The sequence below is a fragment of the Thamnophis sirtalis genome, unplaced genomic scaffold (assembly GCF_051295495.1).
Source record: "Thamnophis sirtalis isolate CommonGarterSnake01/CBP01778 unplaced genomic scaffold, rThaSir2_p1.2 scaffold_9, whole genome shotgun sequence".
NCBI classification, from domain to species: Eukaryota; Metazoa; Chordata; class Lepidosauria; order Squamata; family Natricidae; genus Thamnophis; species Thamnophis sirtalis.
Window position 1 is genome coordinate 48,022,911 of NW_028261389.1, and position 72,089 is coordinate 48,094,999.

Consider the following 72,089-nt stretch of genomic DNA (forward strand, 5'->3'; position numbering starts at 1 on the left):
AGATGAAGTCATATTGTCATACCAATGTGCTTTCAATCATTGTCAATTTGTAGACTTCTTTCACTTCAAAAAGAATTACTTGCCAACAAATGTAACAATAGTGGATAATTTACAAAAAAAAACAGGAAAAAGTGGGATATGGAATTTGCAGCTGTGGGAATTTAAACTGGATTAAAAGACTTGGGGGGGGGGTGGGGGCTTAAACTAAAACGTCTTTTTTTATTTCTGATCTTTCCCTTCATATTGTCCTTGGTTTTTTAGAAGTTACTACTTTTGACATTATTTTAAATTAGTAATTTTATAAATTACTATTTAGTAAATTATTAGTAATTTTACTATCTTTGCTACATCTAGATTATTAAGGAAATGTTATAAATTTTTGACCAAGCAAGCCCAGTACTTGCTGTGGTGCTCATAAGTTGCTTTGAGAGGACAGCAGGTGTCACAGACTTCCCTGAATTGGTTTTAGCGGAATCCTTGATCAACTTAAATAATATGAACTTCATTTCAGCTGACTCGTGGCCTTCTGGAATCACCCAGCTGAAATTATAAGCAATAATGTGTTGGTCCATGTACAGGACAAAATAGATTTTACACTTTGTACACACCCACTACAGAAAGTAGGTAAATATCAGCTTCTTTGACAACCTTCATAACTGCCAATGGGAAGGATTTAACCAATCAAATCACGACTCTACAATATACGCATGTCCTCAAGGATGTGACAATTCAACTTGTTTCTTTTTATTAATCATTTCTTTGCATTTTGTTACAGTGTTCACAGTGGGAAATTGTCATTAAAAAAAAAAACCTACCTGTCTTGCCTCCAGCATAAATTTTGTGTATTTTATTGCTATTGTTGTTCTTTAATGTATGGAGCTCCACCTAGTGGTCAAACACTCTTTCTTGAGACCAGCCCTTTTAGAGTCATATTCCCAGTAACCCTCACTCCAAAAACAAGTGCACCCTTTAACATTTGGAGGAAATGGAAGCACCTGGAAGAATCCAGCCTAATCCATGGCACATATTTATCCAAGGACCAAAATCCACATCCCATACACACAGCATTGCTGGTGAGATTTAGATTTATCTGTATTTGTTAATTGTTATGCTCACCAGCAACTCAACACTGCTTATTTTGAATTTGAGTTTCTATTGTATGTATTTCAATTTTTCCCAGTTTCACCCATGTTGTCCCTTTAATAAAATATCTAGATATACAGACATGATTTTATTAGAGAATAGGGGCAGAGGTGGGATTCAGCCAGTTCGGACCAGTTTGAGCGAACCTGTTGTTAAGTTTCTGTGCAGTTCAGCAAACTGGCGAATCCCACCACTGGCTGGCCCCGCCCCGCCCCATCCGCCACCCTGCCCTACCCATACCACCTCATAAAGCCACTTCTTTTCTTGCCTCATCTGCTTTGGCCACTTGCTTGCCTTGCTCACCAGCTTTCACAGCTCTCTAAGCCGTAGTTTACATGGCACCTGCAGCCCAGCTGCTCTCTGGCTTCCTCTCTTCCAAGCCTTCACTGCTCCCTACTTTTAGGTAAGTAAGTTGCTATTTTACATGGTGTGAGTCACCCTCGTGGTCATTGTGCGCATCCCCCCTGGGGAACTCTACACTCACTGCCCATGCTTGCCTAGAATCACTGGCCTCAAACTACAGCCCACAGGGCAGAAGCAATTTATTCGGCCTGCTGAGCTCAGCCGAAGAGCCGTAGGGGTGTGTGAACACAATGGGGCTCAGCTGCCTTTCGTGCCCAGCCCAGCTCTTGGGTTCTGCGCGACCTCCATCTAGGAAGCCCAAAACAAAGCACCTGGTCCGGCGCTCCAAGAACCTCTTTTGGGGAGCAGCCTGGCAGCTCATGGTGGGGCTGGAAATCTCTACCGTAGAGAGTGGTGCAAGGAGTAGCACAGCCCATGTCTGCCAGAGCAAGGTAATGGTGCTGTTGCGACAAGGTGGGGTGGCACTGGGGTAGGTGGGCCAAAGAGGTTTGGGTTCTGACCTGTAAGTCCCATCCGGAAATTTTTAGATAACTGCAATTTTGTAAAAACATATTTATCTACTTTTGGAATTTTTACAATTTTTATAATTATATGGCATATATATATATATATATATATATATATATATATATATATATATATATATATATATATATATATATATATATATATATATTATATATATATATATATTTGTTATATTTATGCTGATAAATAAATAGGCAATAAAAAAGAGGCAATAGAGCACAGGTTCGATTCCCAGTAAGGGTGTGGCTAGCTGATGCTAAATAGCTTGAAATAGATCTATACTAGTCTCCCTTTATTTATTTATCAGCATAAATATAACAAATATAACAAAAAGGCAACAGTAAAAAATATTGGGTTTCTGTCTGGATGGTCTCTTGTGACGAACCGAAGACAGAGAGTGGAAGTGTGACCTTCCTCCCATATTTGGGCATACCAGGGGTTGTGACTTTATATATATATATATATATATATATATATATATATATATATATATATATATGTGTGTGTGTGTGTGTGTGTGTGTGTGTGTGTGTGTGTGTGTGTGTGTGTGTGTGTATATATATATATATATATATCAGCACAAATATAACGTGTGTGTGTGTGTGTGTGTGTGTTTATTTGTGCTGATAAATAAATAAAGGGAGGCTAGTATAGATCTATTTCAAGCTATTTAGCTCTCATCAGCTAGCCATACCCTTACTGGGATTCAAACCTATTTTAAGGTATATCCTTAAAGTCACAACCCCTGGTATGCCCAAGTGTGGGAGGAAGGTCACACTTCCACTCTCTGTCATTAGGCTCGTCACAAGAGTCCATCCAGACAGAAACCCAATATTTTTACTGTTGCCTTTGTTATATTTGTGTTTTTATTTGTGCTGATAACCAGGGGTTGTGACTTTAAGGATATACCTCCCACCCTGGCTGGCTGATAAAAGGAGTCGTTCTCTGTAGCTCAAATGGTTAACTCCCTGCCTGGGAGGCAATAGAGCACAGGTTCGAATCCCAGTAAGGATATGGCTAGCTGATGAGAGCTAAATAGCTTGAAATAGATCTATACTAGTCTTCCTTTATTTATTTATCAGCACAAATAAAAACACAAATATAACAAAGGCAACAGTAAAAATATTGGGTTTCTGTCTGGATGGACTCTTGTGACGAGCCTAATGACAGAGAGTGGAAGTGTGACCTTCCTCCCACACTTGGGCATACCAGGGGTTGTGACTTTAAGGATATATATATATGATAGATAGATAGATAGATAGATAGATAGATAGATAGATAGATAGATAGATAGATAGATAGATAGATAGATCTAGATCTAGATCTAGATCTAGATCTAGATCTAGATCTAGATCTAGATCTAGATAGATAGATAGATATGAGGAAAATTATCTCTGAAGTTGGGTGCTTCATTTTTACTTCACACTGTCATCCAATAAATTAATGTGAAGCAGTAATCATTAGTTCCCCCCTCCTTCCTCAATTCAGATAATGTGGGGATCACTAGGACTAGCTGTGTAAGCTCTATCATTAGAGAATGAGGTTTAATTTAGCTAATCCTGCCCTATATAGATATTATTAACTTTTGCTATTGCTCCAATGCCTACCTGAACAGCAAATGTGAAACAAAAGAGCCATTTAATAATGCATAAGAGTTTGCATTAATTCTACATTATTTTCAATGGATTATAACAGTGCTAGTGCTCTTTATTGAGCACAAACTATGGGTTGATTATTTAATTATTAAAGTTAATTAATTCCAGCCTGATTCCTAAATTTATTTGAAGCATATTATTTTAAAATAATTTGTTTTTCAAATGGAAAGTTATCCTAGATTCAGAAAAATACAATAATCAGTGAAATCAGAGCAATGTTCCATATTAATAAATATAGTAATAAAAAAGATAATTGATAGGTATTCCAAAACAGATACTGTATTTTCCCGACTATAAGAATAACCGGAGTATAAGATGCACCATGGTTTTGAAGGGATACATTTTTGAAAAAAGTTTTTGCACTATGGAGGCCTCCCAAACTCTTTGCACACCTCGGTTTTTGTACAAAAAAAGGGGGGGGATGCTGAGCTTTGGGAAGCTTGTAGAGTGCTCCTCAGGTCGGGGGGGGGGGCAAAAACAAGCAAAAATCGGCCTGTTTTTCACAAAATGGGTCTTTTTTGCAAAAAAAAAAAAAAGGGGGGCATGCAGAGGCTTTGGGAGGCTTGTAGAGTGGTATGGGGGGGGGGCAAAATGAGCAAAACCATACATTTTTTTGCTAACTTTGGCCCTCCCCAGGAGCACTTTGCATGCCTCCCAAACCCTCTGCACATCCATTTTTGCAAAGGGGGGCGGGGTTTTGATAGGCCAAAAATGCTTTATTCAGTGTATAAGACACACCCAGATTTTTACACTCTTTTTTGAGGGGAAAAGGTGTGTCTTATGCTCTGAAACATATGGCATTTATCTTTTTCAACAGTTACAACAATGAATACTTTGTAATTTGTTCTATAGTGCTACCTGGAAAATAAAATTTATATTAAGGTTTGTCCCTGGGTAATTTTGGATCCTCCCTAAATATAAATGTACAATAACAAAATGGTTAAATGAAATAAAAACTTCCCTTTAAAAGACACTGAAAAATGTGAAAATTCTGGCTATTGTTAGGTAAAATTTTAGCTTTTATAAACAGATTTTAAATAATTGTTCAAATTTGCCTCCCATCTCAAAAACTGTAAATGAAAACTCCACCTGTTTTAACCAAAATGAATATCCAAATGACCCCTGTTTCAAGTCTAAAAAAAATCATGTTTGAAAAAAAAGGAAACTGAGAAACAATGTGACATTTTCAAATTCTTTATCAAGTCTCCCTTAAGAGTCCCTTGGCTTTGCAAGTTGTGTATTTACATCCTTAACACATCTTCAGCCCCAGATGAATTCATCTTTATGTAATATAAATTTTAAATTATAAAGCAAGGTATGGAAGTCCAAATCCAAATCATAAATACTGTTGAAGATGGTGGAATAATTCTATATCAAATTGTATCCTAAATTAAAGACACTTATAGGAAGAGAGTTTTCCAGCCCTACTTATTTCTAACAGGGAACTTCTGGGCAAGAATTTCGATTTTTCAATTATTTGGCATTTTTCTGCACATACACACACCCCATAGCTATAAGTGGTTACAAACAGAAATAAGAGATGAGAGACTTTTTTGTGTTCGTAAATTAACTAGAGATCCCAGTCATTAGGTAAGTTTTATGTAAACACTGCTTCAATGATTTCTTTTTGGGAAAATGTTCTAGGGATGAACATTTTCATCACCAAAAGAGGAAACAAATGATGAAGAGATGAGTGACCTTTTGTGACCTTGAATATTTCTTCTTTTCACATGTCAGCCAACAAAGCAACAAAACAAAGAAGCTGTTTATTTTGTTCCTCTAATCAATCAAACTTTGCTAATGAGGTGTGACAGGCTTTATCTGAGTATTACCACTCAGATAAAAGGTACAACTGCTAGATACCAACCCTATGACATTTGAAAGATGGAAACACTTCTATCTACCTCCTGGAGGCCAAAGCCTGGAGTCTGCCTAATACAATTGACCGATTGAGTTTTATTTATTTAGCTATATTTATAAACTATCTGTTGCCCATTTCCTTAATGGATCAGCAACTTGTAAAGATAGAATTAAAATATTCCTTAAACAGTATTAAATATATTTAATTGATTTCACTTTTGTGTTGTATATTTTTTCCAAATTTTGCTGATCATTGACTAAATAAACCATATTTCAAAGGTCCTCTGGAGTTAAACTCAACACCAGATGATTTTATTTTTTATGAATACATCCATGACATTTTCTTGATAACAATTTAGGTGTAGTTTATCATTACCTTTTTCCAGGATTTTTATTTACTTCCTAATCTAGTTTACAATCTAGTGACTTCCCATGTAGCTATTAATCAGTTCTGCATCTGTTTAATTTTTTATGATCAGCCCAGGAGAGCTAGGAGAAGCTACGATCAGCCAATTTCTGGTATAAATTAGTTTCTTGTCTGGGTTTTGTAAATCTTCTATACTTTTCCCACACAAATTAATTTATATCAAATTTTATATTTAGAAACGTCTTTGAAAATATACACTATATTGCCAAAAGTATTCACTCACCTGCCTTTACTCGCATATGAATTTACTGTAAGTGACATCCCATTCCTAATCCATAGGGTTCCATATGACACCGGTCCACCTTTTGCAGCTATAACAGCTTCAACTCTTCTGAGAAGCTGTCCACAAGGTTTAGGAGTGTGTTTATGGGAATTTTTGACCATTCTTCCAGAAGCACATTTGTGAGGTCACACACTGATGTTGGACGAGAAGGCCTGGTTCTCAGTCTCTAATTCATCCTAAAGGTGGTCTATCGGGTTGAGGTCAGGACTCTGTGTAGGCCAGTCAAGTTCATCCAGACCAGACTCTGTCATCCATGTCTTTATGGACCTTGCTTTGTGCACTGATGCACAGTCATGTTGGAAGAGGAAGGGGCCAGCTCCAAGCTGTTCCCACAAAGTTGGGAGCATGGAATGTCTTGGTATGCTGAAGCATTCAGAGTTCCTTTCACTGGAACTAAGGGGTCAAACCCAGCTCCTGAAAAAGAACCCCACACCATAATCCCCCCTCCACCAAACTTTACACTTGGCACAATGCAGTCAGACAAGTACCGTTCTCCTGGCACCCACCAAACCCAGACTTGTCCATCAGATTGCCAGATGGAGAAGCGCAATTCGTCACTCCAGAGAACGCGTCTCCACTGCTCTAGAGTTCAGTGGCAGTGTGCTTTACACCACTGCATCTGACACTTTGCATTGCACTTGGTGATGTATGTTTTGGATGCAGCTGTTTGGCCATGGAAACCCATTCCATGAAGCTCTCTGGGCACTGTTCTTGAGCTAATCTGAAGGCCACATGAGGTTTGGAGGTCTGTAGCAAGTGACTCTGCAGAAAGTTGGCAACCTCTTCGCACTATGTGCCTCAGCATCCACTGACCTACCACTTTGTGGCTGAGGTGCTGTCGTTCCCAAACACTTCCAAGTTCTTATAATACAGCTGACAATTGACTGTGGAATATTTAGGAGCGAGGAAATTTCACGACTGGATTTGTTGCACAGGTGGCATCCTATCACAGTTCCACGCTGGAATTCACTGAGCTCCTGAGAGCGACCCATTCTTTCACAAATGTGTGTAAAGATAGTCTGCATGCCTAGGTACTTGATTTTATACACCTGTGGCCATGGAAGTGATTGGAACACCTGATTCTGAATGTTTGGATGGGTGAGCGAATACTTTTGGCAATATAGTGTATATTTCTTTAATATGTAGTTTAAAAGCATTGCACTATCTGGCTCTATAAACACTGTGGTTTGTTTATTATTTGTGGCTTACCTGAAATGTAAATGGGAAATCAGCATACCCTGTTTCCCTGAAAATAAGACCTCCCAGGATAATAAACCCAATCAAGCTTTTGAGCACATGTGCAAAAATAAGCCCTCCCCCCAAAATATTGCAACACAGCTGCAGCTATGAGGTGACCATGCTCGCCTCCTCCTGCACCTCAAAAATAATAAGACCTCCCCAAAAATAAGTCCAAGTGCTTATTTTGGGGATCAAAAGAAAATAAACCCTGTCTTATTTTCGGGGAAACACGGTCTTTGTTTTTATTATTTGGAGAAGAATAAATCAAAGGTTGAAACTATAGTTTTTGTTGGCTTATTGATCATAACTGTAACTGAATATGAGGAACAAATAGAAATACATACCGGTAATTTGATTTTTAATCTGTAGAAGCTTCTAATTAATTCACAGAGAGGCATAGTATAATGATCTAGAACAGAGATTTGGAATTGACCAAATAAGGACATAAAAAGCAAAAAAAAACAGGCTTAGGTTATGATCACTTTGCTTCTTTACAAGACTGATTGTGGTTTGTAAAACTGGCTAAAATAAACCATGGGTTAACATATGTGAAAGCAATTTTCATGTATTATAATAAAGATCACAGCTGCATTGAAATATAGAAAGTTTGAAAACTTTTTCTATTGGCATATGAAGCTGGTAGGTTCAAATCAGTCCAGTTTAAATGAATTCACACACACACACAAAATCTATTCTTCAAAAATCTCTAATCTATGCCCTCAGAATTATTGGATTTCTTCTAATATACTCCCAAAAGCAGAAACTTAGTCAAAATTATTCAGTTTACTGCTCAGATTACAGGTCAAATTCAAATGTAATAATGTTAAAGTGGACTTGTTGAAATAGTTTGGATTGAAGTTAATTCATTCATTTGAATGCTTGTTAGAGTAAGCCTGGATCCAGGTCACTGAATCAAGGCAATGGTTAAAAGGTTTATCTTGATTGACATTATAGCCATTCAGATGAAATCCTCTATTTTTGTTAGATTTTTCAACATTTCACCAAAGAAGCTGAGAAGTCTAGGCTGGTCTGTACCTCAGAATTCATCCTGGAAAGTTTTGCAATTAACTTTCTACTTAGACATATAGCATGGAGATGACAGAAAATCCACAAAAACCTAAAGGTATGATAATTGCTACATATATTTATTTCCTTCCAGAAGGGATATCAGTCTATGATTCATGCATGGAAAAAATTATAGCCACAAAATAAGTTCAGTGATATCCTTCAATGGATCAATGCCAGTTACTTAAATAAAATCACAAGTGTTTGAATCACATATAATGCATTCTTTATGAGGCAAAGGTGGTCTGACTAAATTTAAAACTTTGATTTTAGAGCTGAATCTCATGTTACAACCCTTGCATAGGAAGCTAATGGAAAATTTTCAGGGTGGGGGCTATAATCCCTGTAATTTGCTTAACCCATGACTCAGACAACTGATGGAGCTGTGTGGAGATTACACATGTTGTCCTTGATTGGCACCTACATTTATGGATTTTGTTCTAACTGCTTAATATTTAGATTTAAAGGATGCCCTCAACACTGACTGTCTGTCTGTCTGTCTGTCTGTGTGTATCCTTTCATCACATTTATCTATTATAACCTGACCTAGAGAGAAAAAAACCCAGCCTCTAATCATCTTGTGACTCATGGCAAGTGAAGATTTTCTCTGTTTAATTGGCATTATTTATATATGTTGATCTATCAATATCAAACCACAATTAGAAATAATCATTGCTTTTAGAGGGAAAGGATAATTATGCAGATTGATAGTTCAAAATTTAAATATGCAAAAGGCCTATTATTGATTTAAATGGCATGGGATCTGCTGTTTGGCATCACTAAATGCATACATGATTCCTCTCTGCACAGTTTAGTGATAGCCATATGAAATTCAAGAGGGATAGCATTGCTTTTGAACCAATGGTGGGCTTCAAATTTTTTACTACCTATTCTGTGGGTGTGGCCTATTTTGGGGGAGTGGCTTGACAGTCATGTGGCCAGGTGGGAGTGGCCAAGTCAATATCATTGAATTCTTTGCCCCAATGAATGACCTACAAAAAGAAGATATAAAAAAGTAAATTTATTATTTTGTGCACTTACTACTTAAATAAGAACAAAATAAGTACACAAAACAATAAAAGAGCTACTTACAGAAGGAAGATGACTGTCCTTGCTGGTCTTCAACACCATCAAATGACCTCCTTGCTCCAATGAATGGCCTTCACAAAGAAGAGACACAGAAAGGAACTCTTCAATTGCATGCACTGCATTAGGATGAAACAAGCACACAAAACAATAAGACAGCTACTTACAAAGGAAAGATGATTATCTTGCCGGTCTTCAACACCACCATCTCACCACCTTGCTCCAATTTCATTTCATTTTCATTTCCCTTTATTTGTATGCCGCCCTTTTCCCTGGGGGGACTCAGGGCGGCTCACAGTTCAAAAAAGGGGGGGGGGAAGACAAACAATTTCCAACATAAAAGCAATACAACATATAAAAAAAAACACAACAGTCACACAATTCGAGTGGGGTTAGAATCTTAACCCCAGGCCAGCCGGGACAGCCAGATCTTTAAAGCGGCGCGGAAGGACTGGAGGGTGGTGAGGGTCCGAATCTCCACGGGGAGTTCGTTCCAGAGGGTCGGAGCAGCCACCGAGAAGGCTCTCCTCCGAGTAGTTGCCAGTTTACACTGGCTAGATGATGGAATTCGGAGGAGGCCTAATCTATGCGATCGTATCGGTCTGGTGGAGGTAATTGGCAGTAGGCGGTCTCTCAAGTACCCAGGTCCAGTACCATGAAGGGCTTTGTAGGTGATAAGTAGCACCTTGAATCGCACCCGGAGATCAACAGGCAGCCAGTGCAGCTCGCGGAGGATAGGTGTTACGTGGGTGAAACGGGGTGCACCCACAATCGCTCGCGCGGCCGCATTCTGGACCAGCTGAAGTCGCCGAATGCTCTTCAAGGGCAGCCCCATGTAGAGCACATTGCAGTATTCCAGCCTAGAGGTCACAAGGGCACGAGTGACTGTTGTGAGGGCCTCCCTGTTCAGGTAGGGGCGCAACTGGTGCACCAGGCGAACCTGGGCAAATGCTCCCCTGGTCACAGCTGACAAATGATGTTCGAAGGTCAGCTGTGGGTCCAGGAGGACTCCCAAGTTGCGAACCCTGTCTGAGGGGCGTATAGTTTGACCCCCCAGCCTGAGAGATGGAACACTTGGCCAATTCACGGGAGGGAAACACAGCAGCCACTCGGTCTTTTCTGGATTGAGCACAAGTTTGTTGACCCCCATCCAGTCTTTAACAGCCTCAAGACCCTGGCTCATCACATCCATCGCTTCGTTGAGTTGGCACGGGGCGGACAGATACAAATGTGTATCGTCCGCATACTGATGGTATTTTATCCCGTGCCGCCGAATGATCTCACCCAGCGGTTTCATGTAGATGTTGAAAAGAAGGGGGGACAGGACCGAACCCTGCGGCACCCCATACATTAGGGGCCTAGGGGTCGATCTCTGTCCCCCGACTAACACCGACTGCGACCTGTCCGAGAGGTAAGAGGAGAACCACTGTAAAACAGCGCCTCCCACCCCCACCTCCCGCAGTCGTCACAGAAGGATACCATGGTCAATGGTATCGAAAGCCGCCGAGAGGTCAAGGAGCACCAGGATGGAGGCCACGCCTCCATCCCTGGCTCTCCAGAGATCATCGGTCAACACGACCAAAGCGGTTTCTGTGCTGCAGCCAGGTCTGAAGCCTGACTGGAATGGATCGAGATAACTGGCTTCCTCCAAGGACCGCTGGAGCTGAAAGGCCACCACCTTCTCAACAACCTTCCCCACAAAGGGGAGGTTGGAGACCGGACGATAGTTATTTAAAACGGCTGGATCCAAGGATGGTTTCTTCAGGAGGGGTCTCACCACCGCCGCCTTTAAAGCGGGGGGAAAGACCCCCTCCCGTAGAGAGGCGGTAACAACCGCCTGGATCCAGCCTCTTGTCACCTCACTGCTGTTTACAACCAGCCAGGAGGGGCACGGGTCCAGCACACATGTGGAGGCACCTACAGCTCTCATCCCCTTGTCCACATCCTCAAGGGTAACAGCCTGAAACTCAATCCAGCGATGGCTTACCAGATCATCCCTTAGTGCCTCGGCTGGTTCTGCAGAATTGGAGTCCAGGTCCGCCCGGAACCGAGCAACCTTGTCTGCGAGGAATTGGACATAATCCTCAGCCCTGCCCTGCAGCGGATCGCCCGTATCCCTCCAATGACTGGTACAAAGAAGAGACACAGAAAGGAAGACTTTATTTGCACGCACTTGCAAATAATGAAAGAGATATATTCAAGTACTTACTTGTGTTATTGGTTTTGGGGTTGAAGATTTTTCCAAATTGTTCTTAGGCTTCCAGACTCCCCAGTTTCACTTTTCTTGCTTTTCATTCATGGATCATTAGCTGTGTGATGGTGTGCTCTGAGCCACTTTTTCACTGTAGGAATTGGGTCCCATCTCTTAACAGGCATGCCAATAATGCTTATTGTCATTATATTACTAATATTTGGAACAGTTAGGCAGCTTCTTTGTTCTGAACATATGAGGTTAATTTTTGAGAACCCCCTTTCCACCTCTGCTGAACTAACAGCAATTGTCCTGATAATATCTCTAGCTTTTTTGATACTGTCAGGAATTTTGTAGTTCTTTGGATCTTTGAATACATCTTCCAAAAAATCTCTGTAGTCTTTCAAATCAATTTCATAATTAAACATTTCGCCAAATTCAATCAATCCCTCCTCTGCTTCTGCCCATGGAACGACTACATCTTCAATGTTCCAGTAATCCAGCTCCAAATTTTTAGATGTTTGCAATCCAGAAGCCTTTTCTTCAAAGAATCATTGATTTTGAACTAATTTTATGTTTTTGAAGGCTTCTGAAGCTATCAACCTTTTTTTTCATATTGGCCTTTTCTAAGCATTTCAAATGCTTTAACTGACTGCAATACCAATTTTTCTACCTTGATTATATCTGTGTTTCTCTCCTGCAGGGCATTTGACAGAAGAGAAATCTCATTTAGAATATCAATCATGAGGGCAAAATCACTCAAAAAATTTAAATTTTCAAAAACGGCAGCCATGCCTCGGAATTTTTCATTGCCCAGAAAAAACTGATGTAGTGCTGGATAAGCACGCCACACAGCTATGGTTGACTTTAAACTACAGGCAGTCCATCTTGGTCCCAAAACTCTGCCAATCTTCACAATTTCAATGCCCAGTTGTTCAGAGATTTGGAAAAGTTCCATCTCGTTCTTGCAGGATTTATGGAAAGTGGTGTGTATCTTGTCAAGGAATATCTTGAAGTGGTTGTCTTGTTTGATTTGTTTTATGGCATCATTCAGCACAAGTTGGAGGCGATAGTTCAAGCAGTGCCAGATTACAATGTTTGGGAAGTTTTTAGTTATTCTGGTGCTGACTTCAGATTTTCTCCCAAGCATGACGCTGGCACCATCAGAGCAGAATGCTATTAAATTCTTCTGCAGATATTCGGTGGTAAACCCAACTTTATGTAAGCTTTCCATTGCTGCAGAACATGTAATCTCCGCATCTTGTTTCTCCAATTCCACCAGCTCAACGAAAATGGTTGCTGGGCATTCTGAATCCTCAACTTTAATAAAAACTATCAGAACTGCTTTCATTGATAGCATTGAGGCTTCGTCGATTATCAAACACACTTTCAGATTCTTTGCAATAATGCTGGCAAACACGGTGGTTTTAATTTCGTTTGCAATGAATTCAACTCTTTTCACTGCGGATCTCTATGAATGCAAGCCTACTCCCAGATCTACTCCAATTGCACTTAGCAAATCTACCTACCTTCAATGTCTGAGAATTGTATGCATCTTTGCACCAGATTATAAACAGTAAAAAATATTGTTCTAGACAAATGTTTGCCAGTTGACTTATCTATGGATTTGGTTAAAGCATCCTGCTCCTGTTGTTTACTATTCTCTCTACAAATAATGTATGATTTTGATTGAAAATGTTCCTTCATTTTTTTTCTGAGAGATAATTGCTGATTCTCCTTATTTGTCCCTGCTGCCTCAACCTGGAAATTTTTCCATTCTCTAGAAACATGAACATCTTTCTCTAATGAGAACCCGTTGTTTTACATAGTACTCACAACCTGACCTTTTGCCGGATACCGCCAGTCCATCATACTTGTCCTTGAAGTTTCTGTATTGCTGCAAACTCCAGCAGTCAGGAAGTTTTGGAAGACTTTCAGTGGAGGAGATGGACTTGCTGCTTTCTCTGACTTCAAGTGGTGGAAGTGGTCATGCTGGTAATGCTGGTGCTGATGGTGCTGGTGGTGCTGGTGCTGGTGCTGGCACTGCTGGTGGTGCTGGTGCTGGTGACTGTTGTGGATCAGCTGATTGCTCCTGTCTTGTTTTTTTGGAGAAGAAAGCAGTCAAACTCTGTTGCCTCTTCATCCTGTTAAATAATATTAACTGCAAAAAAAAAAAAACAATAGTGCTTTGGGCTCGATTGTGCTTGTAAGCTGAGGACTACAGGTAACAGAAGGGACCTCTGTTTTCACCCAACAATGTACAGTGTTTTTAGGAAGGATGTCCGCCAACAAACAGGAAAGATATAGTTTTTCATCTAAGAAGTTAGATCAAGAAGAATGAATGTCATAGGTAGATTCACAGAGCAATACAGATTTCTTTTTCTGAAATTTATTCCTCAGTTCAAAAAACAGGAATATATGAATTAGGTTCAGTACTTAGGTCAGTCCAAGTAGCTATTCAAGAGCTAGTGGTGTTGGGATTCGACCAGAAGTTCCTCAGCAAGACAGATTTCGGAGGTGTGGGCTCTGAAGAGCCTCACATGACCTCTGTCTGACAAACCAATGCCAAGATTCTTTTGTATCAGAACCTCCCTGTGGGGGGAAGGTGAAGAAGGGGCAGCATCTCATCAGACCCAGAGGGAGTGCAACAGATCCCTTGTAGGTCAGAAATTTTCCCTCTGAATTGGCGTTGGGGGAGGCAACATGGCAACATGGCTGCACAAGAAGCTGCTGGCTTCTGGCCAAAGCACCTGAGCAGGAGCATGTAGGAAACGGGATGAAAATCCTGGTAAGAAGATTTAATTAATCCACAGAATTTGGAAAAGGCAAAGAACCTTGAGAGTATAAATAATATTGATGGACAGATTGAGATTTTGGCAAAAAGAAAGAAAGTAGGGGGAAAATGGAGGGTTAAATCACTAGCCCAAAAAGAACTACTTGCTTTAAACAACTTGGAGACAGAAAGGAGAAAGCAGAGAAGTGACAAACCCATTCAAACACAAGCTTGGAATTTGGATTTGGATTTGAAAGACTGTCTCTTTAAAAGAGATTAGAAGGCTTCATTCGAGTTTCTTCTAACCAACATATCTTAAGCAACTCTAATTAATGAGAGGTGGAATGTAACAAGGGGGGGAATCAAGAAAAAAGCATTATTTTTTCACTTATAACCTAATCTTGTCTGTGTAATGAATGTAATGTGAAACCTTGAGCAGGAAGTTTTAATTAATCAATTGTCATAAATCAGAATTTGGAAAAAGCAGGAGGCGAAGAGAAACATAACAAAGAGACTTACTGTGTTTGAATTCATTCTAATCAATATATTTTAAGCAACTCTAATCAATGAGACATGGAAAGTAACAAGGGGAAAAATAAAATAAAATCAAGAGCTGGGAAAATATGAAGTTTTTTGCCAGAGGGAGAACAAAGGATCAATATGGGTCCCTCTCTTCTTCCTCTCCACATTAGCTGAACTAGCTAAATTTAAGGTGGACCAGAACTCTGAGATAACAACTGTATAACTAACTGTAATTTTGGAACTGGACATTATGGAAAGGTGGGAATTCAAAGAACTACGTGAAATTATAAAAAATATGCATAAATCATCAAGTCTAAATAGAATTTTGAAGCTAGATATTGAAGAAGTGAAGGAAGAAGAGAGGGGATAAGGAAGTGGTAAAAATGGTGGAAAATAAAAAAACTTCATTGGGTTTGACAATGGTATAGGGAAAATTGAAAAGGGGGGATGTGCCCCAACAAAAGGAAATAAAAAGCAGACAAAAGATCTCACTGAGTTTGACAGTGACATAGGGAAAACGGAAGAGGGGGGTTATGCCCCAATATAGGGAAATACAAGATTTCACTGGGTTTGACAGTGGCTTGGGGAAAATTGAAGAGGGTGGACATGTCAAAACAAAGAAAAGGAGAAGACAGGAATAGAGAAATGGGACAAAAGACTTACTAGGGAAAAAAATCAGATAATTAGAAATTGTTATATGGGAAATATAAATCTGAGATATGTGGTTTATTCCCATATATGATAATTAAACTGAGTTGCTAACTGATTGAATATGATAATGGAAAGATAATTAAATAAAGGTTAAAATATATGGAATATGGACAAATATGAAACTGTTAGGTGGAGAATACAAAGTAGAGGTATGTGATTCACTTTTATACATGATAATTAAACTGAGTTATTAATTGATTGAATATGATAATGGAAGGACAATTAAGTATAGATTAAAATATATTAAATATGGACACATACAGAACTCTTAAGATGATGAACAAAGTGAGGTGTGGACCGCTTGTTATTCTACATAGTAGATTAATGGAATTGTAATGAACATTGAACAGTAAGGATTGTTATTTAAAAACAATTAAGGGTAAGCTAAATCAGAATATAAAAAAATGGAGGGGAACATGAAATATACTTATAATGGAAAATTATTGAGATTATAGAGACAGAACTACAAATTTGGGGTATGTAATGAGGTATAACTATATAAATATAATGATGAGAATAGCTGGGAATCGTAACCAGGTCTACATCCCAGACAAAAATAGGCTGGTTTTTTTTTTAAATATATAATTACTATATATGTATACTTTTCTTTTTTTTAAAAAAAAGGAGGAGGAGGATATATATTAAAATTAAAGATGTATATTGAAATGAAAGTATAAATACCATCATATAAATACCATCAACATAAAATGGAGCTCACTTAGATGCTGAAATACACCAAGTAAATGAGATGAAGAGTGTGGAGTAGAGGAGAGAGGTAAGGGAAGAAGAGAGGGCAGGGAGAGGGAAGAGGAGGAGAGAAAGAAAGAGTGGAAAGGAGAGAGAGGAGAAGGAGAGAGGAAGGGGAAGTAGAGAAGAGAAGGATGACAGAGGGAAGAAAGGAGGTGGGGAGGAGGAGGAGAGAGAGATAAGAAAGAGATGGATAGGGTATAATTATGGCGCATGGAGACCAGAAGAGCCAATAATCATTTTGGGGGGTTGATGGTAAGACAAATCGATATAAACATTTAACAATATAATATAATGTTGGTTATGTAATAGTATACATGTGGTTATTTGTTATGAAAATGAAAAAATAAAAACTTTTTAAAAAGAGTTAGTGGTGTTCATGGTTAGAAGCAATGATAAAGCAAGATATGGATTTAAAACCAGAAATATTTTGTTGAGTATTTCAAAGGGAATACAATACATATTTAATTTTACACATGTTAACAGCTGCTGAAATTGTGTTTGCACAAAAGTGGAAAAACAAAGATAGGAAAATGAATAAAGAAAATATTAGAATGTGCAGGAATGAATAAATTGACAATTAAAATCAAGGAGAAGGCTTCAAATGCTTTTTCATGTAGGGTTTGTTTTATCAATGGCTAACTAACAGAAACAGAAGTTAGAAATCTAAAAGTATGAAAGAAAACAGTAATTATGTAAAAAAGGTCACTAAAATGTATAAGCAAATATTAATACTTGATCATTAATGTGTAGATAACTGCAAGACATTACACACACACACACACACACACACACACACACACACACTCAAACTATGACAGCACCAGGAAAACACAAACAGAATAACAGTTTTCCCCCAAAAGACTGCAGATGAAACCAGTTTTCTCCCTAACCCTAAGGACAGGAAAGACAAAGCCACTGGGATGAAAACCATCAAGGCATTGGGGGGAGTGTAAAAGACAGTGCCAGGAAGCTCACAGAACTAGAAACTACAGAAAACAATGGTTTCCTCCTTTAAGAAAACACCAGACAAAAACACCAGATGAAAGGTAAATTCTTAAGTATACCCATTAAGACAAAGGCTAAAAATAGCTTGTTTAGAACTCCATTTTCCTGTTTCCTGGCAGAACTAATCCCCAGGATAGGAAAGACAAAAGACCTGGGACCAAGATTAACCCAGGAATGCAGGAAAACAAAAGCAGGGCAATCAGAAACCATCGAAACCCATCAAACTGCAGGAGCTCACAAAGCAGCACACAGCTCAAAATATGAAAGCAGCGCTGGAGTCATATAAAAGGTGATTACTTCAAGAAGCAACCACCTCACAATTATCTCAAAAACCAGGTATCACACAGAAATACACAAAATCTCGCAAAGCTGCCTTGCACCAACTGGCCCATATAGGATCGAGTCAGCAAGGGACAACGCAAGAGCCAACCAGGAAAAGAAGTAAGCGAGAGAGCAAGTGAGCAGCGACTGGACAGGTGGGGCAAGAGAGTGAGTGAGCAGTGACCGGGTGGGCAGGGGTACCAGTACGGTGACTCTGCTTCCACCGGTATGGAAACAGATACCTGATTTCCACTACCAGTATGGGTGTACCGGTCCGGACCAGTAGGAACCCACCTCTGTTTTGTACCCAATGTGTATGATAGTATTGGGTCTGATTGCATTTATTCATTTTTGTGTTTCAATGACAGAACTTGCTAGACTTTGCCTTCAAATATCAAAGCACAGTAAAAATATCCTAATGTGTTATTTTGAACATTATTTTTAACAAAATTGTGTGTGTGTGTGTGTGTGTGTGTGTGTGTGAGAGAGAGAGAGAGAGAGAGAGAGAGAGAGAGAGAGAGAGAGAGAGAGAGAGAGAGAGCTCAGATATATTGAATAGAAATATTTAAATGTGATTTCTGCTTTTTCCAGGTAACTCTTCACAAAGTTAACTCTTTCAGTTGCTTTGCTGGGATCCTGGACTGTTGCAGATGCTGGTCTGTGCTGAACATCCTCTCCTCGTTTTCCTGGACTCTTCTCTAGCTGTTTCTGTTCCTCCTCCAACAACCGACCAGTTAAATATGCCATGGTTAAATCCTGTTCTTGCATGGACTGTAGACTGGTCACATGAACATTCCATGAACTGTCCAAGGAATTAAGCATTCCATATACCTTGTGTGCTTCAGTAAAAGTAATTCCCCTTTCTTCCAACTCAAGAAATGTCCTCATATTCTGCAAATATGTGGACATACTGTCAAGGCTGCTTCACTTAATAACTAAGAAAGAAATCACTCAACTCCATTTTGCAGAATTAAGAGTACTTTTACTGATTATAGGTAAATAGGAGCTAGGCAAAGCTGGATCTGAGCAAAAGTGTGCGCAAGCAGTAGTTATCAATACATGACCCATTCCCCTCCCTTTGGTAAACCTAGTCCATAGTCCAATCCAATATCTCCACAGCTGTCAGGTGGGAGACATCTTCAAAAATCATCATCAGGTTGGTATGCCGGACAGTTGGCCTTGGCGGGAAACTCCCTCCTTGCTACATGTGCAGTATATGGTGAGAACAACTCCCAATTAACAGTCCTCCTGTACAAATTAATTCACACACCCAAATACCATGCCCTCCCTCCCCGTTTCAATGGCAGCCGAAAAGCAAGCAGCAAAACAGAGGCTGACATCCAGCCCTCCTCCAGGAAAAAGGACATCATCCCTGCAGAAACGAAAGAACACAGACAAATAGACAAACAACATAACATAAAAGAAGAGGGGAGGGAAAAAGAAGAAATCAATCAGGGTCAAGGCTTGTCAGGGTAGGTAGAGTAGAATCTACGTAGGAGCCGAGGAGCCCACACATGGGACTTATCAACCCATTCAGCATGCGAGGGAGGAAAGTGTTTCCATGAAACAAGATACTGAACGTGGTTTCTACATTTCCTAGAGTCCAAAATTTCTTTAACCTCAAAATGCTGCTCTCCCTTGATCAGAAGAGGGGCCGGTGGAGATGTCAAAGGGGTACATAATGGAGAAATACATTCCAGTTTCAGAAGATTGACATGAAACACCCGGTACACACAGTTGAGATATTTAGGTAACTCCAGATGTACAGACACAGGGTTTATGATTTTGACAATCGGGTATGGGCCAACATACTTGGGACCCAATTTCTTAGACTTTTGTGAGGTCTGGAGAAACTTGGTGGATAAATACACATGATCACCAACTTTATAATCTCTCGGCTTTGTCCTCTTTTTATTGCCTTGTCTCTTATGTGCCCGATGAGCTGCATCCAGCGCTCGGTATGCCAAGGGCCAAATCTTTCGGAGTTGGTCCCACCACTCGGAAAGGGATAGAACTTGCGGTTTTTCTCGAGGCACCTCAGGAATAGGCACAAAATCATGTCCAAATATTATTTTGAAGGGGGTAAATCCTGTGCTGCTGTTTACTGAGTTGTTATACGCCACCTCGGCATGAGGCAACAATTCCACCCAATTATCCTGCTGGTAATTGATGAAACATCGGAGGTACTGCTCCAGAACAGAATTAGTCCTCTCACAAGCCCCATTAGTCTGAGGGTGGTGGGCGGAGCTTAGGCCCTGGGCGGAGCCTATCAGCTTCAAAAACTCCTTCCAAAATAAGGAGGTAAATTGGACCCCTCTATCAGAGATGATGCGGTCTGGCACTCCATGTAGATGATATACATGTGTAATGAACAACTTAGCTAACGATTTAGCGGATGGTATCTTGGAACAAGGAATAAAATGAACCTGTTTGGAAAACAAATCAGTAACAACCCAAATTACTGTATTTCCTTGACTCTCCGGTAATTCAACAATGAAGTCCATGGATATTTCCTTCCACGGTGCTTTGGGACGGGCCACTCCTTGTAGCAAACCCTTGGGTTTCCCCAGTGGCCGTTTCGCCGTAGCACATGTGGGGCAGCTGGCTACGTAAGATTCAATGTCCTTCTTTAATGAGGGCCACCAAAATTGTCTTTTAATGAGATGCAGGGTTTTAACAAAGCCAAAATGCCCAGCCATGCGTGAATCGTGGGCACGTTGAAGAACCAGGCCCCTAATACAATGTAGCCCCAATCCAAGCCAGGCCTTCTTTCATGATGCATTCATCGGTATGTTGGTGAAACCATTCATCAGTTTCAAGGGCCTCCTTGAGTTTCATAACGAGGTCCTTTGTGACTTCTAAATTGGAACTGCCCTGGCTTCTGGTGATGACCGGAGCAGCGAGGCTTTTCGTTGGGATGACTGGGTGGACGACACTAAGCTTTGAACTGTTATATTGAGGAAGTCTGGACAAGGCATCAGCCATAAAGTTCTTCCCTCCTAGGATATACTTCAAAGTGAAATTGAATCTATTGAAGTGTTGCGCCCATCTCATTTGTTTGGGGGATAATTTCCGGGGGGTCTTTAATGCCTCTAAATTTTTGTGATAAGTCCACACCTCAAAACGGTATTTAGCCCCCTTCCAAAAATGACGCCAGGTCATCAAGGCCCACCTGACTGCAAAAGCCTCCTTTTCCCTTATAGCCCATCACCTCTCAGTCTTGGTCAGCTTCCGAGAGCTGTAAGTGCAGGGTTGTAACTTTCCATCAGCATTTGTCTGAAACAACACCGTCCCCACTGCAACATCACTAGCATCTGCTTGGACCACAAATGGTGAATCCATGTCCGGGTGTTTCAAAACTGGTTCAGCTGCAAAAAGTTGCTTTAATTTTTTGAATGCAGCTTGACATTCCATGGTCCATTTTAAGGGTTTACCCGTTTAGGTTTGGCCTCCCCCTTTAATTTTAGGAGGTTCGTAATCGGCAGGGCAATTCTGGCAAATGAAGGAATAAATTGACGATAGAAATTAGCAAAACCTAAGAAACTTTGCAATTGTTTGCGGGTGCGGGGGGCCGCCCATTCGGTGACTCCTTGGACCTTTGCTGGGTCCCTCTCTATACCCTCATGGGAGATACGATATCCCAGGTAATCCACCTTCTCCTGATGAAATTTGCATTTAGACAATTTAGCATACAGTTCTGCTGCCCATAGTTTTCTCAGTACTGAACGGACAAGTTTCACGTGTTCCTCACGTGTTTCTGTGTAAAAAAGGATATCATCAAGATAGACCATCATGCCTTTATAGAGGTGGTCTTGTAAAATCTCATTAATTAACTGCATAAAAATGGCTGGCGCACCCTGTAGCCCAAATGGCATAACACAGAATTGAAAACAACCAAGAGGGCAGTTGAATGCAGTTTTCCACTCATCCCCCCTCTTTAATTCTGACCCGGTAATAGGCTTCTCATAGGTCTAGCTTTGTGAAAAAATTTCCTTTACACAGCTGGGCCAACATGTCCTTCATTAACAGTAATGGGTAGAGATTTTGGACACATACCGCGTTCAGGTTCTTAAAATTCACACATAAATGAAAGGAGCCATCTTTCTTTTCTCTGAATAAGACTGGAGCAGCAACTCGGGGCCTAGCGGGTTCAATGAATCCTCTTTCCAAATTTTTGTCAATGAATTTTCTCAATTTGTCCATTTCTCTAGGGGTCATTGAATAAATCTGAAGTTAAGGGAGTTTCACCCGCGGGAGAATATCAATGTTGCAGTCGGTGGCCCTGTGTGAGGGTAATTTATCAGAAGACTTTTCGCTGAAAACATCTTTCAAGTCCCAGTACTCTCTCGGGATTTTTTCCTCCCCCTCAATCTTTTCTTGCCCTCTGGCTGCTAGGTTGGGGTCTGTCTTATTTGGTTCTGGAACCCCTCCTCCTTTCTCAGGGGGCGTAGCAGATTGGATGCGCAACCAACCCCTCCTCCAATATATGCGAGGGTTTCATTTACCAGCCAGGGTAATCCCAATATAAGGGGCTGGTCCATTCCTGGGGCTACAATAAAACTTATTGTTTCTTGGTGGGTTCCCATCCACATATCAATAGGCTCAGTTACAAAATGAGCAGGGCTCCCTCCCACAATAGAACCATCCAGCTGGCAAAAACGATTGGAACTTTTAAAGTTTTAAGCTTCAATCCCAGTTTTTCTACTCTTTCTGGGCTCATAATGCATTGCACGCATCCGGAATCTAAAAGAGCCAGCATTTTCTCTTGTGCGCCAGAAGAGGGCACTCTTAGCTCAACCGAAATAGTCCTGGGTCCCAATCGGGAACTTACCAGCCGTTCATCATCAGATTTGGTTTCGGTCTCTTCTGAAGAGCTAGGGGAATCCTCCCCCGTCTCACCAGGGCAGAAACACTGAGAAGGTTCCTCCCCCTTCAGGGCAGGTTCTTTTCTCTTGCTGGGAGGTTTTCACAATCTTTTCTCTCTTCGGGGGGGGGGGAACTTTTGGGTCACCTTGACGTGGCAATTAACAGCTCGATGCCCCTCTTTCCCACAGTGGAAACACACGAAGGGTTTTGGTTTGCTTATAGATCCACTTTTCCCTCCTTTCGGGGCTGCCAGGGGGGCTTGGCAGGCGGGGATTTTTCATTCCTACTCTCCCCCTGGTAATTCCGCCTGGCCAGGTCAATTTCCATATCAGCAGCTGCTTCATACCAGGGCTGCAGTCTACGGGGGGGGGGGGCCTCTGGTTCACGCAGTGCTGGTAAATCTCTTTGTTTAACCCATCAGTGAAATGGTTTAACAACGCCTCTTCAGACCAACCCCTCATAAAAGCTGATAGCTCATGAAATTCTTGTATATAATCAGCTACTGGCCGTTTCCCCTGGGTAAGAGTTTTAAACTTAATTCTTGCTTTATGCTCTGTGAGGGGATCATCAAAGCGTTTTCTCAAAGCGGTCATAAATCCATTATAGTCTCTCAGTAGGGGGGAATCAGCATTATGCAAGCCCACCATCCATGCCGCCGCTTTATTTTCCAAAGCCATCATAATATCTCTTACCTTTGCTTCATCACTAACCAGTTCATCATACATTTGCATATAATTCCATACTTGAATGATGAAGAACCCTAAATCTTTCAGTTCACCCCCATATTTCACACTTAATGGAGGAACCTTAGCCATCCGGAATCTGCGGGGAGGGGCCCCTCCTCTTGGAATGTTTCTAGCCGCTGTGATTGGGGTCGGCGCAGGGTCATCTTGTTCAACTCCCCCCTTGGCCCCTCCAGTTTCTCTCGGATCAACCAAGGTTTCTGCATACCTCCCTTCTGGTTCCTGGATATTGACTTCTCTCTCCAGACCACTCTCACGGGCTCGGCGCCTCTCCCACGCTCCTTCAAAGAGTTTCATCGCTTGGGACATCATAAGGTTCTCCTCCTCAGGGTCCCGCCAGTCAGTCACTGGTTGTCTGCGTCTCCTCATAGTAATTCCAGTCAGAGGTTCTTCAGGGTCCTCTTTCTGTCCCACTCCCCAAGTCCATCTGGGTCGAACAGATCATTCTTCCAAGTGCAGGCCAGTCATTCGCTCCATCTCCAAAGGGCAGGCGAATGCAGCAGCTCCCATATCTTCTTCTTGATCACTGCCTTAGTGGGACATCCTTTAGGTTTTGGGTGCACCCCCCTTGGAAGGTGTCAGCGAGATGAGATCCAGCTTAATGTCAAGGCTGCTTCACTTAATAACCGAGAAAGAAACCACTCAACTCCATTTTGCAGAATTAAGAGTACTTTTACTGATTATAAGTAAATAGAAGCTAAGCAAAGCTGGATCTGAGCAAAAGTGCGTGCAAGCAGTAGATATCAATACATGACCCATTCCCCTCCCCTTGGTAACCCCAGTCCATAGTCCAATCCAATATCTCCACAGCTGTCAGGTGGGAAACATCTTCAAAAATCATCATCAGGTTGGTATGCCGGACAGTTGGCCTTGGTGGGAAACTCCCTCCTTGCTACATGTGCAGTAGATGGTGAGAATAGCTCCCAATTAACAGTCCTCCTGTACAGATTAATTCCCACACCCAAATACCATGCCCTCCCTCCCCATTTCAAGGGCAGCCGAAAAGCAAGCAGCAAAACAGAGGCTGACACATACACTCTCCCAACTTCAGCTATGCCTTATACAGTTTCCTAGTCAGCAACACCTTATTGCCAGCAATCTCTGTCACATATACACTGTGCAACGCCTCCTAGCAAGCTTTTGCAGACTGGAGACCTCTTATGTGTAGTAGCTGACTGTCTTCTAAAGCAAGAATTATGCTGGCTAATGCTTTTTTGTTTCGTCTCTGATTTCCATCATCTAGAACTGCTGTTGGAATTAGTAACAATTGTCCACAACTCCTCCCTTCACAGGTACATCTCCATCTTCACACTCCAGGAGAGTGTAGCTGAGACACCAGGAAACCTCCTCCCATTATGCATACAGTGGTCATGCTGCCTGCTAATCACTTACTCTGCTGCAAGCTCACCCTGGGTTACTCCTCTCTCTAAGCTCTCTAGTCACTCTGGCCCTCTCTCTGGACTGGGAGTTTTGGCAGCAATTATTATTATTATGAGATAATCCCAGGAGCTTCTAGACAATTAATAGTGGTTTATATACACAATATATACAGACATAAACATGGAGATAAAAATTCCTTACTACTCAGGTACAAAAACAAGGAGAGAAATGATATACAACAAGAGAGAGAAAATCCCTCTAATGGCCACACATATATATAGACACCTCTTTAAAAGGTCAATTATTTGTGTGGAGTCTTAAATAGGCAATGACTGTATTAATGAATCATTCTCATTGCATCAGTTTACAAATTGCAGTTTACAATCTTACATCAGCTGGCAGTTATTAAATCCTCAGTACCAGACAAAGTCTGTAAAAAAATCAAGCATTAATGATAATGTGTAATATGTATTACAGAAATTTTTTTGCATTAACTTTGCATGTTATGCAAGATTGGAAGTCAATATGCAAATGTTAGGAGAAATGTACATCAAAAGCATTCAATCTTTAAATTTTTAATTAATTAATTTTAAAAATTCTAAGATTTTATACATGTCCATCAAAATTAAATATGAAAAATCCTAATAGATTTGTATAAATGAAAAACTGAGAAAACCTGAAACATTATATTTACCCAGTGGTGGGATTCAACATTTTTTACTACCAGTTCTGTGGGCTGTAGCATGGCTTGGTGGGTGTGATAGGGGAAGGATACTGCAAAATCCCCATTCCGTCCCGATAAGCTGGGACTCGGGAGGCAGAGAATAGATGGGGGCGGGGCCAGTCAGAGGTGGTATTTACCAGTTCTCCGAATTACTCAAAATTTCCACTACCAATTCTCCAGAACTGGTCAGAACCTGAGGGAGAGAATGGCAGTTGGATTTACCTGAACTGCATGTGGCCTCGAAAGATTACCTCAGTCTCCTAGGCAAGAGGGCTGGGTTAATACCCATTGGTTACTCCTCCCACACCTTCACTTAGCAAACGAGTATAGGATAGCAGAGGCTTCTGTGGACCAAGCCTGAGGAAGAGAAGTGTTTGAGTGAAAGGAGGCAAGCAGAGAAAACAACGAAGGAGCAGAGGCTGTGGAAGGAGAGCCCACCAGGCAATTTAAGAGAGAGTGAAGATAGAGAAAGGGGAAGAAACTTCAACCAGCCACCTGAATACCACCCCATCCATGATCTGCCTGCTGAGAAGAGGCTGACCACTACCCCATCACGTGACCCTGGCAAGTAGAGGTGCATCAGAGAGGCATCAGGTTGGACTGGTAGCCATACGAAGAGGGCCAGGAGAACCCAGACTCCAGCGGCCCTTAAGCGTGTTAGCACTACACAAATATTTGAAGTTACAGTTGTTGCTGTTTCATTAAGGGTGCTGGTTAAAACTAATGTCAAATGTTATAGAACAATACAATTTTGTTTCAGAGTTTGTTCTAGGCTTCTTTTACTCTAGAATTACTACTGGAGGTATAGTGAATGTAGGGTTTGGGTTACATTATCTTTTGGCTTTCAGTCAAAACTAATGTGAAGAATGAGGCCTTAGATATGACTTTATGGTTCCTGGACATCTTTTGAGGGCTGCTAGTTGTTATCAGGAGCCGTGGTGGGAGCCGTAGTGGCACAATGGTTATAATGCATATTGCAGGTTAATGCAGCTCACTGCCAGGAGTCCGATCTTTACTGGCTCAAAGTTGATTCAGCCTTCCATTGTTCCGAGGTAGGTAAAATGAGGACCCAGATTGTTGGAGGCAATATGCTGACTGTAAACCACTTAGAGAGGGCTGTAAAATACTATGAAGAGGTATGTAAGATAAGTTCTAGTGCTATTGCTGTCCTGGAACTTGGTTTGGATTCAGGATTCCACATTTACTACAGTATTCTCTTATTTGCAACTGAGAAAGGTTGCTTGCAACTGAGAACCAAATATCCTAGGAGAATTTCTGAACTTAAAACCATTTTTTAAAGTTTGCCATACATAGGAGTGTATCTGGATTGATTTATTGGGGAATTACTACCCAATTTTTGAGGCACATTCCTTCATGATTAAATAAGGAGAATTTGAGCAAACAAATGAAGAGAATGAAGGCAGATGAGAGGGGGCAATTCCCATCATTTTAACTAAAATGCTATTTTGGCTCAGATGATACTTCAGGTGGCTTTGGTAATGGATATGATCATAGCAACTCATAACCTGTACACATTGTGGTTACTTCACCCAAGTCCAGTCTATTCTAAAAATATGCAACTATATCATATCAAAGAGATATTCTGCTTTGAAGGAAAATTCCTTAACTTCTGCCAAATTGTAAAAATGAATATGTCCCCTTAAGGAATTAATTTCTACATGTAATCTGAGCTACGATTAGTAGAAAGTAAGAGAAGAGAAGCTAAGAAAAGTCCATTATGATTCTAAACATTTTGTAAACATGATGTTGTTATGGTAATTTTTCTCAATGGAAGGACATCCAGACAACTGTTCAATCTTCTAACCTGCTGTACTGGCGAAAGAACAGACAGGAGAAAGGATTGTGTATTTGAAGTCTCTTCATTGCAATTACATGTCTCCTAAAAGTAGAAAAGATAGCTGCCTTTGAAAACTATGGTATTCTTGTGTACATTATTGATTAAAGTAAAGACAAATGGACAGCAGAAGCACAGCAATTTAAAACCCTACTTCATAGTAGATTCGTGAACTGCTTTGGAATCATTTACATAGTGCAGAAGTATTGAAATTATAATTTCCATAATTGGGAACCTCAGAAGCAGGATGCCAGCATGTCAAATAGACATTACATTGGGGAAGGCTGATGTAGCATTTGCTGTGTTTCTAACTGGGCAGCTTTTAGGACATCAATCAAAATATATTATACAATTAAGTGAGTGCTTCACCTTTTATGAGATGTCTGTTCACTATGTGGGGAAGAAAAGACAGACAGTGGGAGAGTTGCAGCAGGAGGAAATGGTTGTCTGAATGTCATGTAAAATCTTGTGAAAGAAGCAAGATAGAAAAGTCTCATCAGGAATCTCTAGAGATTTAAAAGAATCACATGAACACCACATGGGAATGAACCATCCACTCAACTTTTCCAGAACCAAGCTGAACAACAGGATCTAAGAAATATCTTGACTATTAGTAATGTAGCTATTTAGCAAATATCAGCCACATTATTCATCAATTACATCTCCTACTTATGACTACAACCTTTGTTGTTTGTATATTTACAATTTATATTGTTTTATTTAGTTTCCTAAATAATCAAACAATGATTTGATTGCTTATTTAGTATCCTATGACTATCACTAGTGTTGTATCTTATGATTCTTGATTATCTTAGAATTCTAATCAGCAGAAAGTTAAACACCTCAGAATGAAAAGCAATTCCAAAACAGACTCTTTTTAGTGAAAGTTTTTAAAAATCTTTGCCTTACATTATTCATGTCTGAGCCATTTTTGGGGTAGTTCTCCTAGACCATTTTTTTCATAATTGATTTGGGGCAATGTGACTTTTAAAAATTACTGTTAGTTTGGAAATTTAGGTACTACTGAAAATGGCTCACACCAATGGCTCATAAATGGATCAAATAATGCTTTTCCCAAGTGCCCCCAGACTGGGAAGTGACCCTTGTCAGCTTTATGATTTATAATTCACTACAGTAAAATTGCTATCTATAAAGGCAGCAAATGGGAAAATGACTTACTTCTCAATGAGAGAATGGGAGAGAAGAGAGACAACTCATGCATAGTTCACTAATCCATGGTTTAATCAATTAACAAAACTTTCTGGTTGGCACAACACAACACTGTACCATGATCTAATTACCATGACTAGGTTAGCACCACACACTCAAGTCAAATGGGCTTGGCTGCTGCAATTGTGGGGCCTGAAGAATAATTCATAAAAATTATTGTATATATGAGGGGCTTGGTTGATGTAATGCAATTTCCCAATCTGCAAATTTTGCCCATTTCTGCATGGAGAAGGCCTTCTTAAAAATAAGCAAATTCTTGTCTTGGTAGATTATCTTGAAGATCTTAATATGAAGGGAGTTGTGTAGCTGGACATGTATGCTCCCCCAATATTTGACTCCTAAATCATTAATGACCCGGAACAATTTTGAAATTCATTTGGTAAAATGTAAGCAGCCACAGATGATTGTTTTTAAGGATCTGTGCTTTTTTTGCATTCTGAAAGCTGTTTCAGATAATAGTCTCAAAATGCAACTCATGATGACCAAGGTAATTGCAAGAAACATCCATGTTTGTCATGTCTACAGAGATGTCTGCAAAGTCCACAGCCCTTTCAAACAAAACCTGCCTAAATTGCAACAGTATTAAGGTTCATATATGCCAGATCTGCCTTCTTATTTGCAGACAAACTGAGGGTTTCGTGGAAATATGTGGAACATGAAAGAGCTCTTTGAAGTGGTTATGCTGAGAGTATAGTACATTTGGTCAAGAGCCCTGAATATTAGGATCCTACAGGAACACTTTCTAACTGCTACACTTTATCTCTGGATCTGCTTTATTTAATGACTGAGCTATAGCAAGAATAAAGGTGATTGTAGCTGCGACTTTCAGTCTAACGAAAAATGAACCTCATGGATGCTTCTGTAAAGTTCCTCACTAATTAATCAATGTCCCAAATGTGCTTTTTTTGAGAGGCAACTGGACTTTCTTGGTTTTTTTTAAAGACATTTCGCTTCTTATCCAAGAAGCTTCTTTAGCTCTGACTAGATGGTGGGGAATGGAAGGATTTATATTCTTTGCAGAGAGCTGGTCATTTGCATTATTTTAGAGAGTTGTTGAGGCCACTGAAAGTTTATCTGTGTTTTCAGGGTCATCTGAGTAATGCAAATGAGTGTTGAGCCTTCTTGGAACAGCTGAAAGGACTGTATTGTAGACTGGAGATAGATTATGCCATACCCCTCCCCCTCTGTTGAGGGAGAGCTGTTCAATTTTGACATAGATGGCCTCTTTTACCAGTGGTCCTCTCTGTCTGAAATGTGGACTTTGCTGTTTTCAAAAGAGTGGCCTTTGTTTTTTAAATGCAGTTATACTGCTGAATCTTGTCCTAATGGGTTTGTTCTCCTATGTTGTGCCATGTGCTTATGAAGTGGTTGTTTAGTTTCCCCAATGTACAGATCTGCACAAGTCTCACTACATTCCACGTTGCTCCGTTGGTGTCTGGGTATTTTACCCTTGGGGTGGACAAGCTTCTGCCTTTAGTGTATTCTTGGGTTTAAAGTGTGCATGTATGTTGTGTTGGCTGAAGATCCTCCTGAGCTTTTCAGATATCCCTGCAACATATGGAATAGCAACATTGCTTCATTTATTGTTTTCTTCTTTGTCTGTTATGGGGGACTCCTGCTGGATTGTTTTTGGGATTTGATGCAGGCCCATTTGAAATAGCTACACATTCTGAGGGTTTCCTTGTTGTGTTTTAGTTCTTTTTCTTTCCCATGTTTGCTGGTAGGCAGGCCTTCAGCTTGGTGTAGGGTTCTGATAACTCCCATTTTGTATTTCAGTGGGTGATGGGAATCAAAATGTAAATATTAATCTGGGGGAGGGGGAGTTCTGTAAACTTTAATGTTAAGGCTTCTATCTTTCTTAATGTGTACTGCACAGTCCAGGAAGGCTAGACTATTTTCCTTAACATCTTCCTGCATTAATTTGATGTAACTGTCCAGAGAGCTGATGTTTGGTGAATGCTTCCAATTCCTCGATGTCAGCCTCAGCTTTGCTGTTGCTTCGGCTGCCATGAAACGGGGAGGGAGGGCATGGTATTTGGGAGGGGTTACTAATTGTGCTGGAGGAAGGTTCTGGAGCTCAACTGCCTGTCGGACTACGCATGCGTAGGAGGTTCCCGCCAGGACTAATGGCACCGACATTCCATCTTCGTGATGCCTTTTGAAGTTATCTCACACCTGACACTTGGGAGAATTATGATTGGACTGTAACTGTGATGCCAAGGGGAGGGGTATGGGCTATTCTATATATCAATCGCTTTCACGCCTAAATAATCAGACTTCACTTCGCTATGCCTTTAATCATTTATAATTAGTAAAAGTACACTTGATTTCTACTCATGGAGTCTCGTGGTCTTCTTTCCTAATTATCTAATGGAGAGGTTCTGACAGTAAGCGAAGTCTCACTCACACCCCACCAGGAGATTTCAACCTTCTGTGGGGGGTGTACTTACAAGAAGGAATGAGGAAAAAATATCTTTGCGAGCAAGCGATGAAGAAGAGATTGAAAGGGAAACTGCAGACCCATCATTACCTGGGAGAATGGCTGGCCTAGGAATAGCGGACCCTGCGATTCCCCCTCGATGGTCCCTAAGGGTGGGGCAAAAAGAGGACAGCGAAAGTTGGGATGCTGCAGTTACTAGGAGAAAACAAAGGGGAAAACCAGCCGACTGGGAAGAAACCTTGACCGAACGGAAGCCCTGAGAAAGAGACCAAACGGAAGACTTTGAACAAAGGTACTCTATGCAAAAATTTAAGGAGGGTGAAGAGGCCGAGGGAGGATGGGAGCAAACAAACCCAGAAACAGCTTCTGCCCCCCCAGCCAGGGCGGCTGCCAGAGCAGCCCCCCCCCCCAGAAGATGCAGAATGGCAAAAGTCCCCCCCTTACCTGTAAAATATGACGGGAATTCCAAGAAACTTGGTCTCTTTGTTATACAAATTTGGAACTATATGGAAATTTATGGGCCTGATTTAGAAACAGATGAAATGAAAGTGCGAATGGTTTTGCTTGCTTTGGAGGAAGAGGCGGCCGAATGGATGATCAGCTTGCACCAAAGCAATTCCCCGCTCCTGAGGAATTTTGATGCTTTTATGACTGCATTTAAGAGACGATTTGATGACCCTCTAATTGAGAAATGAGGAAAGATGAAATTTATGGCCCTCAAACAGGGAGATAGACCGGTGGCTGAATATATTCAGGAGTTTCAACAGCTTTCTTGTTATATGAGAGGCTGGTCTCAAGATGCCCTTTTGGACCAGTTTGCATTAGGATTAAATGAGGACATTTACCAACAATGCGTTAACAGAAACCTTCCCAAGCGAGTTACAGCTTGGTATGAAAATGCTGCAGACATTGAACTCGATTTGATTAGACTTCAACGTGCGAGAGAGGAGAAAGCAGGAAGATCACCTCCCCCCAGCTCAAAAGGCCCCATTCCGCATCAGGGGTGAGGGCAAGGGAAGCTCCACCGGCAAGGCCAAGCCGCTCACATGCTTCCGTTGCGGGAGGGGAGGCCACCGCACCACAGATTGCCGCGTTAAACTTCCTGCAACCACCCAGCCCCCTGCCAAGAGGGAAGGGAAGACGAGCAAGGCCCCAGGAAAGAAGAAAGAGGCTGCTTTTGCTGCTGTTAACACCCCCCAGTGCTTCAGACAGGAGGTGGAGGAAGAAGCAGACGTCACCCCCAGCTCCTCTGATGACTCCGATGACGACGCCTCGCTGGGTGAGTTCAAATAAAGGCCCCATGTTGATCCCAATAGAATTAAGGGTACCACCCGATGGGTGACAGAACAGCTTTCTGTCCTCCTTGACTCGGGCTGTTCAAGATGTATGATTAATCCTGCAATGGTGGAAAAACTGGGCCTGAAATTAAGAACTTTGAAAACCCCTATTGTGTTTTGCCAAATCGATGGATCCATTGCAGGGGGTGGCCCAGCCCATTTCTATACTGAACCTCTAGAGATGAAAATGGGCACCCACGTAGAATTGATCTCTTTTATTGTGGCTCCTGGAATGGACAGACCCCTGATTTTGGGCCTCTCCTGGCTTCGTAAATGGAACCCTCGCATTAATTGGAGGGAGGGTTGGCTGCGTATTCGCACCAGCACAGCTCCAGACGGGGAGGCCGACACCCCAGAACCTGCTGGCTCCAGCCCCGCATTGGCCACCAGGGGCCAGGAGAAAATTGAGGGGGAAGAAAAGATTCCAAAAGAGTATTGGGACCTGAAAGGAGTTTTTAGTGAAAAATCTTCAGATAAGCTTCCACCCCACAGACCTACTGATTGCTCCATCGATATTTTGCCGGGGGTTAAGCTTCAAAAGCCCCAAATATATTCAATGTCCCCTAGGGAAATGGAGGAAATGAGAAAATTCATTGATAAAAACTTGGAAAGGGGTTTCATTGAGCCAGCACGACCCAAGGTGGCTGCACCTGTGTTGTTCAGGGAGAAGAAAGATGGCTCCCTGAGATTATGTGTTAATTTCAAAAACCTGAACTGTATCTCAGCTCAAAACCTCTACCCGTTACCGTTGATGAAGGACATGCTGGCCCAATTGGGAAAGGGCCGCATTTTCACTAAACTGGACTTCAGAGAAGCGTACTATAGAGTCCGCATAAAGGAGGGGAATGAGTGGAAGACGGCTTTCAACTGCCCCCTCGGTTGTTTCCAGTTCCGGGTGATGCCCTTTGGCCTGCAGGGGGCGCCTGCAGTCTTCATGCAATTAATTAATGAGATTTTGCATGACCACCTTTACAAAGGCGTTATCGTATATTTGGACGATATCCTTATTTACACTCAAACTTATGACGAACACATCACGTTGGTCCGCACTGTCCTGAAAAAACTCTGGGCCGCTGAACTGTATGCCAAGTTGTCCAAGTGTGAATTTCACCAGGAGAAGATTGACTACCTGGGGTATCGTTTGCATGGGGTGCCTGATCGCATCATTTCCGATAGAGGTGTCCAGTTCACTTCTGTTTTCTGGAAGGAATTTCTTAACCGCATTGGCTCATCCCAGGGTCTAAGCTCCGCCTGCCACCCTCAGACTAATGGGGCTTGCAAGAGGACTAATTCTGTTCTGGAACAATATTTACGTTGTTTCATCAATTATCAGCAAGATGATTGGGTGGACTTGTTGCCGCACGCTGAAGTGGCCTATAATAATTTTGTCCATAACAGCACTGGGTTCACTCCTTTTCATGTTGTGTTTGGTCAGGACTTTGTTCCTATTCCTGAAATTCCCCTTGAGCAACCACGAGTTTCTTCCGTCTCTGAGTGGAGTGAGCGATTGAGCCATGTTTGGCCTTTGGCACTTAGTACTTTGGATGCTGCACATCACGCTCATAAGGAGCAGGCTGATAAGAAGCGTGCGCAACCTTACCAGTACAAAGTGGGGGACCAGGTTTATTTGTCCACGAAGTTCCTTCAAACTACACAAAAGTCTAAGAAGTTGGGGCCTAAGTACGTGGGCCCATTTCCCATCATCAAGGTCATCAATCCTGTTTCGGTTCATTTGCAGCTACCCAAGCACCTCAACCATGTTTATCCAGTTTTCCACGTTAACCTCATTAAACCAGTTCGTTTCTCATCTTTACGTCCGCCTGTGGACCCACCACCTGCCCCCCTGTTGATTGATGGTGAACGACATTTTGAGGTTCGAGAAATATTGGACTCTCGACGGCGGCGGAATCGGATACAGTATCTGGTGGCTTGGAAGCATTTTCCTCCATCTCATACCGAATGGGTGGACAAGTCCCATGTCCGTGCTCCCCGACTGCTTCGACAGTTTTATTCTGCTTATCCTGACAAGCCTTGACTTTCTCTCCCCCCCTCTTTTTCTTTTCTGTTTTTGTTGTTCGTCTGTTTGTTTGTGTTTTGTCGTTTTCCAGGCCTGACCGCCTTTTTCCGGAGGACGGCCGCATGTCAGCCTCTGCTTTGCTGTTGCTTCGGCTGCCATGAAACGGGGAGGGAGGGCATGGTATTTGGGAGGGGTTACTAATTGTGCTGGAGGAAAGTTCTGGAGCTCAACTGCCTGTCGGACTACGCATGCGTAGGAGGTTCCCGCCAGGACTAACGGCACCGACATTCCATCTTCGTGATGCCTTTTGAAGTTATCTCACACCTGACACTTGGGAGAATTATGATTGGACTGTAACTGTGATGCCAAGGGGAGGGGTATGGGTTATTCTATATATCAATCGCTTTCACGCCTAAATAATCAGACTTTGCTTCGCTATGCCTTTAATCATTTATAATTAGTAAAAGTACACTTGATTTCTACTCATGGAGTCTCGTGGTCTTCTTTCCTAATTATCTAATAGAGAGGTTCTGACACTCTGTTTTGATCTTGACCCAAGTATTGTCCACATACCTATGCCAGTGAATGGGTGGAATTCCTGTGAAGGAGTTTAGGGCTTTGGTTTCTATCTCTTCCATGGAGATTGGCCACAATGGGGGACACAGGTGAACTCATTGTGAAGTTCCCAGATGACCTTATTAATTTACGAGCCTCAAGACAAAGTTCAAAAGAAATCCATTCATTTATTAGGATCAACATTCTGGCATGTTCTCCTGCGGAGTCGAAACTGACTTTCGCTTAATTGCGTTTGAACTTTACCCCTCCCCTCTGTCTGGGTCATAAATCACATTCACCAACAAGGTTGTAGAAATATGAGATCCCACTCTGGCCAAACGTATGCATGGAATCTTCCCTCCAATGCCAACCTGATAATAGTCATGGCAATGCTTTACAAGTTGACATCTGACTCCCCTTACTTCCCGAAAGCGACCTGTATGACACAGAAACAATTTGAGACAGGTATATAATTTAGGGATGTGCTTGCCTGGATTTTCTGCATGGAATTTTGCTATAAGGTGATCAGCCTGGATATTCCTACTTGTTACCCAAGATGCCTCTGATAAGGGGTAGTCTTCCACTTGATTAAGTATTGGAGTTGTCTCCTGTGCCACCTCGAATCAAGGACTTGTTGAACTTCATAATGGGTTTGGCCCCTATGACCACAGGGCCCAGGGGCTCCCGGGGTACTGGTCTCAGAGTGGATCAGATCACTTTTTTTAATCTATATTTTTATTTTTGAATAAACACAGACAAAACACAACAAACACCACAAAAATATCTTCCATTACAAATTGTAAAAAGTGTGTCAATTGGTTACAAAGAGCTTTCGTGCATCCCTTCCACAATCATCACCTACAATTCATATCAAGTTATATATTTTAAAACAAATATATTTATATATATTACTATCATCATACCTCAATCCTCATTACTATAATTGTTTTTACGTCCCTTTATATAAAATATTCCAAAATTTAAAGCAAAACCGCACGATGCCATTCCATTATCTATTTTCAATATCATGCAGCAACATTACATCTTTATAAAACTTTCTAAATAAAAATTAATTATGTTTAATAACAAAATTTCTAAACCTCCTTTCTTAATCACTGTTTACAATTTATATCCAATTTCCCTTTTATCATGTCAATACAAATATATTATTATCATTATCAATCATTTATTTAACAATATCCATCATTTTCATTTTTTAGCTTAGTTTAATTAAATTTAACTTACTCTTTTAAAAAAATATTATAAGCTTTCATACATAACAGAGTTTCTAAACTTCCTTTCATGATCACCATTTAGAATTTATATCAAATTTCCTCTTATCAAACCAATACATATGTGTACATTGTTATCATTATCAATTACTTATCTAACTATATCCATTATCACTTCATTTTTAACATAATGCACTAATTTACTACATTTGACTGATATTTTGTTATTAGTTTTCATATCTCAACCTGTCTTTCCAGTAATAGTGAAGTCATGTCTTTTGCCATTTGTGGAATTAGTCTTCTGGTTATTTCCTTAATCAAATTTGTATGGACTTCTCTTCACAACTTGTTGCTTTTTTACATATCTTGTAAAATCTCGAGATCCTCCGTCAGCTTCTTTAATCAGCTTATCTTTGGTTATCAGTAGTGCTTTTGTCAAAGTTTCTCTCCTTAAATCCATCAATTCTTCTCTTTTTTCTTCTTCTATACCTTGGAATCTGGGGTTGAGCTCCTTTCCATCTATCTTCCCTTTCCATGTTCCACTTTTTCCATCTCCAACCACACTCAGTTCACTGTCAGTATCCACAATTATCTTGCCTCTTTGTTCATCTCTCCCCTGGGTTTTTAGGACTCTAACCTCCACTTTTTCCATTTGCTGGATATTTTCAACTCTTCCATCTAATTTCACTGCATTACAATCCATATTTTCCAATCTCTTCTCAATTCTCTCTGTTATTTCTAATAATTTTTGAATTTCAAACATAATCTGTTGTAATGTTATGGTTTCTTTTTGGTGCTCTGCCATTCTTCCGACTAGTAAACACTAACACTCTAGTTTCAAAACAAGGTTTTGTTTTCACTTCTCTCCAGCTGCCACAGAAGCATCCAAAGAGCACCTTCATAAACAACCCATGCTCTTCTCCTTATCTCTTCTGTAAACAAACTGAAGCCTTTGAAGTGCAAGGTCAAAATGATCAAAGAGAAAAAAGAGAAAGCAATATTTCCAGGACTCAACTTCCAACCTCCAAGTGGCAGTGCAACTTCTTTTCCCTCTGGTATTACTACCCTCTTTATATTCCTTTTATATCTTCTTTTATTCCAGGCTTAAAAGAAACAAAATTCTTAAGTGGAACAAAATAAAGAGAAAAAAACCATCCAAACCAATATTATAAAAATAAATAAAAAGATTTAATCCATAGGTAAAAAAAGAAATAGAAGAAGAAAAACCAATACTTTCACTTTAAAAAGTAGGAAATATTTGCAAAACTTCCATCCATAAAAGAAAATGAAAAAAAAAGGATAACACGCTGTCCAATATAGCTTAATTCACCTTTTATTTTATTTTCTTTGCAAATTTAATTTAGCTTTGATTTTTTGGGGGCTGTCTCTTTTATAACAATAAAATTTCCTCACCAGATGGACACACTTTCTCTTTCTGCTTTCCTCCCCTTGCGGAGCTGTCCCAACTTCAGCAGCTTTTGGCTGTGCTTTTGTCGCCAGCAAGAAGAGATTTTCTTGGATCAATCAGGACTTTGCGATGTCCCAGAGATCAACAAGATATACTCTTCCCTGTCACCATCTCTTCAGGATGGTTTAGGTCCAAAAGGACCGTCCAGCAGCAAAAAAAAATCTGCTGTGATCTTGGAGCTCCAAGATCGCATGTCGTACCGCTGCGATGTCAGCTCCTGTTCCCTTGATCACAGGTTTTAAGAGACTACTATGAAATGGCAGGTGTATCTTCCCCAGCATCGAGGCAGTGTCAATTGCACTGTGACTGGGTTGATGATCTTTACTATGGGGAATGGTCCCATAAACTTTGGCCCCAGTTTCTTGCTAGGCAGTTTTAATCTGGAGAGGTAAACCTTCTCTCCCACCCGGAATGGCCGTTGCGGAGCCCGATGTTTATCTGCCTGTTTCTTATAGGTTTGTGCCGCTTTAGCCAGTGCTTTTCTGACATTCTCCCAGGTTGCTTTCAGCATCGACATCCAATCAGTCAAGCTGACTGAGGAGGGGGGATCCCTTGGATACTCAGGCATTGAGACAAAGTCCATACCGCTCACTATTTTGAATGGCGTGAATCCTGTACTACTGTGAACAGCATTATTGTATGCGATTTCAGCAAAAGATAAAAGCAGCCCAATTGGACTGCTGATAGTTCATGTAGCACCTCAGGTACTGCTCTACCATGGCATTCAGTCTCTCTGCTGCCCCATTGGTACTTGGATGGAAAGCTGAATTAACACCCTGAGATGACCCAATGGACCACAGAAACTCCCCCCAGAACTTAGCCATGAAATGGACCCCTCTGTCTGAAATAATTCTTTGAGGTACTCCATGCAGTTAGTAGATTTGATTCACAAACAGTTTAGCCAGCTTGTGAGCTGAGGGTAGTCCGCTGCAGGGTATGAAGTGTGCCTGTTTGGAGAACAGGTCTATTACAGTCCAAATCACTGTGTTTCCCCCACTTTTCGGCAACTCTACTATAAAGTCCATTGTGATCTCTTCCCACGGCTTCGTTGGCTCTGGTACTGTTTGCAGCAGTCCAGGGGGTTTTCCCGGTTGTCTTTTCAATGTGGCACAGATGGTGCAACTTTTCATGTAACTATCCACATCTTTCTTTATGCCAGGCCACCAGAATTGCCTCCGGGCTAAGTGTAAAGTCTTTAGGAACCCAAAGTGGCCTGCCGGTTTGGCGTCGTGGCTCCTCTGGAAAATTAGGGTGCGTAGGGATTCTGGGACGTAGAGTTTCATCCCTTTCCATGCAAGGTTATCTCTTTTTGTCAAGATGCATTGGTTGTTCTGCTAGCAGTTTGGTTTTTAGCCTCGTGGTTAGGTCACTTGTGGGTTGATTTTGCCAGCCACAGTGTTGCTGCCTGGTGGTCATTTGGGCAGCTGTTTGAATAGAGGGAATGATGGTGCCCACTACGTGCTCTGGTTCGCATTTGTACTGAGGCATGTGGGAGAGGGCGTCAGCTAGAAAGTTCCTCCCCCCTGGAATGTGCTTTAACACAAAATCAAAATGGTTGATGTTTGGGTGATAGTTTCCGTGGGGTCATGAGCACCTCCAGATTTTTGTGGTCAGTCCAGACTTTGAACGGTTTCTGCCCCCCTTCCAACAGGTGTCTCCAGGTTAGCAGTGCCCATCTCACTGCAAAAGCCTCCTTTTCCCATGTGGCCCATCATCTCTCTGTGTCTGTGAGCTTGCAGGAGGTATAGGCGCAGGGTTGTAAGTTTCCTTGGTTGTTTCTTTGGAGTAGCACTGCTCTCACTGCCATGTCGCTGGGATCTGCCTGGATCACAAAGGGTTGCTCGGGGTCAGGATGCTTCAGCACCGGCTCCTTTGCAAACATTTCCTTTAGTGTTTCGAATGCCTCTTGGCAGGTTAGGTCCCACTGTAGGGGTTGTTCCAGATGAGGTTTCATTCCTGGGCTCCCTGTCTTCAGGAGGTTTGTTAGGGGTTTGGCAATTTTTGCAAAGGAGGGGATGAGTTGCTTGTAGAAGTTCGCAAACCCTAAGAAGCTTTGTAGCTGTCTGCGGGTGCAAGGGGGTTGCTAGCCTAAGATGGCTTGTACTTTGGCTGGGTCCATCTCTATTCCCTCATTTGACACTCAGTAACCCAGGTAGTCTAACTGTGCATGGTGGAATTCGCATTTTGATACCTTGACATACAGGTTGGCTGCCAGAAGTTTTTCCAGTAATTGGTGGATCAGGGGTACGTGGTCATCCATGGTCTCAGTGTAGATAAGGATGTCATCCAAGTAGATGAGGATCCCCTTGTAGAGGTGCTCATGCAGCACCTCATTTATTAACTGCATGAATACCACTGGGGCCCCCTGCAGTCTGAAAGGCATCACTTTGAATTGAAAGCTCCCTAGGGGGCAGTTGAATGCTGTTTTCCACTAATCTCCCTCTAGGATACGTACTCGGTAGAATGCTTCTCTGAGGTCTAGTTTGGTGAAGACTTTTCCCTTGGCCAGATGAGATAGGGAGGGGGGTTAGGTTGTGTACGCACACCCCCTTTATCCCTCAAAAGTCCACACACAATCTCATAGTTCCATCTTTTTTCTCTTTGAAGAGGACTGGTGCCGCAACCCGTGGCTTGGCTGGCTCAATGAACCCCCTTGCTAGGTTTTTGTCAATGTATTTGCACATGTCTTGCATTTCCTGGGGTGTCATGGTGTACAGTTTGGCCTTGGGTAGTTTGGCCCCAGGTATAATTTCGATGGCACAGTCTCATGGTGAGGAGGCAGAACATCGTACTTGGCCTTGCTGAATACTTCTGTGAGGTCTTGATATTCCATTGGAATGAGTTTGGTCTCTGGGGTTTTGTTGGATGTGGTTGCCAGTTTTTCTTGTGGGCTCTTTTGGGGGGGTTCCTATGTGGGTGGTGTTTCTGCTAGCTGGTGTGGGAGGGGTTGGGGGCCCATTGATATCCTAAGTCTGCGGGTACCCCCTTTCCACCAGATGGTCAGTCCCCATTTGTCTAGCCAGGAAAGTCCCAGTATGACTACATCTGTCATTTTGGGGGCTATTATGAATCAAATTACTTCCCAGTAATCTGCTAGCTCTAGCCTAGCTGAAACTGACTCCACTTAATTGCGCTTGAACTTTACCCCTGTGTCCCCTCCCCTCTGTCTGGGTAATAAATCACATTCACCAAAAAGGTTGTAGAAATATGAGATCCGACTCTGGCCGAAGGTATGCATGGAATCCTCCCTCTAATGCCAACCTGATAATAGTCATCGCAATGCTTTACAAGTTGACACCCATGGTACAGCCATGTTTTTGTCTGTAGAAACTTTTGTTGTGTTTAACGATGTGTTTCTTTTTTTCCCCTTATTTTTTTTATTTTTATTTTCATTTTCATACACTCACATGTATACTGTGCATAAGCAACACCATACAGCATTAAACAATAATTGCATCAGTTCCTCTTGTCAACAATGCCCCAGAAAATAGAAACCCAATATACCTCTTCCACTCTCCATACACCTCTTTCTTCCACCACCCTCCAACTTTCTATCTTCCCTCCATCATCCCCCTCTACCCTACTTCCCCTCCCCCTCTACCACTCCTCTCTCCACATCCACTCCCCCCCTTCCTCCTCACCTCCCCCCACCCTCTCTCCCATCCCTCTCTGCCCACCTTTCTTCTTTCTTACTCCTCCTCCCCTTGGTGTATTTCCACTATATGTCAATATACTTGGCTTATCCTATTTTTAAAGAAAAATTAAAGAAGACCAGTATACATGTGAAGTCACATTACATTAAGATCTAACACATTGTATCTAACCTAATATATATCCCTCCCTTCCCCCACCCTCTCCCCCGACCCCCCCTCCTCCCCCCTGACTTCCCAGAACCCATACACGGTATAGATTTTTAACAAACACAGTCTAAAATATATTGAGAAAAAAGAAATAAAAAAAATAGTAACATCTCTACATTGATCTTAGCTTCTTCTTGCTCAGCTAACTTTAAACAATTTAAATCATTCCTGATCTTAAGCATATGCTATCTGGAATTTCTTAGTCCCATATTTATTTTGTATATAGTCAATCCATTTTTTCCAGTCTCGTTTATATCTCTTATTTGAGTGGTCTTTAAGATATGCCGATATTTTAGCCATCTCGGCTAAATTTGTAACTTTCAATGTCCATTCTTGAGTTGTAGGCAGGTCTTCCTTCTTCCAGTATTGCACCACCAACAATCTTGCTGCCGTTATTAAGTGCAAAGTCAAGTTAATCTCTACCGCTGTAAAGTCAGTACTTATACCTAGCAAAAATAACTGAGGAGTAAACTTTATCCTTCTTTTAAAGATATTTTGCATAATCCACCATATTTTTATCCAAAATGCCTTAACCTTTTGGCAAGTCCACCATATATGGAAATATGTAGCATCGAGAGAACCACCTCTCCAACATTTGGGTTGTAAATTCGGATACATGGAAGCCAGCTTTTTAGGATCTAAATGCCATCTATAGAACATCTTGTAAAAATTTTCTCTCAGGTTTTGAGCTTATGTAAATTTCACATTTCTTACCCAAATTTTTTTCCCATGTATCCAACATTATTGGCTCTTCAATATTTTGAGCCCACTTTACCATACAATCTTTAACTAACTCTGTTTCTGAATCTATCTGTATTAATACATTATATATCCTCTTTATATGCATTAAACTTTGATCTCTTATTTGTTTAAATAGGTTATCCTCAACTTGGACAAAACCAATTTTTTGATCTATTTTCCACCTGGCCTGTAATTGCCCATACTGGAACCATGTTCGAACTGCCTTCTCCTCTTTTAATACCTCTAAGGATTTTAGTTGTAGTGCCCCCCCTTTCCAAAATAAGAAGCTGTCTATAAATAATTCTATCCTGTTTTTGTGCTATATTCATATTTTCAATTGCATGTCTAGGAATTGCCCACATAGGTATCTTATCATTTAGTTTATGTTGATATTTTTTCCAAACCCGCAGTAAAGCATTTCTTAAAATATGACTTTTAAAGTTTTTGTCTAGTTTTTTGTTAAATAACAGGTAAGCATGCCAACCTTATACCAGATCATATCCCTCAAGGTTCAATATCCTATCATTGGTTAAATTGATCCAATCACTAATTACGGACAATACCACTGCATCATAATATAGTTTTAGATTGGGTAGTTTCAAACCTCCCCTCTCGCGTGTATCTTGCATTATTTTCAGCTTTACTCTTGGCTTCTTTCCTGCCCATACAAATTTATTGATACCCTTCTGCCATTCTAAAAGATTCACATCCTTTTTAAGTATAGGTAACATTTGGAAAAGAAATAAGAATTTTGGTAAGATATTCAATTTCACTGCTGCGATTCTTCCTAGCAAAGATAAATGTAACTTCTCCCATTTTTTCATCTCTATCTGTATACTATGCCAGAGTGGTTCAAAATTATACTTGTATAATTTCCCATTTGAGATTGAAATATTAACTCCCAGATACTTGACCTTTTTGACTACCTCACATCCTAACATTCCTCCTATTTCTTCCTTTTGTTTAGTATTCATATTCATGGCTAATATTTTTGTTTTCCCTAAGTTTATTTTAAAGCCAGACACTTGACCATATTGATTAATCGTATTCATTAAAACCCTACTGGACTCCTGCGGTTGTTCCAATATTATGACCAAATCATCCGCGAAGGCCCGCACTCTGTATTCTTGCTGCCTAACCTTAATTCCTTTTAGACCCTCCAGGCCCCATATTTTATTCAATAATACTTCCAAAGTTATAATAAACCATAGTGGGGACAAAGGACAGCCCTGTCTTGTACCATTTCCAATTTGAAAAGAGTCTGTCAAACTTCCATTGACTATAATTTGAGCTGTTTGCTGTTGGTATATTGCTTTAATTGATTGTAAAAAAATATCTCCTATCTGCATTTTTTGCAATATCTTCAGCAGAAATTGCCAATTAACTCAATCAAAGGCTTTCTCAGCATCCAGAAATATAAACGCAGCAGGAATTTCCCAAGTATTCTAATGCATTAATAATTAATCTAACATTACTTTTCATCTGTCTCCCTTGTATAAAGTCTGTTTGGTCAGCGTGTATCAATTGTTGAATAACCAGCATTAACCTGTTTGCTAGTATTTTAGTAAAAATTTTGTAATCTACATTAAGTAATGAAATAGGTCTATAATTTTTTGGTTGAGTAGTATCTTGATCTTCTTTGGGTATCAAGGATATAAAGGCTGTCTTCCATAAAGGAGGCACCTTACCTTCCGTTTGAATCTTACTAAATAATTCTCTAAGAGGTTCTACCATTTCTAACTGTAGGTTTTTATAGTAAGCCGCTGTCAAGCCATCTGTGCCTGGTGCCTTCCCTGATTTTAGCTGCTTAATTACCTGTAAGATTTCCCCCGAGGTTATTGGTTGGTTCAGTTTTTGCCTGTGTTCTTCTTTAACTAAGGGTATTTCTCTTTATCTAAGTATTTGTCTATATCTAAACCATTAATTTTATCCCCCTTATACAACTCTGTACAAAATTCCCGACATGCCTTTTGAATCTCATCCTGTTGAAACACCTCCTTCCCTTTGTAGGTCAATTTAGATATATTTCGAATTTTCCTTTTTTTCCTAATCTGATAAGCTAACCACCTGCCAGGTTTATTTGCATTGCAGAAAGTATTGTGTTTTGCGTATAACAAACTAGTAGCTACTGGTCAGAGATCAACATATCAAATTGAGATTTTAATATAGAAATTGCTTCCTTAACTTTTGTATCGCCTGGGTTCATTGTTAACTCCAGCTCTTTCCTCTTAATTTCCTCTTCCAATTCTATTCGTTTTACCCCTTGTTTATGTCTATGTGCTTTATTTATATTTATCAGTACTCCTCTCATATACGCTTTGCTTGCATCCCATACGAATTCCATAGGTGTACCCTTATTCATGTTAAAAACAAAGTATTCGGTTAGCAATTTTTTACAATCATTGATATACTTTTCATATCTAAATAAGTTTTCATTCAATCTCCAAGACCTTCTTGCATGTACCACCCCTCCCAATTCCATCCAAACTGGGTTATGATCCGAAAGGACCCTAGCCTCCATCTTTGTTTTCTTGACCCTAGAAAGCAAATGATTAGTAATTAGTATGAAATCAATCCTGGAAAGGGATTGATGTCTATCAGAAAAAAAGGTAAAATCATATTCCTCTGTATTTCTTTCTCGCCAGATATCTCTCAGTTCAAAGAAGGATTTAGGTAGCTTTGCTCGCATCTTAGTATTTGGGTGAGAAATCTTCTTGTCTCTCTTGGTATCTATAACCCCATTCCAGTCACCCAATAGTATACAAGACCTATAATCCCACTGTACTAATTTAGCATGAAGATTTCTATAGAATCCATCTTGCTGTTGATTAGGAGCATAAATTCCCAAAAGCAATGTCTTTTTCTCTTCTAAGATTAGATCTAACGCAATGTATCTTCCATAGGGATCTGCTTCAATTAATTCTGCTTTCATATCTTTTCTTAAGTATACAACTATACCATTTTTCTTTTCCATAGCAGAAGCTACAAAATGTTGACCAAGTTTTGGGTTAATCAGATATTTTTGATCGTTTGATTTAATATGAGTTTCTTGCAAACAAATTATATCATTCTTAAACTGTTTAAGATAGTGAAATATTTTCTTTCTTTTCTGTGGAGAGTTCAATCCATTGACATTCCATGTTAAAATCTTAGTTGTCATCTTTGGTTACCTGAAGCTTTTTTAGAGCCTCCTGTATGGCCTGTTTAACCTTTGGCCTAGCTCCTCCCACTGCTTCTGGACTTGTTACTGTAGCTCCTTGATCGATGGCCGGTGATTGTTGAGGTTGTTGCCTTTTAGCTTCCTTCTCCATTCATCTGGTAATCATACGGCTAGGTCTTTGTTCCATAACCCCTTGCGCTTCTAGGAGAGAGAGATGATCCGTCTTATCTGGTAGTTGTGTGGTTTGCTGTCTGTCCTGTCCTTCTTGTGGTTTTTCTCCAGGTCCAGATGGAGCAGGATGTCCAGCCTTCAAAATATTATGGTAAAAATCCTGGGCTTTCCATACGGAGTTGAGACGATATCTTTGCCTATCAAATGTAAGTATAATGCCAAATGGTGCGTCCCATCTGTACTGTATCTGGCGGTTTCTAAGTTCTTCCACTAAAAAAGCATAATGTCTCCTGGCTCTTAACATTCTTTCAAAACGGTCAGGTCTTGACCCCCAATTTGGAGCTTAGTGTTATAAGACTCTTGTAATATCGTGTTTCTGAGCTCTCTTGTAGTGAAATATATAACAATGTCTCAAGGAAGCTGTTTCTGCTTTGCAACCCAAGAGTTAACACGGTAAACTTTATCGATTTGCCAGTCAAACTTAGCCCCCGGTCTTCCCACCAGACAATCAAAAGCTTCTGAAAGAATCTTTTTCAGGTTCTCCTGTTTTTCTTCACGCAGCCCCCTTACTCTTAATGCGAGTTCCATTTGCCTATACTGTATCATAATAATTTCTTTTTCAGCATTTTCAACTTTTTGTTGCACCACCTCTGTTTTCGATGTCAAGTTGATATTAGCTTCATTAAGATCCTCTAGACCAGTGGTCTTCAACCTTGGCAACTTTAAGACCTGTGGACTTCAACTCCCAGAGTTCCTCAGCCAGCAAAGCTGGCTGAGGAACTCTGGGAGTTGAAGTCCACAAGTCTTAAAGTTGCCACGGTTGGAGACTACTGCTCTAGACTATCTTCAATTCTGGAAACATGTTCTGTCAATACAGTTATGAGCCCCAGCATTTCATCTTTAATTTTAACAACCCTGGCATCAATTTTATCATACAGCTCCTCTTTAAGTTCTTTTATTTCCTCTTTTATTTCTTTTATTTCCTCTTTTCTCTCCTGTTTTCTCTCCTCTTTAAAGTCTTTAAGTTTGTCTTCCATTTTAATTGTCTGGGCGTTAAGAGCCTCACTTAATTCCCTCAAGAAGAATTCTTTCATTAGCAAATCTCCAGCAGGGGGCATAGGGAGCGGAGGCTGAGACTTTGTGCTAGGTATTGGAGATGTGCTTCTGGGGGCAGAGGGGGGGGTTTTCAAATTAGGATTTGGTTTTGAGGCCATTCCAAGTTTTATCTTCAAGCAGTTAGTAAAACTCTACTGGCCGACTGTACAGATATGGAAAGAGGTGCTGAATCTCCCCCTTTATTTTGAAGTTTTGAGGGTCGGTAGGGCTTTGCAAAGGGTTTCAGAAAATAAGCATTGTAACGAGACAGTTCAGCATATTCATCGCCATTTTAAGTGTCTCTAGATAAGCAAAATTAACGGGAGAAAGAAAGTCTTGTAAAAGTGAAACTAATTAATAAACTTCTGCTGGCCGGCTGTGAGGCAGAGTAATAAATCGCTCCTCTCCTTTGAAGTTTTAAAGCTCTGTAGAATTTAACAAGGAGATTAAGAGAATAATCATTGTTACGGAAGAGTCCAACAGGCTTGTCACCATTTTAAAAGCCTCTTTAAGTAAATAGATTTACGGAAGAAGATCTTGTAAAAAATGAAGCTAGGATTTGGATAAACAATTAAAGTCCTCGCATACGAGCTCAGCTCGTATTAAAATCAAATAATTCAAGCTGTGAACTGAGTGGGAGGATGCTTACTTTATACTGCACAAGGCAGCTGGAGATTCCCAGCATGGACGCCGTTCTGCCTTCGGCTGGTCCCCCTCTCTCCATAGACACAGAAGCTGCAGAAATCAAAGGGCATTTGCACAGCAGAACTAATCTTCTTCCCTTCTTGCCCGAAGGGTAAGAAACCTGTTAGACGTCTGATAGATGATCATCTAAACAGATACACGACCAGGAATTCGGGAGCAGCTGTGTTAAGCTGCTTCCATCAGTAAGCCCCGCCCAGGAAGTCTTTAACGATGTGTTTCATTGTGTTTATTGGGATACTTCAACTCTAGCAAGCGATTCTGTGAAATGTCACTTCCAAATCATATTAAGAATGTAAAATAAGTAGTGGTTCAAATTGTTCACTGTGAAATGGCATAATCCTTAATGCTTACTAGCATTCACACAATGTTTCTTGTCTTTTTTGAACATAAGTGTAATTTTCCTTGTATTGGCATCTTATATACTATAAGATTTGCTCACTAATTATTTACTAGTTGCCCACACAGAAATTCACAAAGTATAATCTACTCTTCAGCTGGACAGTGAACTATTGGAAAGCTAACAGAATGAATACAAGAAACAAGTAAAACGACTCAAAAACTTACAAAACTTTGACAACCAATTCTAGAGAAAGATGGAGTCAGATAACTTTGGGCGTTGAAAAGGAGAAGTGGAATCCAATAGCAAGCATATCCCTTGAACAACAGTATTTCAACTTCTGAAAAGAAAAGGAATGTCTGAAACCTGTCATCTCATCTAAAAGAATTACTGAAGCAACAAAATCTATTGTATTTATCACTTGTGTTGACTGCTAAGAAAGATCTCCCTGTGAGATAGATACAGTGAAAGATAAATACCTGTAATAGCTGGGAAATCAAATTCCACACTAGTAGCTGCTGGCCTTCAGAATGTTTTAGCATTTATTGTACTATATAACTTACAGACACAGTTGAATCCAGTCTTATGGGGTTGAGTGAAGTCCACATAACAAAACAAAAGTGACAGAGAGAAGAATCCAGGAGAGGGGGAGGGGGGTCAAGATGATGAACAGGACTGTATTAGTGAAATTCTTCCCCTCCCCTTTTTACATATATAATGTATGTAATATGCACATTAAACATTTTTTGTTTGTGACTTGAGAGTCTGTCTAGATTTAAACTTCTGCATAAGCAAGTGGAAGTCATGATCAGAGTGACTTTGCCTAGACTTGGCTGGTGTGCAGGTTATGCCATGGTAATTTATAGCCTGAGGTCCTTTTGCTTGGATTACTGTTGCAGGTTCTACATGAGGTTTTGTGCACATAATCCCAAAACTATAACTAGTACACAATGTGGCAGCTGAAGTGTGCAAGATAGCAAATATTTTAAGATTATTTAACTATTGCCAGTAGGTTTCATAACCCGGTTCAAAGTTTTAAAACCCTGTGAAGCACAGTTCAAGCATGCAACAGGTACCATTTTGACAGAATTTACTCTGCCTGTTTCTGAATGTCCAAAGAAGCCCTGTTAAAAATCCTTTGCTTGAGTTTCCTGAGCTGCGTTTAAGATAATAAATTAGCTCCATGGTCATCCCATTACTTTGGAATATGATTTTCAATTCCCACAAGGTATTTGAGACTTATTCTACCTTGCCTTGATTTTGATTGATTCTGAGTAGACATTACAGATAGATCTCTGTGCGTCAGTATATTTTCTTAATGCCTCTGTGTGTGAGAGAGATGGATACAGGTAGTTGTAGGGTTGTAAACTTAATTCTCCTTTTTAGTAAAAGACAAATGTTCTTTACCTAAGGCTCCTGATAGGGATTGTTAGCTAGAAAAATCTTTCAATCAATTTTCTGAATTTGAAAGAAATGTCTAGAAAAAATTAAATGGACAGAGCCTTTCATGTTTGCAAAATGGTTTTTTTTTAAAAAGAGTTTTTATCTTGAAAACTTGTTTATAGTGAACAAATTTGGGCCAAGAACAATTTTAAAAATTCCATTTTCCACCTAGTATTCCCCACTCTCCCAAAACCTCCTTTATTTTCAAGGCAGAATTTACTTTTCCTTGCTTGTGTTTTTGCAAATACATGCAAGAAAACAGTCCATGCACAGCAGAGCACACTCTGTAATGTTAGAAAATCGTATGTCTGTAGAAGGGAACAATCTGTGGCTTTTCAGATGTTGTTTGACATCTAACATTTTGACCATATATTGATGGTAATAGATGGAAGTTAAATATCCAACATGGAGGACATTTCCCCCTCCCCCTCAGGAACAGTGCTGTGACAGAATTTTGGGTGATGTGTAGCCTTTAAGGTGATTTTCTGAACACAATACATAGTTAAGGCTATGGCCAAATCATCTGATACTTTGGGGGTACCTAGCCAATTATGGGAACACTGGGGCGAAAGGGAGACAGGTCTTTCATCAGCCAGTGCTCACTCAAGGCTGTGGCTGATTGATCACAGCTAGGCTAAGAGAATATATTTAATTTTAAACTGATGTACAAGCGGCTGCAGCTACAGCCATCTGGCCAGCATGTCAATTTTTTATTATGGCAGATGGTGGTTAGGTAACAGCAAGAAGGATGAGATAGTAAGCCAGACAATAAATGAAAGGATAACAGCTGGGAGCCAGAGCTGGTTAACTAAATCACAGCGAAACCCCAGGGTCTTGCCTTGATGAAGGTACTGCTGATGAGTTCCCAAATTGCAAATTGCAAGCAACTACTGCAAGGACAGATTGTATGTTTAAGGTATAAAAGCATTTATCTCAGTGTTTTGCTTGTGACTGTACACTGAGTTTTAACTACCCTTTGAATGAAAACAGGACCTTTTCATTTTGTAGGAGATTGTTTGGGACCTACAATATACAAAGGAAGAACTAATGCTGTTAACTTTAAACTGTGATATACTGGCAGCAAGCATATCCTTGGTAGCTTCTCAGCTCTACCCAAGCCTCTTTGTTAAATTAAGCCACCCACAGCGAATATATTCAGAGGAAGAACACACAAAAAATCTTCTAGTGCTCTTCTCTTTTTAATTGTAAAACCTGTCTGATTATGACAGGGCTCTGGTGGAAACGTTCCATCCGGGCACTCAGCTCTGCTCAATGGTATCAATGTCCAGAGGTTGAAATTTGAAATGTTGATCAATTAAACATAATGCAACTATTCAAGTTGAGGAAATGTAGAAAAAATATTTTCACATTTTTCATTTGATGGAGAACAAAAGATGTTTATTTGTAAGTTAGTGAGAAACTCCACATTGTCATTGTTCAAGCTGAATAATAAGATGCTTCTACAGTGATTAGAGACATACTGAAGAATGCACTTGGAGACTGATTTTTTGATACTCTGTACACAGTTTTTGATCTTAGTCTTACAAATTGTCACACATAGAAGAGCTTTTTTTTCTATCACACTTTTTTTTTCTATTACATAGTGTACCCAGGCTGTTATTTTATTCTCTCACTCATAGAGCTATTCTTTATTTGTAGATATACTGTATGTCTTCAGAACTTCAAAACACAGTAAATTGAAACATGTTTGCTTATTCTGCCTTGTAGATGAAGTAAAATCAATGCAATTGGCAGCCAAATTTTAACAACTTCAGTATGTTTCACCATTTTCACCAACAATCTGGGTCCTCATTTTACCAACCTCGGAAGGATGGAAGGCTGAGTCAACCTTGAGCCTGGTGAGAGTCGATCTGCCAAACTGCTGGCAGCTGGTGATCAGCAGAAGTAGCCTGCAGTACTGCACTCTAACCACTGCACCACTGTGGCTCTGAATGTTAATGCACAATTCCAAACTTAAGACCCCTTTTTAACTGTTGAGATCTGTTACTCATTCATCACAGAATTTCTTAAAACTTCATAGAGATGTGGCCACTTTATTACAGACTGCTTACAATTTGAAGTCATTAGTAATAAACATACTTACATAGGAAATAGTTGTGGTGGAAAAACAAGATACATAGTTATTTTCAAAGGCATTATGTAAGAAACGCTCTATTACTAGTTTGGGGAAGAGTGAGAGGAAAACACTATTTAAAAATTCCAATATGGCTTTCGACAATGGAAGCATTGATACATCCAAACTGTATTAAGATGTAAAATATCATTAGATATAAAGACATTTTATCAGAAAAGGGAGAATTAAAAAGGAAACAAGAATTAGAAGAACAAGGGATAGATATGGCTTGGTATACAAAGTTGCAAATACAATCGAGATATGAAAAAGATGCAAAGCTTTATGGTTTTTATTTGGAGTTGACAGAATTTTATGAAATACTCACAGGAACAGAAGAGCAAATGATTTAAAAAATATATAATTATTTACTTCGTATTAAATTAGAAGAAGAAGTAAAAGAAACAATGATAGCACGGGCAAAAATTTTTGGATATACAATAGAACTTGAGAAGTGGCAGCAATTATGGGAAAGGAATTATAAATTAACAATAGCAACATCATATTAAGAGAATTTGTATAAAATATTTTATAGATGGCATATGTCACCGGAAATATGGGCAAAAATGTTTAAAGATAAATCAACCAAGTGTTGGAAGTGTCACCAGACGCTGGGATCATATTATCATATGTGGTGGATATGTGCAGAGGCAAAAAAATATTGGGCAAAAATTTGTATGTAGTTGGAAAAGATGATAGAGCAGCATATTGATTTAAAGCCAGAACTGTTTTTGTTGGGTATTTTACCAGAGAAATATAGTAAATAATATGTATATTTAATTATTTATGTAATAACTGCAGCTAGAATTGTATTTGTACAAAATTGGAAAATGGAAAAAAATTCCCTCAAAGGAAAAGGTAAATTAAAAAAAATATTAGATTGTGCTGAAATGAACAGATTAACATTGTGTCAATTCCTACTTCACTTAATAATCAAGAAAGAAACCACTCAACTCCATTTTGCAGAATTAAGAGTACTTTTACTGATTATAAGTAAATAGAAGCTAGGCAAAGCTGGATCTGAGCAAAAGCGTGCAAAAGCATTCGATATCAATACATGATTCATTCCCCTCCCCTTGGTACTCCAGTCCATAGTCCAATCGTACATCTCCCCAGCTGTCAGATGAGAGACATCTTCAAAAATCATCATCAGGTTGGTATGCCTGACAGTTGGCCTTGCCGGGAAACTCCCCTCCCTCCACAAGCGCAAACTAATGGTGTGAACAACCCCCAATTAACAGTCCTCCTGTACCGATTATTTCCCTCACCAAATACCATGCCCTCCCTCCCTGTTTCAATGGCAGCCAAAAAGCAAGCAGCAAAACAGAGGCTGACATCCGGCCCTCCTCCAGAAAAAAGGACGATCATCCCTGCAGAAACAAAAGAACACAGACAAACAGATGAACAACATAACATGGAAGAAAAATGGAAAGGGAAGTAAAAGAAAAGGCTTGTCTGGGTAGGCAGAGTAGAATTTACGGAGAAGTCGAGGAGCCCTCACATGGGCCTTATCAACCCATTCAGCATGCGAGGGAGGAAAATGCTTCCACACCACAAGATATTGAACACAGTTCCTATGCTTCCTAGAGTCCAAAATTTCTTTAATCTCAAAATGCTGTTCACCCTCAATCAGGAGCAGGGCAGGTGGAACTGCCAAAGGACCCCACAGTGGAGAAGTACGTTCAGGCTTTAGGAGATTGACATGAAATACCGGGTAGACAAGGTTGAGATATTTAGGCAGTTCCAGACGTACGGACACAGGGTTGATGACCTTGATAATTGGGAATGGGCCAACATACTTGGGACCCAATTTCTTAGACTTTTGAGTGGTCTGGAGAAATTTGGTAGATAAATATACACGATCACCAACTTTATACTCCTTTGGCTTCATTCTCTTTTTATCCACTTGCCTCTTATGTGCTCAATGCACCGTATCCAGTGCCCGGTAAGCCAAAGGCCACATCTCTCGAAGTTGGTCACTCCACTCGGAAAGGGACAGCACTTGTGGTTTTTCTCAAGGTACAATAGCAGTTAGCAGTTAGACTTATATACCGCTTCATAGGGCTTTCAGCCCTCTCTAAGCGGTTTACAGAGTCAGCATATTGCCCCCACAGTCTGGGTCCACATTTTACCCACCTCGAAAGGATGGAACCCTGAGCCGGTGAGATTTGAACCGCCGAACTGCAGATAACAGTCAGCTGAAGTGGCTACAGTACAGCACTCTAACCACTGCGCCACCTCGGCTCCATACCCGGTACCTCGGGGATAGGCACAAAATCATGTCCGTACACTATTTTGAAGGGCGTAAATCCTGTGCTGCTGTGTACCGAGTTGTTATACACCACCTCAGCATGAGGCAATAATTCCACCCAATTATCCTGCTGGTAACTGATGAAACATCGGAGATACTGTTCCAACACAGAATTAGTTCTCTCACAGGCCCCATTAGTCTGAGGGTGGTGGGCGGAGCTTAAGCCCTGGGCGGAGCCTATTAACTTCAAAAACTCTTTCCAAAACAAGGAGGTAAATTGGACCCCCCTATCCGAGATGATGCGGTCCGGTACTCCATGTAGATGATACACATGGGTAATGAACAACTTAGCTAAGGATTTAGCGGATGGAATCTTGGAACAAGGAATAAAATGAACCTGCTTGGAAAACAAGTCGGTAACTACCCAAATCACTGTATTCCCTTGACTTTCCAGCAATTCAACAATGAAATCCATAGAGATCTCCTTCCATGGTGCCTCAGGACGGGCCACTGCCTGGAGCAATCCTTGGGGTTTACCCGGTGACCGCTTTGCTGCAGCACAAGTGGGGCAGCTAGCTACATAAGATTCAATATCTTTTTTCAGTGAGGGCCACCAAAATTGTCTTTTAATGAGATGCAGGGTTTTTACAAACCCAAAATGTCCAGCCATGTGTGAGTTATGAACAGGTTGAAGAACTGGGCCCCTAATAGTCACGGGAACATACAATTTAGCTCCAATCCAAGCCAGGCCATCCTTTACAGTGCACTCATCTGTATGTTGGCGAAACAATTCATCAACTTCAAGGGCCTCCTTCAGTTTTATAATGAGATCTTGTGTAACCTCCAAGTTGGAAGTGGTTTGGCTCCTGGTGACGACCGGAGCAGTGAGGCTTCTCGTTGGCATGACTGGTTGGACCACACTAAGCTTTGAACTATTATATTGAGGAAGTCTGGACAAAGCATCAGCCATAAAATTCTTCCCTCCTGGGATGTACTTCAAAGTGAAATTGAATCTATTGAAGTGTTGTGCCCATCTCATCTGTTTGGGGGTCAGTTTTTGGGGGGTCATCAATGCCTCTAAGTTTTTGTAATCAGTCCATACCTCAAAAGGGTGTTTAGCCCCTTCAGAAAATGACGCCAGGTCATCAAAGCCCACCTGACCGCAAAAGCCTCCTTTTCCCAAATAGCCCAACGTCTCTCAGTCTCTGTTAGCTTTCAAGAGGTATAAGCGCAGGGTTGCAACTTCCCATTTGCATTTGCATAAAGTAGCATCGCCCCTACTGCCACATCACTAGCATCTGCCTGGACCAAAGGTGAATCTATGTCTGGGTGTTTCAAAACTGGTTCAGCTGCAAAAAGCCATTTTAGTTTCTCAAATGCCGCTTGACATTCCATTTTAAGGGTCCAGTTTAAGGGTTTACCCGGCCTGGGTTTTGCCTCCCCCTTTGATTTTAGGAGGTTTGTAATTGGCAGGGCAATGTTGGCAAAGGAAGGAATAAATTGACAATAGAAATTAGCAAAACCTAAGAAACTTTGCAATCGCTTGCGTGTGCGGGGGGCTGCCCATTCAGTGACGGCTTGGACCTTTGCTGGGTCCATTTCAATTCCTTCGTGGGAGATGCGATATCCCAGGTAATCCACCTTCTCCTGATGAAATTCGCATTTAGACAATTTAGCATACAGTTCTGCTGCACGAAGCTTTTTTAGTACTGTGCGAACAAGTTTCACGTGTTCCTCACGTGTTTCCATGTAAATAAGGATATCATCAAGATAGACCATCACGCCTTTGTAAAGGTGGTCATGTAAAACTTCATTAATTAACTGCATGAAAACAGCTGGCGCCCCCTGTAGTCCAAATGGAATAACACAAAATTGAAAACAACCAAGTGGGCAGTTAAACGCAGTTTTCCATTCATCCCCTTCTTTAATTCTGACTTGGTAGTAGGCCTCCCATATGTCTAACTTGGTGAAAATCCTCCCTTTACCCAGCTGGGCCAGCATGTCCTTCATCGATGGCAAAGGGTAGAGATTTTGGACACAAACACCGTTCAGGTTTTTAAAATTCACATACAAACGAAAGGAACCATCTTTCTTTTCTCTAAACAAGACTGGAGCAGCAACCCGGGGTCTAGCGGGTTCAATGAATGCCCTCTCCAAATTTTTGTCAATGAATTTTCTTAATTCGTCCATTTCTCTAGGGGTCATTGAATAAATCTGAGGCTTAGGGAGTTTTACTCCAGGGAGAATGTCAATGCTGCAATCGGTGGGTCTGTGGGAGGGTAACTTATCTGAAGATTTTTCACTGAAAACATCTTTCAGGTGGGGATTTTTTCTTCCCCTTCAATTTTTTCTTGCTCTCTGGCCACTAGAATGGGGTCTGACTTATTAGGTTCAGGAACCCCTTCTTCCTTTTCAGGGGGCGTGGCAGATCGGATGCATAATCAACCTTTCCTCCAATTTATGTGTGGGTTCCACTTACGCAGCCAGGGCAATCCTAATATAAGGGGACAGTCCATTCCTGGGGCTACAATAAAACTTATTGTCTGTTGGTGGGTTCCCATCCACATCTCAATTGGCTCAGTAACTAAATGAGCAGGGCTCCCTCCTGCAATAGAGCCATCCAATTGGCAAAACGCGATTGGGATTTTCAAAGTTTTTAGCTTCAATCCCAATTTTTCTACTATTTCTGGGCTCATAATGCATTGTGTGCATCCAGAATCTAAAAGAGCTAGAATTTTCTCTCGTGCACCAGAAGAGGGCACCCTAAGCTCAACTGGAATAGTCATGGGTCCTGACCGGGAACTAACCCAGCGTCCATCATCAGAGTCACTTCCTTCAGAAGAGCTGGGCGTGTCCTCCCCCTCTTCAGCAGGGTTGAAACGCTGAGGAGGTTCCTCCCCTTTCAGGGCAGGTTCTTTCCTCTTGCTAGGAGGTTTTTCCAGCCTCTTCTCTCTCTGAGGGGGGTCTTTTGGGTCATCTTGACTTGGCAATTAACTGCACGATGCCCCTCCTTCCCACAGCGGAAACACACAAAGGGTTTTGGCTTGCTTGCAGAAAATCCACTTTTCCCTCCTTTCAGGACTCCTGGGGGGGCTGGCAGGGGGGGATTTTTTTGCCCTCACTTTCCCCTTGGTAATTCAGCCTGGCCAGGTCAGTTTCTACATCAGCAGCTGCTCCATACCAGGGCTGCAATCTACGGGGAGGTCTCCTGTTCACACACTGCTGGTAAATCTCTTTGTTTAACCCATCAGTGAAATGGTCTAACAATGCTTCTTCAGACCAACCCCTCATAAAAGCTGATAGGTCCTGAAATTCTTGTACATAATCAGCTACTGGCCGTTTCCCCTGAGTAAGAATTTTAAACTTAATTCTGGCTCTTCGCTCTGTGAGGGGATCATCAAAGCGTTTTCTCAAAGCAGCCATAAACCCATTAAAGTCTCTTAATAGTGGGGAATCAGCGTTGTGCAAACCCACCATCCAATCTGCTGCTTTTTTTCCAAAGCCGTCATAATCACTCTTACCTTTTCTTCATCAGAAATTAATTCATCGCCATACATTTGCATGTAGTTCCAGGCTTGAACAAGAAAGAACCCTAGATCTTTCTGTTCTCCTCCATATTTTACACTTAAGGGAGGAACCTTAGCCATCCGGCGTCTGTATTTGTATTTGTATTTTATTAAATTTATATGCCGCCCTTTTCCCTGGGGGGACTCAGGGCGGCTCACAACTCAAGAGGGGAGGGGGGAAAAACAAACTTTAGACATATAGAACAATACAAATTTAAAAAACACAACATTCATACCATTCGGGCGGGTTACAATCTTAGTCCCAGGCCTGACGGGATAGCCAGGTTTTGAGGGCTGTGCGGAAGGTCTGGAAGATGGTGAGGGTACGAATCTCCACGGGGAGATCGTTCCATAGGGTCGGAGCTGCCACCGAGAAGGCTCTCCTCCGCGTGGTTGCCAGTCGGCATTGACCGGCAGATGGAACTCGGAGGAGGCCTAATTGGTGAGATCTAATAGGTCGCGTGGAGGTAATCGGCAGTAGGCGGTCTCTCAAGTACCCAGATCCACTACCATGAAGGGCTTTATGGGTGACAAGTAGCACCTTGAAGCGTACCCGGAGATCGACAGGTAGCCAGTGCAGCTTGCAGAGGATAGGTGTTATGTGGGTGAAGCGAGGTGCACCCACAATCGCTCGCGCGGCCGCATTCTGGACTAGCTGAAGTCGCCGAATACTCTTCAAGGGCAGCCCCATGTAGAGCACATTGCAGTACTCCAGCCTAGAGGTCACAAGGGCACGAGTGACTGTTGTGAGAGCCTCCCGGTTCAGGTAGGGGCGCAACTGGTGCACCAGGCGAACCTGAGCAAATGCCCCCCTGATCACAGCTGATAAATGGTGTTCGAAGGTCAGCTGTGGATCCAGGAGGACTCCCAAGTTGCGGACCCTGTCTGAGGGGTGTAGAGTTTGACCCCCCAGCCTGAGAGATGGAGTATTTGCCGAATTGGTGGGAGGGAAACACAACAGCCACTCAGTCTTATCTGGGTTGAGCACAAGTTTGTTAGCCCTCATCCAGTCCCTAACAGCTTCAAGTCCCTGGTTCATCACGTCCACCGCTTCATTGAGTTGGCACGGGGCGGACAGATACAACTGGGTATCGTCCGCATACTGGTGGTATTTTATCCCGTGCCGCCGAATGATCTCGCCCAGCGGTTTCATGTAGATGTTGAAAAGCAGGGGGGACAGGACCGAACCCTGCGGCACCCCATATGTTAGGGGCCTAGGGGTCGATCTCTGCCCTCCAACTAACACTGACTGCGACCTGTCCGAGAGGTAAGAGGAGAACCACTGCAAGACAGTGCCTCCCACCCCCACCTCCCGCAGTCGTCGCAGAAGGATACCATGGTCGATGGTATCGAAAGCCGCCGAGAGGTCAAGGAGAACTAGGATAGAGGCGTAGCCTCTATCCCTAGCTCTCCAGAGGTCATCGGTCAATGCGACCAAAGCGGTTTCTGTGCTGTAACCAGGCCTGAAGCCGGACTAGAATGGGTCAAGATAGCTAGCTTCCTCCAAGGACCGCTGGAGCTGAAAGGCCACCACCTTCTCAACAACCTTCCCCACAAAGGGGAGGTTGGAGACTGGACGATAATTGTTAAGAACGGCTGGATCCAAAGATGGTTTCTTCAGGAGGGGTCTCACCACCGCCGCTTTAAGTGCGGGGGGAAAGACCCCCTCCCAAAGGGAGGCAGTAACAACCGCCTGGATCCATCCCCGTGTCACCTCCCTGCTGTTAGCAACCAGCCAGGAGGGGCACGGGTCCAGCAAACATGTGGAGGCACTCACAGCTCTCATGGCCTTGTCCACGTCCCCAGGGGCAACATCCTGAAACTCAACCCAACGATGGTCTACCAGATTATCCCCCTGTGCCTCGGCTGGACCTGCAGAATTGGAGTCCAACTCCGACCGAAACCGAGCAACTGTCCGCTAGAAACTGGACATAATCCTCAGCCTTACCCTGCAGGGGATCCCCCGTATCCCTCCTATTTAGGAGGGAACGGGTTATCCTAAACAGGGCGGCTGGGCGTGATTCTGCGGAGGCAATCAAGGTGGCAATATAAGTTCTTTTAGCTGTCCTAATTGCCCTGATGTAGTCCTTGATGCACGATGTTAGAAGTGCTCAGTCTGCGGCTGAGTCCCCCCCCCCTTCTTGGAATGTTTCTAGCCGCGGTGATCGGGGTCGGCGCTGGGTCATCCTATTCAGCTCCCCCTTCAGCCCCTCCATTTCTCTCAGGTCAGGTAAGATATATCTTTTCTCTGTCTCTGTCTCAATTTCTCTCTCCATTTCACTCACGAACCCAGTGTCTCTCCCACGCCCCTTCGAAAAGTTTCATTGCTTGGGACATCATAAGGTTCTCCTCCTCAGGATCCTGCCAGTCAGCTGCTGGTTTTCTGGGTCTCCTCATAGTAATCCCAGTCAAAGGTTCTTCAGGGTCCTCTTTCCGTCCCACTCCCCAAGTCCATCTGGGTCGAACAGATGTTCTTCCAAGTGCAGGCCAGCCATTTGCTCCGTCTCTGAAGGGCATGCTGCTGCTCCCATATCTTCTTCTTGATCACTGCCTTGGTGGGACATCTTTCAGGTTTTGGGTGCACCCCCCTCGGAAGGTGTCAGCTCCGGGATGGGTGCGAGATGAGATCCAGCTTAATGTTAATTGCTACTTCACTTAATAATCAAGAAAGAAACCACTCAACTCCATTTTGCAGAATTAAGAGTACTTTTACTGATTATAAGTAAATAGAAGGTAGGCAAAGCTGGATCTGAGCAAAAGCGCATGAAAGCATTAGATATAGACAGTTGGCCCTGTCTATAACTCCCCTCCTTCCACAAGCGCAAAGGAACTGTGTGAACAACCCCCAATTAACAGTCCTCCTGTACAGATTATTTCTCTCACCCAAATACCTTGCCCTCCCTCCCCGTTTCAATGGCAGCCGAAAAGCAAGCAGCAAAACAGAGGCTGACACATTGGCTATTAAAGAGAAGGAAGAATCAAGAGTATTATAAGATATGGGGATGCTTTTATCACTGGACAGAAAATGAATTTAGACAAAAAGAAACAGAAATTTGGAAAATAACACAGAATTATAGGGGAGGAGTTGAATTAAAAGGCAATTGAAATGTAAATGTAAAGGCAAATGGAAGATAAAAATAGATTAAAAATTATGTTAAATATGATGACACAAAGATTGTACCCAGATGACACACTGTAAGATTAAAGATGTAAGAGTGGTTATAGAAAAAAAAACTTAAAAAAAGAAAAGAAAATAGTTGGAGTGGATTTTAAAGCAGTACATAATAGTGGTATGTGTTGTGACTCAGCAGCAGTCTTCTGTGAGTCTTTTCGGGATGCAAGTTTCACAATGCAGCTGGGGCTCGTTAGTGGGTCTTTGGGTGATAAAAGGACAGATGGTGCCATGCCCTAGTTGCAGGAGTCAACGTTCCTTGGTTCGTTCAACATTGATTGATCATCAGTCGTGGTTTATGTAAGATACACTTGGAAAAGTGCTTTGTTTTCTGTAACCCTGATTCAAGGATACACTTGGAGAAGTGCATTGCGTTGTAAGAGTTTTTGTTTGGTATTCTGTTATCTGGTCAGAGACTGTATTTATTTTTTGGGCTCGCAGCCAGTTTGAGCTGAGAACTGATAAAGAGAGTTCCTTTTAAGTTGTTTGCCTGTCGTCTGGTTAACGAGCGGAGAAGGGGGGACAGAATAGATTGACTCCTGCCTGACAAGCCTTCATTTCCGTAATTATGGAGCAGTTGATGGCTGAAAATAGACTAATGGCACAACAAATCGCGATGTTGTCGGATCAAATTACGCAGTTGCAGAGAGCTGCAAACCTCCCCCAGCCAAGGAGGAAGTGCCAAGTAGCCATGCCAGAAAAATATGATGGGAGTCTGGCCATGTTTGCCGCGTTTCTGGGACAATGCCAGCTGTTCCTGAGTTTGAGAGCGGAGGGCTTTCCCACTTACCGGACGAAGGTGGGATTCATTATCAGTTTACTCTCAGGCACAGCTGCCTGTTGGGCTTCCCCCTTGTTAGTTCAGCAGAGCCCTTTGTTGGATGACTTCCAGGGCTTTTGCCAGTATTTCAAATGAATGTTTGAAGATCCGATCAAGGGGGAAACATCTGCTAGAAGTCTGAAGTCACTGCAGCAGGGGAGTAGTTCATTGCAGGACTATGTGACTGAATTCAGACTATGTAGCCAGGATTCCACGTGGAATGAACCAGCTCTAATGGACACGTTCCAGGATGGATTGTCTGAGGCCTTGCAGGATGAACTGGCAAGGGTGGACAGGCCACTGATGTTCAACACGTTGGTCCACCTGTGCCTCCGGATAGACGCCCAGCTGCAGAGGCGAAGGCCTCGCCGTGTATTCCAGGAGACCACCAGCACACCGGTTCAGCAAGGGACTGCAGTGGACTGGGAGGAGCCCATGGAGTTGGGTGCTGTCAGACCTGGAGTGTCACAGACAGAGATGGACAGATGACGTGCGGAGGGATTGTGCTTCTACTGTGGGGATCTCCTGGCAGGGAGATGCCCCAAGAAGAACAGAAGGGTTGCACGGACTGCAGCTGTCCCTCAGCAACGCACTATCATGTTGGACAACCAGTACCTTGGTGCGGCCGTGATACCCCGTTTGCACAAGATAGTGTGCGTTCGGGGGGGTGGAGTCCCAGGGCAGATGCCCTGCCGAGTAAAGTAGAGAACTCTGACCCTGCGAACTTGCTTCCACCTCGGACTGTTCTACCTGTTGCATCCTGCGCTGCCGTTTGTCATCCCGTGAGCAAGCAGTCTCTGATGCGGGATGCGCAGTGGGGTGACGACTGGGTGGAGCGATGAAAGGCGGAAGTGGGGCCGGCGTCCCCATGGACTTTGGAAGGGGATCTTTTGAAGTGTCGGGGCCGGCTCTATGTTCCTGCAGGGCACATCTGTCTACAGGTGCTCTTGCAGGTTCATTGTGCGTCTGCATCAAGACATTGTTTTTTTTTTCGGACGTTGCGCCTGGCCTCCCGTCAATTTTGGTGGCCCCATCTGAAAAATGACGTGCGGAGGTGTGTGGAGTCATGTGCCCAATGCCAATGGGCCAGGTCTGCAAGGAGAACTCTGCCAAGATTCCAACCATTGTCGACTCCGGTCCCCGCAGCACTGGACTTTGTTTCTCAGGTTCCCAGCGGGGTACCAGTGTCTTGGACCGTATTCTGTGGAGGCCGTCACCAACCCTTCTGGGCCACACCCCGATCGTCGGAACCAGGGGAAGGGCTCTGCAGGAGGGGATTGCGTGGTGGCTCGGCAGGAGTCGGTGGAGCTGCCGCCGGACTCCGATGGCGAGGGGTTATATGAGCTGGCCTTGGAGGAGGTGGAGGACCCTGGACAAGGTGTTAGGGCTCGGCCGGAGCTGGTAGAGCTGCTGTCAACCTCTGACAGTACGGGGGCTGGTGGGTCAGCCTTGCAGAGGGTGGAGGACCCTGGACAGGGTGTTAAGGCACAGCCGAAGCTGGTAGAGCGGCCGTAAACCTCCGACGGTAGGGGGGCTGGTGGGTCGGCCTTGCAGAGGGTGAAGGACCCTGGACGGGGTGTCAATGCCGTGAAGGGCGGAAGAAAACATGATGGCCACCGGATACCTAAGGAGTTCCAATTCAAGGGGGCTATGCCTCCAGAGGTTTCGGATTCATGAGAAAGGCACCAAGGGAAATGGGTGCGGGTCATCTTGTGGACACGTCATTCCGACCGCATCCCGACCATCAGAACCCGGGGAAAGGGCCCTGCGGTGGGGGATAGTGTTGTGACTCAGCAGCAGTCTTCTGTGAATCTTTTCGGGATGCAAGTTTCACAATGCAGCTGGGGCTCGTTAGTGGGTCTTTGGGTGATAAAAGGATGGATGGTGCCACGCCCTGGTTGCAGGAGTCAACGTTCCTTGGTTCATTCAACATTGATTGATCATCAGTTGTGGTTTATGTAAGATACACTTGGAAAAGTGCTTTGTTTTCTGTAACCCTGATTCAAGGATACACTTGGAGAAGTGCATTGCGTTGTAAAAGTTTTTGTTTGGTATTCTGTTATCTGGTCAGAGACTGTATTTATGTTATTTTTGGGTTTGCAGCCAGTTTGAGCTGAGAACTGATAAAGAGAGTTCCTTTTAAGTTGTTTGCCTGTTGTCTGGTTAACGAGCGGAGAAGGGGGGACAGAACAGGTATGCAACAGACGTCCCCAACCCCTAAGGCCGCAGATTGCTACTGGGTCACAGCCCATTGGGTACCGGGATGCTGAAGTGATGGACAAGCGTGTGAAGCTTCATTTGCACATGCATGGGATTTAGGTTGTGTGCATGAAATCATTCCCTCTGCTGCCAACGTAATCGCTGTCAGCAATCCGGGGAGTCAAAAGGTTGGGGACCCCTGGTATATAACAATTACGTATCAACTAAAATATCCATGGAAAAATAACATATAAATTAAGTCAAATAAAGAATAGCAATACAACCACCACCATAGACAGCATCATGTAGGGTATTATTTTTAGAACTTTTCTTAATAGTTCCAGAAATTTCAACCTTTTTAAAATCAGGCTGATATATATTCAAGGAATTAAATATTAAACTCCAAAATTGTTCCATCGACCTCAGGGAGCATTAGAATGAGTTATTGGAACATTCTGCATAACTGAAGTAATGTAAAGATGAACAATCTGTCATTAATAGCTTATACAATGGTTCTGAACAATATTTTGTACCCCTTTCCACTAGACTCCCAGAATCAAATTACACCAAAGTTCACTGGTAAATATACCTGGAGCCTCAAACAAATGGAACCTCCCAATTACCAACCAGCCAACTAACCTGAACATTAACTCTGCTTACTTTGTAATGTCATGAGAACACTGTACCTCGTCTTTGGCTCCCAAGAACTGAAAACAATTCCCTTCCAAAAATGCAGCCACAAGCCACAAAAATTTAGCTCACTTCATAAGTAATGTATAGAACAAAATGCAAATTCATAGCAGCTGTTCATTGGTTATTAGATACTGTTGCTCTCCACATCCCTGTGGAAATCTTTTTTAAAAGAGTGTGAGCGTCCATGGTCATTTGCTGCAAAACACAACCTTAATATTACTTTTTAAAGCCCTAAGTAGCCTGGTAAGGGATAGAGAACCTGTGGTTGTCCAGACAATTATGAAATGGAAATACTCTTCCTCTTTGGCCATGCCAGCTGAACCTCAGCATAGAAAATTCAATACATCCAGAAGACCCCAGATTCTGCAGCACTAAAGGGCTCTTGTCTGGTTATTAAGTCATGCAGCAAAAGTCTTGATAGAATGTCAGCATCCTCCTGACCCACCACCGCTTATAGAGCTTTGCTTATCAGGAACATGGGAACAGGTTTTATCCCCCCCCCCCTCCGCGACACTCACTAATGGAGGAACATGCTACTTCTAGAATGATGACTGCCTTCCATTCTCTTGGCTTGTACTGAAGTTCATTAAGGTCTCTCATTTCAATATGAACTTTAACATAATCTGTTGAACATTTGTGTTCATGTGTTTTAAAAGGTTATATGGGTGTGTCTCATCAAATTTATTAATTCTCCAAAACTAAGCAGTGTTTGAGCAGTCTTTGGTCTCTCTCCTGTTCTTATCTTACCCATTCATTTAAACTAATTCTTCCAGTTAGAACTTTCAGCTCTGCTTTTCAATCAAACTGCTGCTTTTTATTTGTAGACATTTGCAGCCAGAGCCATATGGCAGCCATTTGGGGGTAACTTGATCCCATGCAGTCCGTTTTTGAGCATGAATAACATCATCGTGTGAATGGGATGGTTGCACTTGGCAAAACATTTCTACAACAGATGCACATTTCAATAACTGTATATTGATATTAAAATTGTATTTATTTTTGAATAAAACCACAGTAATTGAAGCTGAAGTACAATGTATTCTATAATGGAAAAAAGGGACAACCAAATCAAGGCAGAAGCCAGCATAACTTTCTGCTAGTGTCCAGGAAGCTATAAAAGTTCCAAAGATTTTATTCAGGAAATGGAAGGCCTGACATAACCAGAAGAACAGAAAGGAACATAAGCTCTGGCGGGGGGAAAAAAACATTCAGGTTTTAAAAGTTTAAGAAATGCAGGGAGAGAGAGAGAGAAGAGAGAGAGAATATAAATCTGAAGAGCATATGGTAAAACTCATTGAGATAAACAATAAGAACCTTTAAATTGATTCAACGCATAAAACCAGCCAACCAGGGAAGTAGTTAGGTTGTTAGATCATGAAGAAGTAAAAGGAATAGTCAAGGAAGATGCAGACTTTCCTGCAGTGCCCCACACTTAATAGAATATCCTTTCCACCAAGGTGAAATTAGCTTCACCCCTTTTAGCTGTCCAGAAGTTTCCCCAAGATTTGGTTGAATCAGCAGAGAACTGGTGAAATACTGTTGTATCAGCAATCCCAGGGGGCTGGTGAAATATTGCAATGGTTCTGGATAATTTACACTTCCTTTTTGCCTAATCTCTTTTTATACTGTTTTTGGTGCTTTTTATAATTTAACATTTTTAATATTAACAATATTAATATTAATTTGTATATTTTGTTTTTAACTTTGTTTATGCCACCCAGCCATTTGATTGTGAGATTTCTCTTTCTTTCTCTCTCCGAGAGAGAGAGAAAGATTTTTAAATGAGAGAGAGAGGTGGGGGAATTGAGATTATTAAATAAATGAATAATAGTCTGCATAGAACCTGAATTTATTCTGTCTTTGCTAAAAATACAGGACAAATTCTTAAGCCTATGTAGACATTTTCAGAAAAGGAATGTATCTGAAGAAAAAGGGGTTTGGTACTTACCTGATACACCTCTTCTAATAAGATGGAGATAGCATCCATGCATGGGTTGACACTGTCTGCTCTTTCATTGAACTGAATCTGATTAATAATTAATTAATATTCTTTATAACCCGCCCTTGTGAGTAGCTCCACCCAGCTTCCGGCGAAGAAAACATATACAGACTCAGCGTGTTATCTAAGAAATCAAAACTTTAGTAACAAAGAAATGCAAACTGTTTAATAACACATTACAATGCCAAGTTCAATTATAACTGTCCCTATACAGACAAAAGGCAGACAAAAGGCAACCCTCCCTTGTATGCAGAAATGAGGACCAGTCGCCCCTCAGGGTGGGGCTGAATGCTATCTTCACCTTATTAGAAGAGACGTATCAGGTAAGTAGCAACGCCCTTTCTCAATAGAGGTGGAGATAGCATCCATGCATGAGACATACCCAAGCTAGACTGTCCTCATGGGAGGGGAGAAGACTGGTACAAATTATCTGTCAGAATGGACCGATTGCAAGACCCTACGGCCAAATGCCATCTCAGCAAATTTATCTATTTTATAGTTATTAATATAGGGCAAAGGTGATGCCCAAGCGGCCACCCTGCAAATCTTGTCTAGGGTAGCCTGTGTCACCCATGCAGCAGTGATGGCAGCGCTCCTCGTCGAGTGAGCAGAAACACCCCCAGAGGCTGACTCCTGATTAGATTCAAATGCAGTAGCTATACATTTCCTGGCCCATCTACCAATGGTAGAAACCAATACTCTCCATCCCAGTGATGTGGGCTGGAAAGAGACAAAGAGAGTCTCTGATTTCTGGGATTCCGCTATCCAGTGGGTGTAGATCTTAAGGGCACGTCATACATCGAGCTTATGCCACTGTCTTTCTAATGGACGGGTCGGGGATGGACAGAAGTTAGGTAAGATCACCTCTTGGGCCCCGTGGACTAACTTTTTGCACAAAGGAGGGATCTGATCTGAGCACCACCCTGTCCCCATGGAAGGTACACAAGTCCTCTCTAATAGACAGGGCCTGTAGTTCCAAAATCCTCCTGGCAGAGGTGATGGCTACCAGGAAGGATGTCTTCAAGGTGAGGAACTGTAGTGAGACAGATCGGAGGAGCTCAAAAGGCGATTTGGTGAGAGCAGTGAGGACCTTTGACAAATCCCAGGTGGGATACCTGTGAACTGCTGGCAGCCTAAGATTGGCAGCCCCTTTAAGGAACCTCCGTATGGTGGGGTGTTGTGATAAAGTTTGACCTCCTCCCCAGGTCAATATGGTACCCAGAGCCGCTGCCTGTCTCCTAATAGTATTAGGCGATAACCACTTCTCCAAACCATCCTGGAGGAACTCTAGGACTTGAGGAATTGAGGACATGGTAGGAGAGATGTCCTTGGCCAGGCACCATAAAGTCTGCCATGTCGCATTATAAATACGGTCCGTGGAAGGCCTCCTAGAGGCCTGGATCGTGTCATTGAGCCTGGAGGAGAAATTGTCTTGTCTTAGAGTGCCCCGCTCAATCACCAGGGGGTCAGCTGGAGCCACTGAGGGTCTGGATGCTCCAGCGACCCCTGACTTAGGGATACTCTGTCCGGCGGGATCCTCCAAAGTCTCTCCACAGACAAGGCTTGGAGGTCTGCAAACCACAGCCGATGTGGCCAGTGCGGGGCAATGAGGATGACTTCTGCCCTGATGGAGATGACCTTGCGTATGACTCTGGCTATGAGCAGAGTTGGTGGAAAAGCATATAGGAGTCCACGAGGCCAGGGACAACGAAGGGCATCCACTCCCTCTGCACCCGGCATATGGAATCTCGTAAGGTACCTGGGCAGCTGTGAATTGGTTGGGGAGGCAAACAGGTCCATAACCAGAACCCTGAAGGGAGTCCAGCTGCAGTGGTGATCGGTGACCTGCACATGAGCTCGCTGACTGGGCATGGTCAGGCTGAGAAGATGAGGATTGCCTCTGTTGGTCAGCCTTGCTCAAATGTTTGGCGCCCTTTGAAGCTGACTTTGAGCTCTTCTTGGGCTTGGAGCCCTTGTTGCCCTTGGAGGCCTTGTCATGGTTCCTGGCACCCTCTCCCCCCTGAGGGGTAGATGGTACAGCTGGGGAGAGGGGAGCCTGTGAGACTGCCAATAAGCCTGGGCCTGCTTCTTGACAGTCTCTGCCTGTCTCAGGAAAGGGCCCAGCCATGCTACTATCCACCATTTTGTGTCACTGTGGAATGGCTGAATCAAAATGGCGGCTGCACCTCTTCTGTAGACGCTCCACTTCAAAGATGGCATTTTACGCCTTTTTTGCACCATCTGTTGTGAGGCTCTGAGGTTCGGGAGTGATTGGAGAAAGGCCCTCATCTCCCAGCGATCGCAGCACCCCGCGATGCAGTGGAGTGCTCTCACCCACTGGCTAATTGGATGTCTCCAAAGTGCTCTCTTCGTGCCGCAGCCGTCAGCGATCTGTAAGAGATGAAAGGGAGCCGATCGTCTTCACGCGGTCAGCTCCAAGGCTGACAGGAGGGCGTGGGTGGACAAGCCGTGCTGTCACAGCTGCAGAAGCGGCTGTCAAATGAACCAGGTGGAGGGCTTAAGCAGCCAATTTGCGCACAGAGAGCGAATGCGATGGAGCCTGTGGCTCAAGGGTCTACAGTCCTCCACCCAGAGACCCAAAGGCAATGCTTCACTAAGGCGTGGGTCAGTCAGGCCTAAGCCGTATGGCCCAATGTGGCCAGGAATCCCTGCCATTGATAAGAGCCTTTCTATATGTGCTCACAGTGAAAGACAGAATCCAAATTGATATATCCTGATAAATTTAGAATAGAATCACCAAATTGAGCTAGAGAACTAGGATAAAATGTCTGTCCCAGAGTGGACTGAGTCAGAAGCTGGGTGAAGCTACTCACAAGGGCGGGTTATAAAGGATATTAATTAATTATTAATCAGACTCAGTCCAATCAGAGAGCAGACAGTGTCAACCCATGCATGGATGCTATCTCCACCTCTATTGAGAACTGAGATATTCTACATTACACTGTATTTAGAAAGTGTACATCATGAAGCAATGATAGTACCCACCTAAGAAAGAAATGTAAAATTGCTCTCTTCTTAGCAAAAAAGATATAATTTGTTCATCAGATTGGGCTTGCTAGCAAAGGGACTGCAGGAAATCTATCATGACACAAATTTTTGAACAGGCACCCAAGGAAGAGCCAGGAAATGATTTATTGGTAAAATAAATATGTGTGATAGAAATCTGCTAGAAGTTGCTTTCAAAATTAGAATAATTGATCATATAAAAAACTAAACCTTGCAACAACAAAAAAAGGGAAATTAGCATGGATTCCATAAAATGCAAATCCTGCCTCACCAAATTTATAAAGAAGTTTAAAAGTGTCAACAAGAATAGGAATGAAGGCAGCTCTGTCCACATCAAACGCTTGGATTTTCAAAATATATTTTAGAGAGTTCTTCATCAAAGGTTCTTGAGTAAATTCAGAAGTCTTAGGATCAGAGGGCTTGTCTTTTAAGAGCTTGAAATAGTTATAAAGCAGATAGCAGAGAATAGGAATAAATTAGTCATTTTCTCAATACAATCAGGGAAGAAGTAAAGTATCCCAAAAATTGTATTATAACTGGTGCTTTTTAATTCATACTTGAAGCAGAGAGTTAATCAGATTTGTGAACAATGCAAAAAAACTTAGATGGTGAAAGCCAAAAGTGATTATGAAGATGTTTTAAAATTCATTGCCCTCCAAATGGCAAATGTATCTCAGTGTAAGTGTAAAATGATTTTAGGGCAAAATATTTTACATTAGGGCAAAAACCTAACTGTTCATGTATACACAGTAGACTGAGACTTTTTAGCTTGTAGAAAAGTCAACTGAAGGGAGACATAAATGAAGTATTTAAGTATATAACCTTTGTGGGTATCTGACTCAAATAAAGAGGAAAGGATTGTCAGGATCTGATTGAAGAGACAAAATATGGAGTTGTCTGGTGTTGGCTTTCAGAAGTTTGTCCATCACTGGCAAAGTGGGTAGCAAATGGTGATAGTTATGTGAAGAAGCAGATATAGGTAACAAAAGTGCTCATTTTCAAAGGTTTTTTTTCTTGTTATGGAGGTGGAGGCATTTTTTTTCCAAATCTTCTATGCATCTTCATTGTTTCATCCTGAAAAGCTAGTTTCTGCACAGAGAATACAATAGAAAATAATCCTCCCCTCAAATGACAACCATAAAGCTGACAATCATCATAAATTACAACAAGAACCATGGACTGTCTTACATTATTTCTTAGTCTGGCCTACAATTTTGATCTTCCGAGGTGGTGGTCCCCCATCCAGCTGGTAGCCTGGCCCAATTCTGCTTAGCTTTCTAAGTCAGCCAAAATCAGTCACACTGTACAATCTGCTGAGCTTTATGATGAATAAAAAGATGGCAAACAGTATTCAAGGAAGAAGCCACAGCCGTCTGTCTCCTGCTGTAAATGAGATTTAAATCTATGTGTGTTTTGTATATATCAAAAATTAAACTGTTGGTTTTAGTGTTGAATGTCAGTTGCCTTGGAGTATCTTCTTTGCAGATGTGCAGTCAGGGGAGGCAGGGGAGGAAGAGCCTCACTACTGTCATGAAAAGAAAAGAAAAATGTTAAAGGAAAAAGGCAAGAGCTGTGGTCAGGCTGAGCTAATTGCTGCCAGAGTCAACGTGGATGACTCTGCTTAGTGCTTAACTGTTTAAAAAAGCCTCTAAAAAAGCGCCCTCTACAGGAGGCAGCAGGAGAACGACATGCCTCATCTAGTCTGACTTTTTATGATCACTCGAGCAGAGTTAAGCAAGGGTTAAAAGCCAAAAAATTCCTGACGTAGATGAGGCACATCATTCTCCTGCCTCATCCTGTAGAGGGTGCTTTTTAGCGGCTTTTTTAAACAGTTAAGCAGAGTCATCCATGGTGACTCTGGCAGCAACTAGCCCAGCCTGACCTCAGCTCTTGCCTTTTTCCTTTTACATTTTGTTTCTTTTCATGATGGCAGGCAAGAGCAGAGTTGAAATCCTCTCTGAAACAGCTGGAAAAGGTACATGTGGGTCGGAGGGAGGGGGAGGAATTCAAACTTCATCCTCCTGGTGCAACTTTTGTGTGTGTGTGTGTGGTTTTTTTTTGAGAGAGGGGGGAGGGAGGGAGAGAGGGAGGAAGGAGGGGAAGGGAGGAGAAAAAGAAAGAAAGAAGGAAACTTATTTAGCAAAGGAGAAAAACAAATGCTGTCGCTTTAAATCGGAACTGAGCATGCCTGACTGTGGAATTCTGGGAGTTGAAGTCCACAAGTCTAAAAAAATTGCTGCCTCACCAGCCATAAACCTCACCACACGTCACTGCTTCTTTGCATATGGAAGGATAACAGTATTTTCATTATCTAAATACTGTAATTTTCCTTAATTCCTTAAGATAATTTTTAATCCTAAAATATAAAAATTTGTACAAGGTGGAAAGGGGTAAATTCTATCTATATCTCTCCTCAAAACTTTATTTTGTAATTTCCTAAGAAATTATTCAGTAATCTGTGTTTATAGCAATGCACAGTTGCTACAGGGCATATATGGAACTCATATTATTCAAAATAATTTACTTTGTTGTTAACGGTTGTCTGTGAGAAGTGGAATATGACTACCAGCCTATTTAGAAAAAAAGAGTAAATCCAATCCCAAACTATTTTCCCTGTTTTACCACCATTGCTGAATTAAACATTTTGTACAGCAGCATAAACATACCATAAAGCAGTGTGAAAATTCCTGCCCATGGAATGAAATAACTTTTAAGAATTCAAACAGTTCTTGTGATGGAATTCCCAGTTTAAAATAGAAAGGCCATAAGACAGTTAAGGGAAGAAACAGGGTCATTACTAAAGAGATTGTTCAGCTGAAGGTGGAAGCCAGCATAAGAAAAAGAACCACTGAGAAAAGTTTACTAAATGACATCTGAAATCCTTTATCAATGAATTAAGTGGTTCTGCATTCAGATGTATAAACCAGGTTTCTTTTTTTATTATTATTAT

General features: G+C 41.9%; 1 pseudogene; it reads right to left on the bottom strand.

The window, feature by feature from the left end:
- Window positions 1-11,954: 11,954 nt before the first annotated feature.
- Window positions 11,955-57,310, bottom strand: LOC148044111 (E3 SUMO-protein ligase KIAA1586-like; annotated as a pseudogene).
- Between the last annotated feature and the right edge of the window lie 14,779 nt (window positions 57,311-72,089).